The sequence below is a fragment of the Erithacus rubecula genome (genome assembly GCF_903797595.1).
Source record: "Erithacus rubecula genome assembly, chromosome: 1".
NCBI classification, from domain to species: domain Eukaryota; kingdom Metazoa; phylum Chordata; class Aves; order Passeriformes; family Muscicapidae; genus Erithacus; species Erithacus rubecula.
In genome coordinates this window covers 95,861,434-95,933,191 of record NC_136658.1, presented here as the reverse complement: position 1 = coordinate 95,933,191, position 71,758 = coordinate 95,861,434, and the positions used below count along the sequence as shown (strand labels likewise).

The following is a 71,758-nucleotide window of genomic DNA, read 5'->3' as shown; positions in this document are numbered from 1 at the left end:
AGAGGAAAAAACAACACCCAGTACAAAATTTCATGCCTGTTTGGTAAAAATTTCTAAATAAATGTGTGGATGTAGAAAAAATCTACAACAGAAGAAAGAGGTCAGTCAGATTTCAATAACAGAGCTCTGGCTTTTGCATTTCCTTTGGTTCCATCCCCTTCCATGTGGCATGCCTCAGCAAAGCCCAGAGACCCGGTGGCTGGGCCTTGGCTGACACTGATGAGAATGCACCCAGGAGAAATGGAACTGCCATCGTGTCCTCCACTTTCTTCTCTGATCCTGATGCCTGCTGGCTATGAAATGGTGCTGTAGCTCTTCTGTTTTAAACATACACTGGCCAAGCCTTAATGTGCATTCAGAGCAAGCTGTTTTCCTAGGTCATGCCAGCTGCAATGCAGAGTAAAAGGAAAGGCAAACAGGCACTTAAATGGGCTTTGAAGCCCTCATTGCGATGCAGTGAGAATAAAAGCCTCTTTGCTGCCAAAAGAAAAAAAAAAAATCAATTTGCAGCAGTATAGAGGCTCTTTCTTCACTGCATCCTCAGCTTACACTCACACTTTTACTTGTTATGTTCCTCCACATATTGACACCAGTTAAGATGTGGCAGCACGTGTTGTCTGGCACTGTTACATGGCTAGTCTGGGAGAGCATCCCACTCCTCCACTCTCCTAACTTGCCTTGGTCACCCACCTTCCAGCAGGGAGGTGGATATGACATGAAAGTGGCAAGACTTTCCTGCATCCTCTGCTCAGCTGGGGCATGAGGCCAGGTGCTGATTGGGTCAGGAGCACAAGCAGGAGCTGGCTGCACGTTCCACGTTGCACAGGTGGGTTTTGGTCACAGCACTGCCAGAGGTTGTCTTGGCAGCTTTGGCCAGGCATTTCCATTCCTAAGCCTTTGCCTTTCTCCCCTCATCCTGCAAGTTCCTCAGATCTGGGGGTCTTTTCCTGTGCAATACACAGAATTGCACCAAATAACAAATAAACAGTCTATAACAATCCATGTTGCTCTATTCCTCCCCTGGCTGCACACACAGCTCCTCTACTACCTGATGTCAATCCAAGCAGGTTCCTGAGCACAGGACCAGAGATGTCTACCCCAACCTGCCCCAGACCCCATCGTGGCTCCCCAGAGCTGCTTCCAGGCACAGCCTGGCAGTGAAGGCAGCAGGGTGGCCCTGGCTGGCAGGCAGTGTGCCTACAGCCACCTCCATCTGCCAGCCAGATGGTGAGCTGGCACAGACATGGGCTGTCCCACAGCAGGCACTCCTGACTCCCAGGGAAGTTTCTGGGCATGCTTCATCTCTGACTAGAGACACGTGTCTGTGGTCAGTATGTCCCTCAGTCCATTTAGCCCCAACACAGGAAATGTCTGTCTGCAGACTGTGTGCAGCTGCACCCTGAGAGCAGGTCCAAAAGATGTAAACTGATTTTTAGAACTGAGCTGGACTGAACTCATAGCCCAAAAGGAGTGGGAGGTAGAGCAGTATTATATCCATATTATTGCTTTCATTCCACAGCTGTTCCAGAGACTGGAGCTGTTTGTGACATTATTAGGGCTCCACTGCTCTGCCTACAGAGCCTGTGGTACAGTCCTTGTGAAGAAACCCTGATAGCAGTTATCCTCAATTGCTAGAGGATTTCTGCAATCATACCCTTGGCTTTTCCTACATTTGCTGAAGAGGATGGAATAAGAGAGTGGATCTTTATATTGCACAAAATGTGTCAGAGCATTGGAAGTAGCATCTCAAAAGCAATAGATTTTAACTTTATGGGCAATATTTGAATAACCAACTGGACAAAATTCAGTATTTAAGTAAGCATTCCTAAAGTCTATAAAATTCGTACTCCAGGCAGATTTTGCTTTTTGGTTATTCTTATTACTCAGCTTTGTACCTGAGGTTGAGAAGCTAGGTAGAAAACATGAGGTTGTCCTAACTGCTATTTATATCTTTCTAAATTATGGAAAACATAAGTTAGCTCTTGAATAATGCTTGCACCACCTTTTTCCAAGCAGCTGCACAAAATCTTTACACTTTCCAAAATTAATATGTTTGCTCAACTTTGGAAAAAAAGAATTTGCCCATATCAGCATTTTGTTTCAGTAACTGAAAAATTATTATCTCCAAATGTCTAATTCTACATGATGATTAATAGCAGGCAATTTTACCTCAAAACTGTCCAATTTTTATTGTAAAAGTCTGTAGGTCTTAGTGTAGGACTTGTGCTCATAATGAAATTAAAAAATGCAGGTTTGCTTATTTTGCATTCTCAAGGTGTCAAGACAATTGAGCTAGTTTCTTGGAAAAGCAAGCTCAGGTGTGGGAGATGAAAATCCAACCACAAGATGGCATCTCGTTCTCACAGGAACATGCAGCAACGGGCAGGAATATTGCTGAAAACAAAATGAGGCAGTGACAGGCATTTCAGTAAAACCAAACCATTTTAGACAGGACATTTGCTCATAGTGCTGCCCAGAATAGGGCTGGCATTAAGAATGAACTAAAATGTGGAGCAACGAGCACATCTTCCTCTCACCCCACCCAAACTGTGGTTGTGATCTAATATTTCTAATTGCTGCAATTGAAATAGAAAAAAAAGTCTGAATCCACCATGAACATAATTCAGGCACTTTGGGGATATTAAAGGGAAGGTAGATCACTAACACTGGCTTGAGGACCTTTTGAGTGAATTACTCCAAAAGACAGACTGTGGCTGATGTTCTTAACAGGAAAATACTTTGTCACTCTCACGGCTGAGACAAACCTTTCCTATAATTCTTCATTTCCAGTACATGCATAATATCTGTGGTATGTTTCCAGTTATCAAAGAGTGATGAAACACAAAATAAAGCTATGGGCTCAGCTGAGAATCACTTTAGTAATATTACGACAGGGAAATTGTGACTGGCTCTGGAATTGACACAGTATGAAAGCAAATTTAAAAATACACATATTTTAGCCAATACTGAAGTTTAAAACAGAAGGGTCTAGAACATAAATGTCTTTTATTTTTTGTTTTATATGTGTCCAATTAAAGTAAAATCTTTTCAGTCTCCAAGCACTGTATTAATTAAGGACACGAGTGTGGGTCCTCTCTGGCTTCAGAGATTGGTTTTTCCCTGAGCAACACCAAATGTGTCTACATCAGAGTACCCCAGGGACCCCAGTGCAAGGTTCCCTCCAGACTGCCCTCTGCTTCATGGCAGCAGCAGCAGCAGCACATTCACCACCATCTGGCTTCAGCTAGGATTCAAACAGGAGCCGTGGGATCAGGGGCATGGTAGGGAAGAAGCAGCTTAGCCAGAAGTTTCTTGAATTCTTCCTCTTGGCCTGGGTCATGCCTCTGTGTGCTGGTGGCAGATGAGGTTACAGGCAGCCCCATGAGGAGGGGAGTGGAGCCAAGCAGACAGAAAGCAGATGAGCTGAAAAGGGGGTAGAGTGGCCTGTGATACCCCCAAAACCAGCAGCCTATTTGGGCAAGAGGGTATCTTGTAAACCATGGTCCTTGCATAGGCTGTTCCTGTAAGGCTGCACGTGTACAAGACCCTGCTGAGGCACACTGCCTACTGGCAGTTCTGCTTGCTCTGAAGTGAAATATCTTGTAAATGTCCTGTAAATCATCATCTAAGACAATACTGCATCTGGCTGAAACTACACTGAGAGTTTCAAGAGTCAGGCTGCTGTCATCTGGATTGGATTGACAGTACTTCTTCACAAAATTTTACATGGGCCCTCTAATGACCATGGGAGGTCACGAAACCCCCACAAAGGCTCATTAGGCAGACAGCACCATGTTCCCCAGTAAAATACTGAGGCTTCAGCTCATCTGCTCAACCGTGAATATTGACTGCTGAAGCACCTTTGTCCTACTGAAGGCTTTCACTAATGCATTGGACAAGTACCCTGCTGCTATTAGCATCAGAAATCTAAGAAGCAAAAGTGCAGCTCCCTTCAGTTGTGGCTTGGAGAAATGCCTTATGAAAGTTCTCCCAAGCTCTGCCTCTTTTGTAGCTGGGTAAGATAAAAAACATCAAGTGAATGATTATTTCCATGTTTATTAATTTGAGGAAACACTTTCCAAAGCTTTGCCTGCTCTTGAATAGAAAGAACCATGCAACAAAAAAAAAACCCAACAAAATAATTATGACAAGAGTTCAGGAAATATCAGGGAAAATATAATAGAAATTGTCCTTTTTTTCCCACATTGAATTCTGTGTCATTTTTATCCAGCCTGTTTAAAAATGGATCTGTTCTGTTTGCAGTGGGAAAACAATAGTGTAGACGATTTACTCAGAACAATCACTTATTTGAGATCTGTTATAGTCAGAGAGCTCCAACAAAACCTGTGTCATCACAGAACCTTATGAATGCTATTACACATCTGCACACACAAAATGTGACATTCCTGACACTCCACTGCCATCTGAATAGAGAAAAAATACTTTAGGACACACTTCAGAGCTGAGAGCATCTTGCAAGACCTTCCACAATTTAAAACACAGAATCAAAGAGAGTTTTTTTTAAATTAATTACGAAAATTGTACTCAGATTTTGTTCCTAGTACTGTGGCTTAATTTCAGCTTTCTTCTCAGCACTGCTTTCACCCAGGAGAGTTATGTTCCATCTTACACTGCACCAAACCCCTGACACTCAGAGAAAAGCCCACACTGAGTGCCACTATGCTGGCAAGAGCTCCCCAGAACTAGATCTTGCTCAGGTAGACATGAATGCTTTGCCTACATACCGTGAGTCTGAGCTTCCTTCCCAAGCCAGAGAGGAAGCAAAAATGAGCCAGATTTGAGATCTTTGCCCATGATCTTGCCAGCAGCTCCTCCATTTGCTAACACTTGAGAGCTGGGATTTCACAATAAAACTGTTTAGCCCTGAAGATTACCCCTGCTTCCACCTCTGTTACCAAATCTGGGAGCACACTGGAGTCCTGGTGCCTGAACCAGAGCAAGCACCAATGATTATTTGGTGTCTCTCCTCCACTCTGGTTCCCACAGACAGAATGTTCCAATGAGAGCTGCAACGTATCTGCAGGTAAATACATGTGCTACTACAGCACAAATAGCTTATATAGAATGTTTTCCCAAAGGTTCAATAATATGAACCCATGTTCTAAAAGATGTCACACACACGTGCAGGCTTCTCAGATTCCAAAATGAGTGGATCTTTGCTACAGTTATCCAAATAATTCAAAGAGATAGATTAAATAACAAGTGCAACGTCTTCCCCGACTTAGTATGTCTACAATTTTTAACTGGATTATCTTAGGTATTCATACAAGTGCCATAGCTCCCTTTCTGACCATTACGCTTCTTTTGCCATTGAACATTAGGGGAGGGAAAGGAAGGGAAGGGAAGGGAAGGGAAGGGAAGGGAAGGGAAGGGAAGGGAAGGGAAGGGAAGGGAAGGGAAGGGAAGGGAAGGGAAGGGAAGGGAAGGGAAGGGAAGGGAAGGGAAGGGAAGGGAAGGGAAGGGAAGGGAAGGAAGGGAGGGGAAGGGAAGGGAAGGGAAGGGAAGGGAAGGGAAGGGAAGGGAAGGGAAGGGAAGGGAAGGGAAGGGAAGGGAAGGGAAGGGAAGGGAAGGGAAGGGAAGGGAAGGGAAGGGAAGGGAAGGGAAGGGAAGGGAAGCCATACAATGCACAGTGCACCCTGGGTAATTCTGCCTTTGTAACTCCCCACTTCATATAGGTTTCACATCAGTACCGTTACAGATTATAATGAAAATCTCAGAAGCAACAGACCAGAAGATGACCTTTCCTGCTCATGGCAGAAGTCTGTCAACGTATACTTATTTAATGGGGCTTCAGCTTCTCACCTAAAAAGCCACCCTCCAGACACATTTTCCCTTATATATGCTTTGTCCAGACACTTCTTCCTGGAGAGAGCTTGTATTTTCCCCTTCCTTATGCATCTATTCATTTGTAGTACAAGACTTGCAAAGGTTTTAATATTTGTTCTGTTTTTACATGGTCCATAAGCACATTACTGTGACACAGAGGAAGTGTTTCAGTGCCAAATGTGTACAGCCTGGGGAAAGATCATGGACACAGATGTGTCTCAAAAATACACTAGAGACTGGCAACATTTACTGTATGGTTAGCAAGAAAATTTTCTACTCACAATAGATCCTTCCTAACTTGGTTGCAAAATTTATTAGAAGAATAGGATTTAGGAGATGTACAAATGCTATTTATACAATTTTTATGATCAAGGCACATCTTTAAGCCTTAAAGTGCTTGAGGATTGTTTTGGCTCCATAATGAGTGGATCTAATAAATTAGTAAAATCACTAACATCTCTTCAAAAGGATGTAAGGAACCCTTACTAAATGAGTGTTGGTGGCACTATACACCAATTGGCCTATAATCTTCTCTCTTCCCTGTAGAACAGGAAAGGGAGCACCACACTGCCAATGATAGAAATATTAATCCAATGCTGGGACTGCTTTTCCATGTCCACAACATACAGTAAAGGAGAGAAAATGATGTCAAAAGACAAATTTAGATAGAAAAGAAGAGAGCTTCTCTCTGTTTCACTTCCAGCTGCCGCTTCTATATCTTCATTTTAGTGTTCAGAAAGCAGTTTTCAATCCAAGGTGCAGGTGTTGCACCAAAGTAGTGGTGAGGATGTCCTGTATGATGCCCAAGGGATGGAAGCTGGGACAGCTAACTGTGCAGACTCCTGCACTTGCAAAACCAGCCTGGCTCCACTGAACACCACTGGATACAAAAGGAAGGAGACCATAAAGCCCAGTGCTCTCATATCTGAAAGCAAAGTATGAAGACATCTCATTGAAACTCTTATTTGGCCTGTAAACTGTAAAGATTGTATTTGCACAGTGCCTAGCATACTAGGTTTTGGAAGATCTAGGGACCAGAAAGTAACACTGCTTTTTTCCTAAATAGGATTTAAATAAATCCTTTAGCAGATAAATTTAATTATTTGTTTATTTACTTGGCATTAATGTGCTGGGTAGTTTCCTTGACTAAATTAAAATGACCTAATAGAAACATCCAAATGTTTCAGATGACTCTGTGGGCCTTAAAAGAGGATTATCATGTGACCGTATTATTTAAGCATTTTCCAGGCACAATTAAAAAAACAGTGATTGGAAAAGTATCCCAACTGGAACAGATAATATTTATATGGTATGTGGGCTGATGGGAGATTTAAAAGTGCTGTTTGTTACGCTACAGACAGTTATGAAACAAATGATCTGGCTATAACATAAACTGTTAAACTGAAAACATGCCAGAGGGAGACAGCTGTCAGTACATTAAAAAGTCATTTTCTCAGAAAACAAAGACTTAAAGCAATCATTTTATAAACATATTTCTTTGCCCAACCAGATTTTGGTAATTCTAATGGTTTGCCTACTGCATGATGAAATAAAGTAAGCTTTTGCTCATATGATTTGTCAGGAATTTCCAATTCAGAAGAACAGATGGTGCTAAAAAACTGAACAAGGATAACAGAATTATCAGGCTTTCAACTACAAAATCCATTCTTTCTACACAGGTTTAAAATAGAAGTAATGCATATCACAAACCTCTGACCACAGCCAACCCACAGTTTGCATTTATATGATAATGGTTCCCAAATTTTGGAGTAATTTTCTCCAGATTTGTGACAAGGATTTTGGATTATAAATTAAAGACATGGTCGAACTTGCTATTGGTACAAATTTGGACATCTCTATTAAATTGCTGGATGTAGGAATTTACACAATGTAAAGACTCAATGCCACACTTTCCAAACAATCTATGCCATATTTTATGCTGACCCAAGTGACTGCCTGGACAAATGTTAAGGAAATTGGGCATCCAAACAAAGGTCAGAGCACTTTTTTACCCAAAGTTATTTTGCACTTTCATAGCATCACCCAAATAATTATTCCTGCATTCCCCACTCCACTTCTGATATCACATGTGTTACCTTCAGCCAGCTAGGGAAACCAGAGATCCCAAATTACTCTGTCCTTCTGCATCTGCCTATTCTATAGCCAAGAAAGTAAAGGTAGGACTTGATTGCAAAAATCTAAATTCCCAGCTCTCATTTAATTTCATAAAATAAAATAAAATAAAATAAAATAAAATAAAATAAAATAAAATAAAATAAAATAAAATAAAATTTAACACCAAGGTGACCCATTACTAGACTGCTGTGAGTCCCAAGAATCATGAGTACTGAGCGGACAAGAAATCTCAAGTTCACTAATTTGAGCCATGATGATGGCTCTACAACCCTGTTAATGTCCACAATTTGCTAGATAACATATATTCATTTACTTTGCCTTTGTCTTGTTCAGCGAGACACATTCTGACTGAACTACCATCTCTGGTTTTATGAGAATCTTATTTTACCAGTTACTTTTCTAAAAGGTACAGTTCATCACATTGTCCTATAGAGATTATTTTTCTTTTCTTGCTTGCTATTCTTCTACTTCTCCCTTTCCTTCTCAACTTCTTCCCTTCTCATCTTCTTCCCCTTCTTCTGTTGTTTTCTTCATTTCTTTGATTCTTTCTACCCCTCTTCTCCCCTTCCTTCCCTTCCTGTAACTAAAACCTTAGCCTAATGTGGAAAAAAAATGAAAATTTGTCAGTGTGGATTATAAAGACCCAGAAGCCAAACCATATGGCAAATCTCTTTTGTATTTATTTCTAAATTCCATAATTTGGGCCCATAATTTCTATGGGCTTTGAAAACACGGAACTGATAACCAGGTCACCACTAGGATTTAAATCCAGAGCTCTCTTTACAGCACAGTACTGAGAGTGGCAGGTGGCAGCCATGAACAGACACAATCTATTAAAGCAATAATAATGATCACCACTTGGCATTGCTCTCTCAGTAGAAGTGGCAACACTAGTGAAAATGTAATCTGATGTATTTTAAATACGTCATTACCAGGAGCTCCTAAGATAAGCCTAACAGCACTGGCTGCATCTACCAGCAGCAATGCCCTCAGCTTCTGCTTCCCAAGAGATGGCAAGGCACTGGCTCCTGTCTGCAGCAAAGGGAGAAAAGGGCAGCCACATAACTCTAGTGTCTGGTCAATCTGCTTTTTTTCTGATATGGACCCAGCATGCCTGGCTCTACCTGGTTCTGGAGGATTCTGGCCTGTGTGGGTGGGAGAGCATCTGTGCTCCCATCCAGGGGTCCAAAACCCCAAAATTCACCCTGAACCTCAGAGCTCAGCCTGAGCCCCAGTCAGAGACAGTCCCTTAGCACAGTGGCATCCCTGGCATCCCTCCCCTGGGCAGGTGCTGCTCATCCCAGCTGAGCAGGATGATTCAGCACTCCACTTCAGAAGGCAAGCACAGATTCTGCCAAAATCTCCAAAGCATTGATGTCTACACTGGAGAGTTATTCAGGGCTCCCAGCCAGTTTTCATCCCGCACACATCCATCATCCCCATTCTGGCAATTTCAGTCTGGAGCTGCTTTAAGACCCAAAACTAACGTGGTGCCTATCTGTTTCTAGGACTGGATGGATCTGCAGTGAGGGTTCAGGCAAGCCAGTGCCAGTAGTCCTGCATCCCTGACCCACAGCCCTGTCATTCCCAGGCACGCCAGGGCTCCCATGGGTGGCACAATGGCAGGTCCTGGCACACAGAGCTGCTGGCTCAATGCTCCAGTACACACAAACGGGTACAGCAATAATGAGTCAATGGGAGCATCAGTCAAGCTGTGACATGGAAATGTTCCCACGTTGGGCTAATGTGTAAGCTCAGAGCTCCTCAGCTCTGAGGGGGGCCTCAGCAAAGTGCACAGTGGGCAAGCATTGGATTTAAACATATACACTTTGGTCTTCAATGAAACTTGCTGTGTAATGTGCCAAGTCACACAGAAACAGCCTTTTAAAGCACATCACTCCTAATTTAGGAGATTTTCTCATAAAAGTTGTTTTGAACACACGTATAAATGAAAGATATAAAAGGGAGAAAAACCCTTTTATTCTCAGCATTTTAATCTAATCAAGTATATCAGCATAAACTACAATGATTCCTAGTTCAGACTCCATGTGGTTTGTATGAGGCTGCACATTGCCACTGTAGATAGAAACTTCCCAGGAAGGAGCAAATGAGTGCAAATGTAGGGTCAATAACACTTTCTCAGACACCAATGTGCACACACACTTCGAGCTCTTGCTGAGCATGGGTTTCTGGCACCAGGCAGCCCCTGAGGCCAAGCCAGACAGGAAAATGATGGTGGTACACTCTACTCTGAGCCATCTGCAGTGACATTCTCCTGAACCAGAGACTACCCTTTTCCTCACCACTTTCCAGAAAAGAAACAGGAAAGTCAGTTTCACAATAAGTGTTTACAAAGCAAGCATTCTTGTTTCCATTTTTAAATCACTGTTTAGTCATACTGTCCATCCTTTTTATAGTGATAAAATTGATGTTTTCTTCTATCTACACTGGTATCACAAGGAATTTCATCCAGCTGCCTATGAAAAGATAATCTCTTATAAATTAGATACCTAAGAGAGAGCAGCCCAGCTCTCTGTTTCATTAGGAGGTATAGAAAACTGTATTTCTATATGATAATTCTAAATGCAATACTTTTAGGTGTGAGGCCTTCTTTGGGGGAAATTAAGCTGAGACCCTCATTTCTATCTCTTTTATTCAGACAGTATTTTTAAACCAATATATATCACAGACACCCATTTGAGTAGCCACCTTTACCTGCCAGTCATCACCTCATCCAAGCTACCTTGGCTGTTGTATGAAAATGGGGGTAATGTGGAGAAAGAGCAGACTAACTCAGTTCATCTGCTAAATGTGCTCTCTTAAAAAGAAAGTGGTGGGGTAAATTATACCTAACTAGCACCTAAGGTAACATGTGCATCTGTAGTCTCTACAGAGCTCTCGGTCTCTATAATAACCGAGGTAACAATGTGTACATAGGAGAGTGAGGTATCTGAAAATTGTTGTGCACAGTAGTATCTCTGAAAGCAGGCACCTGTGATGGGGAAACTGATCTCTAGCTTTGGACAACCAGGCTGCTTTCCTGGTTTTGCACTGTTTCCTTTTTCAGCTACTTAGCCGTGATGAATTGTAATGGGAGCCATTCTGGGAAACGCAAGTGAGAGTGGGCTAAAGCAGGCGAGCTGCTACATAAATTGGGCTGTTTGTTACAGCTTTTAAGTTGCTTAAACAGCCACACTGATGAAATGTTGGCAACCATCTGTTACAGGAACTTGTAAATAAATATACACCAACCTAAATTTTTCCTGGTTTGTTGCTCTGTTTCAGGTATGGGTCTCTTGTCTAAAGAATTTTTAAAAATTTACCTGTAGTTTATGCACAGGCGTAATTTTTTCAGACTGTTCAACTACCTGAGGGTGATTTCACTGCACTGTTTTTTCATACTTCCTCCATGCAAATTACTCAAGACTGAATGGAGAGGGAAGATGTGTAATTCTGAAGACAATGATTATTATTGATATTATTTATCAGTGTCAAACCAAACTGTTAAACTTCAACTTCTTCATGGAAGACTGGTTAGAGAGATTAATTCTAAGCTTTTTTTTTTACATCAATGTATTCTGCAAATCTGAGCAAGTGGGACAAACTTGATCTCCTTACAGAAGGAAGAGATTTTAAAGTATTTAGGAGCCCTATCTAAAGCTCAGCTGTGTTTGGCTCCATAGAAATAAGAAATGGAATTTTGAAGTCTAAATCTTTAGTTTTGGTGTTACAGCACTCCTCAATTCAATGTATCCTATTCAATGCTTCCTCTCTGGCTTGTGATCATATAATATCTCTTTTGTTTCCATAACAGATGCTTAATGGGAAAAATATTATTATTAAAACAGTATTAGAAATCAGCTATTGGATACTTCTTCAAGCATCTACCATAATAAATGTTACTTGTTGACTGCCACTATCATTTTGCACCAGACTGCCCCAAGGAAACAAATACTCCTCCCTCTCAGATCCACTTTCCTTTCTGACACCTTTGTTCATGCAACAAAACTGCCTCCAAGCTAAGAGTGCTCTAAGCAAAACACACAGCTTAGGGAGAGTGTTTAAAATATTATGAAGAAATGAAAGAACTTCCTGAAAGCTAGATTTTCCTGTTAGAGTGTTACTTTCTGGCAAGGGGTAGTTAAGGTTTACAACATGATTTTACAAATCCTCCAACACACCAAAGACTGTGCTCATTTTAGACATTTTTTCTGTTTTATTGATGATCTACATTGAGTTATCTCTTATGTGAACAAGACTTTGAAATCGACTGGTGAGATGTAATGTAGCAGAAATGTCTTCTAGTTAAAAAAAAAAAAAATTCAATTATTCCTTTTCCACTAGAAAATTAGATCAAATTTGAGCATAGCTGTATTATTTTGCACAAACCGGTGATCTTTTTATTTCTTTTCTTGCTTCCACATGATTGCAATGCTTCTGAAAGCTGCCAGGACGCATTAAAATCATTCATGAATTTGTAATAAGGGTCTTGGGTTCCACACGGCAAGTATTTTGCAGTAGAAAGGATACATTGCCAAAGGATTCATCCTTGTTAATAGCATGCTCTGTAGCTGTGGAACACTGGCCTTTCAGACTTGAGCAAATAATTGAATGTCCTTTTGGCTCTGTTCCACTAATGACCCTCTGGAATAGCACAGAATCCTGAAGTCAGAGAGTAAATGGGGTCGCTTCTTACTGGGATAGTCTTCTCAGTGTATTTGATATCCTGCTGCATTAAACAAATCCTGATTAAATAAAAAGTAAGGCTTGCACTTGAACAAAGTGTTCAGGGAGGTAGGAGGAGCTACTTGTTTCTTTTATAGTGATTTGGAAAAAAAATATTAAGATTGCCATTAATGGAGTGAAAGTGCCTCTGTCTGTGTGTGTGAAAGTACCAGAAGAAGCAGCTGAATGTGCTAAAAAGTTATGTAGACTGAGAAGAAGAACATACTGACCTAAAGATAAGGTATCAAACAAGACAAAGAACAAGTCCAGGGCCAAAAAATACACAAAGGCAACAAACATTAATGAAATTCATTGATTTGTGAAGAGTGAAACAAAATAGTGAGGTGAAGTATCCCAAACACCACTCCCTCCCAGAGAATATAAAAAGCAAGTTCAAAATCAGTTCACTCACCAACCAAGAAATCCAGAGACATAATGAGGAATTACAGACAGCATCCCTCCTCTCTGTGTGATCATACACATGATCTTGGCCAGACCAATTAAACATACACACTTCTGGTATTTCCCAGTATGTGGGTTTGAAGGCATAAAAAGAAATAGTCAACAGTTTACAGAGATTTTGTTTATAAAATCACATTCCCATTCCATGAGACACAATACTGAGTTTTATCACACTCATTCCATATGCACTCTAGTTCTTCAAAATCTGTCAAAACCTCAAGTTCCCAAGTAGATGATGCACATATCCCCCTGGCAGAGGTGTTTGCTGTCATTGCTGTTCTGCAGCTTTGTGAAAGGTCGAGGGTTGCATGGCAAAGATTGGCTTCACAAAACTACAGCAATAAGGTGATCTAGGCAGCTTGAATGAGAATTCACATGGATAAAACTGTCACAAGTGGACACAGCCAGCACAATATCTATGCATTATTTAAATTCTTCTTGAGCCTTTAAAACTAGACAGTAAATGGATTACAGGCCTTGACTGCCCTAGTTTCATCATCTTAAAACACTGCAGCCAAAGAAAAAAAATAGCATTAAATGAAGATCTTACAGATTATGTGATCTGTTTATGGTATGGCAGAACATGCATTTATTTTCTTTAAAACAACAGAGGAAGTTATGCTGAGTCTTTCAGAATTATTTGAAAAGAAAGCTTAGTGTAATACTGTAGAATCACTGTGGAAGTTTGGGAGATTTATGAGTTTGATTATAAGATGAAAAATTCTGGTTTCAAGTTGCCACCTCAGAGTCAGAGCAGTTTCCAAGTTTTCATGAAAAGTTTCTATGTGCTGAAAATTAAGATGCTGTGGAAGTCTGTACCTCCTGCTACACAAAGCAATGTGCCAATCCAGGAAAGTCAGAAGATGGAAACTGGATTATCTCCTTGGTGCAAAAGGCAGTATCTCCTAAGGTATGCTAGCTCAGTCTCCTCACAGAGATCAAGAGGCCTCACTGATCACCAGTTTGGCCTGTCTCAAAGCAAGGACAGAAGTGGACACAGATGCCTAAATGAGGACTTCAATGCAGTTAGGATGACCAAACTGTGTACCAGAAAACTTATTGCAGTATCTTCCTCTGAATGTGTCTGATTTCCTAGATGTCCTATCCAAAGTTATGCCCTGGTATATTAAAACAATTTCATCTCGGGGAAATATTGAGTGGTTCTGCACAAGCCTGTCCAGATACTCCTTCATCTGAGGGGATGGATACAGCAAGCACATTAACCTGCAGTATCAGCCACTTCAGAAACAGCAGTGGCAGCAACTGCTTTCTTAAGATTGCCAAAGGATGAGCAAGATATACATGAGATGCGGTATTGAGCAAATCTTTAAAGTATTCATGCAGTCTCAGAAATCCCAGCCTCCTCTCCTTTCCTCTCTACATTTCTCCCAGCCACTTCCACTTCCTTGTGAGACTAAAAATTCAGGTTTCCTCACATGCTTCCTTCAGAAACTGTTCAGTTCTTTGCCGCACTATGGCAAAGTTTGTAGCAGTGGAGCAGGAAGAAGCATTAGCAGTCGTAACAACTTCTTCATAAATGTCTGCAGTGCAGTTATTTTCTTCACTTCTCAGTGCCTCTGAGCACTACTCCAATATAAACACGAAGAAGCAAAAGAGAGAACATGACCTAAGTAGAGGAGAAATCTTCTGCTCACTAGCCCAACACAGCAAATGCTGCCAGCTGGTTTGTGTGTGTTCTATTCAAATGGCTGCTACATCTTGCATCATGTGAGGCTAATAAATATGGTAGCTAGGAGGAAGCCCTCTCACTGACTGGCATCTATAATACTCCCTTGCCTCATTTCTCCATATCCAGATACTTTGAAAAGCATGTTTTTATTTTCCAAATCACAACATGTAAGGCATGGTTTAGACTGCAATTCTCATAACCAGGCTGCATACTTCAGCTTCAAACGATTCCTTCAGCTGTGAAAATTCACCTTCAGGGATAAACGTCCATGAGGATCATTTTGGAGCTGTGCCTATCACACATGTGACCTGACATCTGTGTTCCTGAGAGCCATATGTGTCTGTTGAAAATCAACTGTGTTTAAGAGAAGACAGGCAAACCTGTGACCCCTACAAAGAAAAGACAGAGGAGTAAGGACACCAGCCATGATCTGATGATTTAATAGAACCTAGCAATCAGGCTACTAGATTGCACTTAATAGTATTTAATCAAGAGGGATTGCTCCATGAAAAAAAAAAAAAAATCTGGTCTCATTTATACTTCTATTGGTTCCACTGGGATTAGTGTTCTGTATGAATCATAATGGGACACTGATAGCTTGGCCAGTGCTCAGACAGCACATCAGGGAAGGGAACTGCATATAGTAACATCACATCCTGATTGGAGGCTTAAGAGGCAAACCCCAGCAGTAATCACTTCCAAGGGTAGTAACTCAGTTCTTATTGCCTTCATAATGACTTCACAGTTATTCAGTCAATGCAAATGTAGCCTGATATTGAGCATCAAGAAGATAAATTAACAGTAAAATGAGTCGTACTTACACATCCATGCCCTACTTCAGCAGAGGACTGCAAAAACACAGCACGTACTCTTAAAGTATGTTACCCTCCTCTGTAGGGTGCTGAGATGGCTGAAAAAGAGGCAGGAGGAAACCTTTCTTTACTAAATACTGTATGAAGAAAAAAAACCAAAGATATTAAAATTTAGTAAGCAAGTTTTCCATTGGAATTAATGAATAGTTCATGTTATAGAGTTCATGTTACCCATCATTTTGGCTGAGAGTGAAAACACAACAAAATTATTTTATGAGCTTCAGATTTGGCAATAACAACATACATGAAGTGCCAAATTCCAGGAAGCTGGCCTTATTAATTTTTGTATAAGACCCACTATTCCAGACAAAACAACTACAGTCTAATTAACTAAAAGCAACAAACAAACAAACCCATCAAAATTGGCATAAACCGTAGCAGTCAAACCTAAGCAAATTTAATCCTGCTTGATGTAAGCTTCCTTCCTGCCTCTCTCCCCAGCTCCAGGCAGTTTCCTTCTGTGTCTCAAGTCATGTTGGAAATAACTTACAAAGAAAACTCTTGGCTGAGGACCCCAAATGTGTTATGGTCAATGAACATATCCCCCAAAGACTTGCCCTTACATCCAAAATGGAATACAATGGATTCGACAACTATATGAAGGATTCTACAATAATAGCAGCTAAAAAAAATCCATCCAAAATAAATCAAGGGATTATCATCAAGCTGGATATAAGACAATGAACAAAAGCTAATGAACAGAAGACTCGCTGTGTCATGTCTAAAATTAGACTGCATTGACATTTGCACTGTCATGGGTTTGTGGAATACTCAAAGACATATTATTGTTGCAAGCATCATACATATCTTTAACAATTTGATAATTAGAGCTAGCTCAGTACATTACTAGTTTAATGGGTGCTGTGCTAATTTCATAGAGGAACAAATGATGGAGTCATTATTAAGATGGACAATTAGTGCAAGTTGTAACACTGAAAAAAAAATGTGAAACAGCAAGTCTTATGAAGTTCCTGAAAGAAACAGCACAAACAGAAGGGAAGTATTACCTCTGTCACTGTCCCCTGACACAAATGCTCCATCCTAAAGCCAACTCCCTCAGTCACCTGTACAGCCAAAACCAGCCTTGGTGGCAATACAAGATGCAGCAAACTGCCAGCACAGGGAAAGAGATGGGAACACAGCGGTGGGGATGGAATGAGAGGGTGGGAGAAGTTGGTGTTTCAGATGATCTGAAACTGACATAGAATCATGCCTTAAACTGCTTAAAATAAGCAGGGTCACTTTGAGAGAAATGAGTAAAGGAATATCATATGAGTGGCAATCCCAGCAGACTTGAGAACATTGCAGCCTCTGTCTGAAATAGGGATGAGCAGGCAGGACAGGCTGTGGAAGACAGAAAGCTTCTGCCAAACTGCACCTGGCTAGAGTTTCCACCAGTGCTTCCACCATACAGCACTGGTCTCACCTTATCACAGCACCTGAAACTGAAATAGAGGAGTGATTCTGCCCAGGAGATGCAATGACGAAACTCCAGGTTACAGTCTGAAGAAATCCAGCCAAGTAAAAGAGAGAAGAGAGAAAAGTAGTGGAACAATTGCCCTTGTATCACTGTAAATGAGCACACTGTAAATGAGCAGTAAAATCTGACAAAAAACCAAAAAAACAAAAAAAAAAAAAAAAAGGAAAAAAGAAAAAATATACTGGATTGAAAAAAGAAGAAAAGCATCTGAAGTTGAAGCTTTGAGACATCATGCCACCAAAACACAGACATTTCTTGAACCATCTGGGTAGTTTGAGTTCAATCAACGGTGTGTTTGCAAAATGTGTGGTTTGATCCATATTTCGCCGAGCTGGGAAGTGACATATCACAGGTCTGGTGTAATTCCTTCAGAAATTCATTTTGGAGCTTTCTACCATAACAATGCTAATAAACTGTAAGTTGCACAGATGAAGAGAAATAAAAGTTAGTTGCTAGCTTAAATTATGGTTTGAAGGTCTCAAAAAAGTGTACATGCACTCAGAGAATCTCCAAACACATGATGCTGAATTCAAAGCAAAGTGCTGATTAGGAAAGAGATTGTTTATGAAAGTTTCCTGAAAAACAGGGTATATTAGACCATGGAATAATCTCACAGGAAAGAAGAGCTGCAAAGCCTGGCATCTGTGGAGGACAAAGTAACATCCTGCTGTAAGGGCAGACTCTGAGGTAACAGATCCTGAACGCTCAACTGCTCCTGTGCTTGATGAAAGCCAGGTTAACATGAGAACAGGACAGCTGCTCAACGAACATTAAATGTGACAGGAACAAGCCCCTACATCAGCAGCTCTCATTTTCAACACGACCTCTAATACTGCAATTGCCTGATCCATTCAGCTTGGTTTCACACACACCTCCTTGTCTTCATGCCACTTCACTTTTACAATTATAACCTCTTCTATAAAACCAGGAATATATCTGCAGTTTTCCTCTAGTACAATTGACTATAGCATTCCTCGAAACGCCAGCAAATTGGCTTTCCTTTCAGACCAGGCACATTTTTACACAAAAGCATTTCCAGCCCCAGTTTCTTCTGCCACAGCCGTTTCGTAGCCAGAAGAATGGACGCTTATTTAAAGTGTCAATAATAGAAAGTAATACGAGCGTGACACATCCCGAGGCGCTGTGAGCTGCTCCTGAGGGAGCTGCTTCGGGAGCACGACCCTTCCCCGGGATCTGCCGGTCACTGTCACACCTTTATGGGATCAGCCCGGTCGGGGCAGCTCCGCTCTTCATTTAGTGCCGGGGGTGGTGGCGAGCAGCGACGATGCTGAGAGCTTTCGGTGCTGGAAACATTTTTTTACAATGAGGTGTTCCGACTTCGGCTTGCAGAGACACCGCTCTGTTTCTTTCAATTAACTAATGTGTTTTCAGCCCACCTCCACTAGAATTTTAACACCAAACCAATCCACAACAAAGCAGACCAACCAAGCCCCTGAGCCGCGCTGTTTCAGCACGCAAAGCCTCTGCAGAAAACTCATGAATGATAATTTTAAAACGAAGCATTACTGAAACACAACACCGCTAAGTCCATGTCGGCGGCTGGTCCTGCCAATCTAATTGCAGCTCGCAATCAAGGTGACTTTAAAAACTTCCCCTTGCAGGAAAAATCCCCTCACAGGGTCAGTCCCCTCAGAAGGACAATCCCCTCAGGAGGACAATCCCCTCACAGACTCGACCCGCTCACGGGCAGCCATCTCACAGACTCAGTCCTCTCAGGACAATCCCCTCACAGACTCAGTCCCTTCAGGTGGACAGTCCCCTCACAGACTCAGTCCCTTCAGGAGGACAATCCCCTCACAGGCTCGGTCCCCTCAGGAGGACAATCCCCTCACAGACTCAGTCCCTTCAGGTGGACAGTCCCCTCACTGCCCCAGTCCCCCCACAGTCATCCCCGCCACTCCCTCCCGGCGCGCGCCCCCTCAGCCTCCGCCCCCCTCCCTCCCCGCCTCCCGGGCGCGCACGTGCTGGAAGCAAACACCGCGCGGCGCATGCGCGGCCCGGCCGCCCCTCCCTTACCCCCCCGCTCGGGGCCGGCGGGGCCGGGGGAGGGGCCTCAGTCTCCGGGCGCCTGATTGACTGATGTCATTTCCCCGGCTCCGTGCCGCGCCCGCCCATTGGCTGCTCACGGACCGCTATCTGCACCGCGCCGCCTGGTTGGCTGTTGCCGCGCCGGCCGTTGTCCTATCGCAATTCGGGCCACGAGGATTAGGGCATCTAAACCCCGCCTCTCGCTCCAGCCCCTCCTGCCGCCAACACTAACTCCGCCTTCCCCGCCTTTTCCTGCCTCCCATTGGTCCAGAGCGGCGTGGCTCCTCCCCCCTTCCCGCGCGCTGAGCTCTCCGATTGGGTGACGGCCGCGCTCACTCCGCTCCCCCCCTCAGCGGCGCCTGATAAAGTTTTGTTGGGAGGCACTCGGGCCCCGCCCCCTTGTCCCGGCCCCGCCCCCCGCGGTCCCGGCCCCGCCCCTGACCTGCCCGAGGGGGGCGGCCGTTGAGGCGCGCGCGCGCTCGCGGCGGCGGCACCTCCCGTCCCCTCCCGTCCCCTCCCTCAGTCCCGCTCGGCGGCCGCGGCGGCAGCACCAGGGGTGCCGCTCTGGGCAGAGCTGTCTCCTTCTCCGCCTCAGCTCCGCTATTCCCGGGCACGGTGAGCACAGCCGCGCGGAGCCGGGCTTTCCCCCCGAGCCGCCCGCTCCGCGGCGGGGGAGCCGGGGCGGTGCTGGGGCCGGCGGGGAGGCGAGGCGGGATGTTGGGATGTTGTGAGGCTGCGGGGCTCTGCCCCCGCCCTGGCACCGCCGAGCCGCTGCGGACGCGGCCGCCGCTCGTCGCGCCTGGCGCTGGTCACGCTTGTCACCCGGGACCAGGCTGGGCTTTAGCATCGTATTTCATGTCTGTCGTATTGCCTGGGAAACTTCCCCAGCCCGGTACAACTTCGAGCAAAAAGGCAAAAGAAAGAAGCCCGAGTCATTTCATTTAATGTTAGAGCTTCTGGAAAACAGAGCCCGGCAAGTTCCTCTTAAAATATAATTGCAACATCACTCCTTTAGAGGAAGCGAGACCTGGAACATAGGACCGCAGGGAAAGCACTTAATCTCTCCTTTTGTGTAACGTGGGAAAAGATTGTGCTTTTCTGTGCCGTCGGACGCTCCGCTGGGAGGTTTGATGTATTTTAAAGTGTTCCGAGGTTTTTCAGAAAGATTTTAAGTGCAAATTGCTCCTGTAGGGCTCTAATCCGGTGAATTGGAAATGAGGTTGGGTATCGGAAGAGTCTGCTGTGCTGTTTTTCTGTCCTTTTGGATAGAAAACGCGAATGAAACCGTACTGATGCTGGACGTGGCTGGTCTGAAATTGGGGTATATTCACTCGCCAGCCGATGGTTCTGACCCCCCTTTCTGAAACTTGTGTGCGCTTTCTTCTGCCTTTGGCTCGGCTGACCTTGCTCAGCAGAATCCTTTGTATCGCTGCTACTTCCAAATCTTGTGTAACATCTGCCAGTGCTACAGAAATCCATAATGTAGTTAGGGTTTTGGATGTCCGTCTTGCTTCCTGTTTGGTTTTTCTCAGAGAGATCTTCTTGAAAGTCAAAGACTGAGATTAATGCTTTTCTTTTTTCCCCTCCTTCCAATTCAACAGATGCAGTTTATGTTGCTTTTTAGTCGCCAGGGGAAACTGAGACTCCAGAAGTGGTATGTCCCATTATCTGACAAAGAAAAGAAGAAAATCACAAGGGAACTTGTTCAAACAGTATTAGCCCGCAAACCGAAAATGTGCAGCTTCCTGGAATGGAGAGACCTGAAGATTGTCTACAAAAGGTGGTTCTGTCTCACTAACCTCGTAATTGCCATGCATTACAAACCGTGTATTAAGTAGCAAGAAGATAATGAAGGTTGTTTCTATTTTGTTGGGTTTTTTTTTCCCTTCCCTCTGCTGGCTACAGAGAAGACTGACTTTTCTCTTGAATCTAATTTGATAACCAAGCAGGAGCCATTCATGTGTGGAAAATCACTCATGCATTTAGAAATGTACTGAAGAGATGAGCTCTCTTCCTACTTGCATAAGGAGTGGCAGTTCTTGGTACTCTGTTTAGGTTCACACATTACATATGTGTTTGTTATTTGTATGCATTTCAGATTTAATAAGTGATAAAAAATTATATAAATATTTACCTCAAGCAGTGGCTTCATAAAGCACCTGAAGATGTAACTTGCTTTTAAAGGCTCATAGAAATAATTTTTCGAAGTACTTGGTTTGGTTGGGTTTTTTTGGTTTGCTTAATTTTGTTTGTTTGTTTCATTTTTGTTTTGTTTTGTTGTTCCTCTTAAGTACAGAAAGGGATTTTTCAGAATTGAAAAAGTCATGGCTGGCTTTCTTTTGGTGGAAGTGCCATTTAATTTTCTTTGCAATGATTTCATTTTTCAGTTGTTCCCTCACCTTTCTAGGAGTGTTTGGGGAGCATTTTTTAACTTTGTGCTGATCTTCAGAAGGTATCACAGTTTAGTGGTGTGACCATAATTCTTCTCCAGACATAACAGTAATCCTCCCCCTGTTGTGGTATTCTGCATCTCTTCCAGCTAAAGGTGGTGCTGCAAAGCCTTGAGTTGTTTCTCTTCCCTTGTAAACCTCAGAAGGTTTATGCTTTCCTTCCATCTTGGAGATGGTAGGTAGTTTGTACCCCACAGTAAACATTGTATTCACTGTAGGTAGGACAGAAAGGACTGCCCCAGAAGTGAGGAGCTTGTAACTCTTTTCCAGGATACCAAATGGGTAGTATCAAATATGTTTAGATGTTTTAAGTGCTGCTCTCGTATATACCTTGGTTTGTGTGAAGACATGCATGTGAATATTGCTGGTCTGCCTAATGCATGTAGTTCTTCAACATGAGGAGGAAAGAGGAGAAGCAGTGCATGAGGCAGTGTAAAGAGCATCCACAGTTCTTCTGCCTCTTGATTTCCTCACAAAACTCCTTGAACATGTCTGTACACAAGCGTGCTCAAACACTTGCTGTGCTTGCTTCTGTATTAATGCCTGCAAGTGCCTTTTCAGCTGGGCATTCATGGGGCTAAATCAGAAGAATGAAGCATTAGTAGTCTGTTTCCTTCCTTACAAAGTCTTGAACAGCAGTAGTTGTTCTGGGGATGGTGCCACAGAGCTGCTTTCCTCCTGTTTGTTGCTGTCAACAACTAATTGTCATGTCCTTTTGTGTCTAGAGAGCTGGTGGAAATTTGGGTAGGACTGTTTGAGTTGCTGAATGTTGTGGTGTTTTTGCATCACAGTGGTGTGTTGTGGGTCCTGTGGTCAAGGAGAATGAAGAAATTTTCTGGGAGATCTACGTCTGGCTAAAAATGATCTAAACTGCAGTCTGTCTGCTGGACTGCTGGTGTGCACAGCTGACTGCAGTAGCTTATTTCACTCTCTGCAGACCAGCCTGGCACAGAGAGCCTATGAAACTGCTAAAGATGAGCTTGCACCAAGCTAATGAACATCTCAGTCTTTTTTTCTTTTTTTTGACTGAAACATTACCAGAAGGACTAGGTACAAGAGGTTGATAGGTTTAATGTCTGTTTGTGGTAACGCTGACATCTCTTAGGTTTGTGGGACTTGTTCCATCATTGCACAATAATTAAAGATTATGAGCACCAGGTAGTATGATTTCTTTCTAAAGGGTGACTTTTCGTAGCGGAAAAAAGGGTGGCTAAAAGAAAAAGCAGAAGGAAACTGTGGCTTGTGAAATTGCAAAAGGTTCTCCCAGTTCTTCTTGAGCATCTCTAGAGGATCTCTGCTCAGATTTGTTCTTGTCTGATCTATTGCTGGGAAGGATCTGAACCTACTGGTGCAAATGTTTTTCAATATAAGTTATAAAAGTATGTGCCTATTGCTATTTTGAGTCTTAAATTATTGAAATTTCAGTGCTGTTTTTGTTTTTAGAGTGTGTTTATTGTTCTCATGTAAGAGAATTGAACCTAGATATTGCATCTCAAAGAATGATTGGCAGTATCAGAATTACATTCAAGGATCTCATCCTACCTTTTTGCAGGAACAAAATGAACTCAAACGCAGAAGTTGGCAAGACAGTAGCTTTAACTTCCTTATGATACCTAACGTTTATTAAGACTGCTGGACTATTTTGATTAGCCTCCTTAGCTCTGTAGCATTTCATCTCTATAGGATTTTTTCTGAATCTTCAAGGAAATAGATCTTAAAATTCATCTAAATGTACATGATGTAGCTTTTATTTCTCTCTGGTTTCATACATGTAGCATTTATAATGGCTACAACATAGGCTCAGTCCCTGCCTCCTTAAGTTTTTTTTCCTTCAGTACTACAAAACATGGACAGAAAGGTGCCCAGCTTTTGTTGTGGTGTGTCAATTGGCTTATATGTATTCTGTAGCTGGTTTGGGAGACAGTTTTTCAGGCTGATAGACACCAAAAGATTAAAAAGAGGATGTGAGCTTCTAACTTCAAGAAGCGTAGAGATTTGAAGTGACTTGCTGGGAAAATAAAAAATTAAATATGGGAAGCCAACAACAATTATGCTTTATGAAAATAGAGGGGGAGTCATCTGCAGACAGCTGATTAGAAACTTAGCAAACACAACTGATATGTTTGCTCTTCACATTTTTGTCATTTAAAAAGTAACAGTGGTTTTGAAGCATATAGGGTAGAAGTTAGTGCAGCTTTCTCCCTATGGCAGAAAAAATGCTTTAAATGTTAAAATTTCTAATTTTGCTAAAGAAGGAACTTGGGATGTGATTCTTTTTTTTTTTTCTTTGAAGATTTCCTCTGTTCACTATTTTAGCTTCTGGCACTGTGAGTTATTTTCATTGTGTAGTATACTGCAGTCAAAATCAGAACTCAGAAAAACATAAATTTTATTTTAGCATTTGGTTAACTGCATTCATGGGACTTAGTTATTGTTGATTAGTTACTTAATTAAGGATTGTGGCTTTGCTTTTATGTGTCAGTTTGGAACTGTATTTGGAATATGATATTATGAAACTACCATAGCATTTGCTGCTCCTGATATGGCAGTTGTCTTTTACTTTTGCACAACATAACCAGAAGCGGATGTTATGTTAAAGCCTTACATCAGAATAAGTTCCAAAACTTACTTTCTACCCTCCCTTCACTGAAAGAAGCAATGAAAGAGCCCATTGTGCAGGTATTGTGCCTCTTAAAGTATTGTGAACTGAAGGTACAGCCATGTGGCCAGTGGGATGTGCCAGTTGGCATGGTCCCTCTTTTTCCTTATGCATAACTTTGCCAGTTGCACCTCTTAGAAGTATTACTGTGGTATTGATTAGGTAGCTTTGTAAAACTGACTAAATGCAATGATTATAGTGAATTAGATACTTGAGATTCATAATTTTAATTAGATCAGGTCCTCCTTTGTACAGGATTCTAGTTTGTGTGGCACTAGGAAGACCTCAGTATCAAGAAGCAATGGCTTTTTCTTAGAGAATTAGCAGTATCAAATTCTTGTTCATTTTGAAACTGCTGGGGGCTATAGCCTTGCTAAAATAAGAAACTGGAAGAGTGCTTTACTTTGGTAGACTCTGTCCTGGAGCCTTAGAAGTTCATGTTTTATTAAAGAAATGTTGAAGATGTGGGACAAGAAAAAAAGCTTTTGTCGAGCACAGCATATTAGTGGTCCCAATTTTCATTGGGTCATCTACCAGCAAACCACAGATTCTTGGGTTCATTAAGCACTTGTCTGCCTCCTGGTTATCATTTAGAGTTCAGTTCTGTTTGTACCAAACTTTGTAAGCTTTAAACTTCTGCAGTTAGGATCTACATGCAGAGTGACTGAGATGCTGACAGACTTACAGCTTGTTTGCAGGCTTACCTGGTGACAAACTTGCAGAGATGACTTCAAGCAGGTGTTCTCTCCTCTAGAAGGAGAACACCTCTGAGCTGGTAGGATTTGCAAGTTGTGCTCTGCCCACAGTGACCTGATCTCTCAGCAGAGTTTCTGAACCTGGCTGTGAGAGCAGAAGAGGAAAACTTTGCTGAAACATTGCCTACCTCTTTTGAGGCTTCCCATTATTGAATTAGTGTAACTCTTGAGGGGAAGATGCATGTGTTTCCTATAAAAAGATTTGTTTCCTATTAAAAAAAAAAATCCTAAGGCCATCTAAGGCAGTAATTTGCATAAGTATTGTACTCGCTGTGTTACCTTTTTGTTCTTTAATCCTGTATTACATTTTCAGGTGATTTTGTCCAAACAGTTTTTGGTCTCTCTAGTTTTGGTCCTCTTTCTGATAAGTGGAGGATATTTGTCATAAAATATTTTCCTAAATGAGGGTAAGCAGCTGAGTTGAGTCTGAAGATTATTTTAATAATATGTAGTGAGATAAAAAAAGGCCAGAACTACAGTAGGAATAAATAAGGCAGAATGTTTCTTACAGACTGCACTTTATTTACTTTTCTATCAGGGTTTGCCTTTTCATTGGGTGCATATGACAGGTTTCTGTCAGGCTTATTAGGAAGAAGCTGTTTCTGCAGAGCAGAAATCTTTTTGAGCTTGAGTAATCCACTTGTCTTTGTGTGGATATTGTCCATGTAAACTTCTACACTTGGCAAAACTTCCAGTGTCTGCTGTGGATTGTAAGTGAACAGTTTTTCTGAAGCCCTTCCTGCAGGGGAAAATATTGAAATAATGCCTCTTGAGAATTTGGATGTGAAGCATTCCTTGGTAGTATGCTCATGCCCTTTAGTATGACTTGTTTATACTCTTCTGCCATTTCCCATTCAGACTTATTTAATCTGCATTTGTTTCCTTTTGTTGAGTAGTGATTCATTAGTCATGGTTCCTACTTAAAAAATAAATACCAAAATATTGTCTGCATGTAATAATAGATACCCAGGTCTCCATTTTGTGTTGATACCCACTGAGTAGTTTTTGTTTCTTGGTCTTATTTCTCCACAACTGCAGAGCTTGAGTGTGCAGTCTACTCACTAGTTGCCTAATACGGTCTTTTGAAAGTGTTACTTTTCCTCTTTTAAATGAGGACATTGAGAGCAGACCATTTTCTGAGAAGGTGGTTTGTGTTGGTCTCACTCTCTCCTTTCCCCTCTTCTTTTTCCATAAAATAGTTCTGTGCATCAAGAGAGACTCTTAAGTGCTAGGGGAGCATAGAGGGACTCTCCCATGTCGATAAACTTAAAATATTTGAATAAAATTTGATTTTATAAGGTCTGCTGCTGTGTAGTTCAACTTGTGTTTAAGCACTGTGAGGGAACAGTTTAACTGCACTTCATCATAATCACTGCTGCTCATCTGAAGGTGATGAAAAGCTTTGTTTAGATGGATTTGGCCTGAGTGTTGGTGATTAGTGTAAATGTCAAATCATGTGTCAATGTTCTTTTTTGCAACAATGAAATATGATAACCTGGAGCTTGGCTTACAAATTCCTCAATAGGTTTGAAAGCATGCTTTTTCTTCATAATATTTCTTTGCAATACTTTTATAAATAGTTTAGATTCCTTATATAGACTGAATATTGCAAGCTACTACAATGACTATAAATGTCCTTGAGAAATTAGTGAGGCATAAACATAACAATGTAAAATCAAAAGAGCTCAGATAGGACTTCTGATGAGCTGATGAATCCCTGTGGTGAAGAGATGAAAAAGAGAGGGAATGAAGGTGTCCTTCAATGAAGGTATCCTCTTCCAGCATCATGTTTTGTGGTAGGATAGACAATAATATTTTATAGTAGTTTAAAGATTTTGAAAAAAGCTATTCTGATTAATCTTTCATGTTGATGTTGTAGCAGTATGATTTGGAACAGACTGGGAGAAAGGAGGACATTTGCAGATCATAAATGGTACTGGATAGCATCTAGGAGACAAATTTCAACATAGCTGAAAATAAAGCAGGGTTTTTCAAACTTCTAGCCAGAAAGTCTTTTCAGTACTTCTTTTTCAGTAGGGCTGGCTGCTTGGGAGTGCTTAATGTTGCCAGTTGTCCCCTCTAAAGAGGCAGACAAGCTGTTTCTGGTGAATGTAAATTAGCAGTTACAACAGGTGGTACTTGAAATCTAGTTTGTGCCATGTGTGACTGAAAGGTGTATGGTTTTGGCATGTTAGAAAAGACTAAATAGTGTTTTCAGCTTCCAATCCTGCTTTTTTTTTTTTTTTTTTTTTTAAATCAGCTTTCTTTAAACATGACTTGCACAAATGTATGGTAGAGCACAGTAGAATTGTTGGTCTTTTTGTTAAGGTGGAACTTGATCATATCTAATGTTATGACTTCCCTGTCTTCCAAGATGGAAGTGGATTGCTAGAAACTATTTGATGGCCTCTCATCAGTCTGATGTCAGGACAGTTAGTAGGGATTGATTGTTGGCTTGGTAATAGTTGGGGTGGATGACACTGATGTTGGTTTTAGAGGTTTTTTTTGATTTTTGTAATTCTCTATAAAGACTAAACCTAATTGCTAATTCAGTTTATCCATCTTGAGGCATTTACTATGGTTTTTAGTATCTGTGTATAGCTTACATGAAGAAAGTTTAACATTGAATTAGTTGATTAATATGCTGGTGTATGAATGTTACAGAGGGAAAAGAAAGTATGACATCTCAGAACTCTCCCATGATGCCACAAAATCAAATGTATTTAGTTTTCCAACCACCTCTTTGGCTGTTTTAGTTCTGTCAGCTAAAGCATGGCAAAGAGTGAAATCTCCCTTGTACATGTGTGTGTCTTGTGGTCTTTCAGCCATTCTTTAGTAGGACTTGCTTGGTTGTGATTTGGAGTACCAATATGCTGAACTTGAGTAAGACAGACTGCTGAGAATGTCATACTCTTCAAGTGCATTCATTTTGTTTATGCTTGTATGCTAACAGCAAGATTATTTTGTTATTGCAGATATGCAAGTCTCTATTTCTGCTGTGCTATTGAAGATCAGGACAATGAACTAATAACTCTGGAAATAATTCATCGCTATGTAGAACTTCTCGACAAGTATTTTGGCAGTGTGAGTTAGTTTCTTTATATTTTGTCATTTTGTTTTATGCCCACAACACTTTTGCAAGAACATAACCAACTAGTAATTGAAAAGGTGCATTTAATACATTTTGTGTGGCTTGTTTGGCCAAACAAAACCGATGGTTGCCTCTATTAAAATACAAAATTAAATCATTGGTTTGGAGAAGAACTGTTATTAATCTGGTGTTAATTGCCTGTATTTGTTTCATCTCATAGTAGACTCACTTGGGCTCAGATAAAATCTTACTCTTAGCAGGAAGTTTTCCTTCTCCCTGGCACTGCTCTAGTGTGAGCACTTCTTACATCTGCTTCCAAAGGAGACAGTTGTGAAGTGGCAGGAATGGTAAGGAAAGGGAGACATCTGCTTACCCAGACTGCAAACACAAATAGCTGTAGTAATCTACATGAACACTCCTAGAAAAACTGGTCCTCATTCTGCCTTCCTTTGTAGTCCTTCTGGCTGTGAAATGCACAGATAGAACAAGAAATTTGAGATTGTTTGTTTTCATATATTTATGTAAGATTGCATGAGCTGCCTTTGCATACTGCAGGCAACAAGAGAACTTTTATAGGGAATATTCTCTTATGTCTTGAAGAGCTGTGTCTTACAGACTGCTGTGAATTGAAGCCTTTTTAACAGTAAAAGCTTTTTTCAAAGGTTGCTGTAGCTGTTTTTAAATCAAGAAAAAATATGATGGTTTTTTTTTTCCTCCAAGGTGTGATTTTTATTGTTGCCCCAGTCCTTACAAGGCTACAGCCTTAGGCTAACATCTTGATTTGGTAAATTTTGGTGAAGTTGTGAGCAAGTTAAATTTTGTGAGAGGATATACCTCAAGTGAGAGTATCCTCCCACTTTGCAATAATGCTTGATGTTCTTTTTAGGTCTGTGAACTTGATATCATCTTCAATTTTGAAAAAGCCTATTTCATTCTGGATGAGTTCCTTTTAGGAGGGGAAGTTCAGGAGACATCCAAGAAAAATGTTCTTAAAGCCATTGAACAAGCAGATCTTTTACAGGAGGTAAGCAAATCCTACTTCTCTGGCCAAAGTGTCAGCATGGTAAGCTGTGACTCAATAACCTCTTGTTCCTCTAAGCTTCTAGAAGGTATTTTTTAGCATGCTTAGTATGTAGTTTTAGCTACTTGTCCTAAGTATTCAATAGGATGATGTTAGCTGCTCTTTTTGTTTGGTTTGGCATGTGTGTGTTGTAACCTGTGACTTTGTGTTTGCTAGTAAATGCAAGTGGCTGTTTTGTGTTTATACCTAGATAATTGTAGATCGTGCTAATTTAACTTAGTATTGTTCATGTGTCTTCCATTCCTTCTTTTTATTTATTAACCATTAGTTTTTTTGTCATACCTGATGCATGTTCACTTCTTTACTGTTTCATTGCTGAAATCCAGAAGCTAGACTCTCTTTGAGACTCATTCAGGTATAGTTCTAATTAGTTCTTAGACCTGCTTTTCTGCTGTAGGCTGCTTATTGTGGAACATTTCTGAGCTGACAAAGCAGTACTAGTAGTGCCATAGAAGCATACAGAATAAGTATAAGAACATTGTTTTTTCATTTTGAATGCTTTTGTTATTTACTGTTATCATTGAAGGATGACTGCATGTCTGTCTTTTTTTTAAAAAAAAAAAGTTTCATGTGGAGGGATTCAATGGTACAGAAAAAGTTAATATAATTTCTCCATATTTTTCCATCCTATGCTGGTTACTTTGAGTTTATTTGATTTTGTTTGGTTTTCTTTCTTACTGAAATGTACACTGTTAAGGTCCTTGAATGTCTAAATGGGAATCAAAAGTTCTGGTGTGCTGGGGGAATCATCAGTCTTGTCTGCAAGTCAGTGGAACATATGGTTTAACAGGGATGGTTCACCTTTGTCTTTTAGAGTGGGCTGAAGTTTACTGCCTAGATTCTATATAGATCCAAGCTGATCTATTTTTCCCCCTATGCAAACTGTCAGTTTGTTATTTTCTCCTGTTAATTAATTGCTTAATTCTCTTACAAGCCTTCTGTGTTCCACTTTCGTTAGTCTTTTGTTGGACATAGTATCAGTAGGATGGGGAAAACACATGTTGTTCTTTACCCTGGTAGCTGTGTTTGTAATCCCTTCAGAGCATAGGCAGATCCATTGCACATTTAAAGTTCTTGTCATGAGCAAGGTCAGCCATTACACACAGATTTGCTACCCTAGTTTTCTAGAAAGGAAATACATACTTGTGTTCTGATTCAGTTTAAGTCCTTCTTTACTCTTTGTAGGAATTATCTTAACCAGAAGTCCTGTTGCAGTTTACAAAGAGGGGAGAAAAATAATCTGTTTATTCTCTTAAAATCTTTTGCTCTCTATATGAAAAAAGATATAACAGAGTAGTTATATATTCTAGTTTGTCTCCTGCAAATGCTGTTAATCATACATGAAGTGGAATAACTGTATTCTTTCTCATTGTTACTATTTTTGACCTTTCTTTTTGCTATTTTTTGTTCTAAAGAAAAAATGTATTCTAGGAATTCATTGCTATTTTTCTTTCCAAGCAATGAACAATCTCTTTTTACAGCGAATATAATTTCATATTAATATAACTTAAGTTAAAAACCTTATGCAAGGGGAAATACCACATTTGAAATGTGAGACTTTTCTCTAGCCCTGGTAGCTTTACTCTGATCCCCCCTTCCTTTCCCCATCTTTAGGAGGTTTTCAATTGTCAGTATTTATTAAATAATTCTGATTAGCTTGAGATGTAGCAGTTTATCACAGCACCACTGGAGTCCTATGTTGGGCTTTTATGTTTTTCATTCTTAGTTATATTGACTGTTGATCAATTATAAAACTACTACCTATATCTGCATTTTAGTTTATAAACCCTCTAAAAGTCTGGGTTTGTGTTTAAATTGAGCTTCCAATAAATTTGGACTCTTCTGTAGAAGCTTGGTTTTATATCAGCTGCTGCTATGTAAATGCTGGGTTTGATGAAAAGAGTTGTTAAAATAAGTTTCCTACATATGGACAATTTTTGGTACTTTGAGTTAATATCTACTTCCCAGAACACTTCATAACTACCAGACTGAAATATAATGTGATTCTAAATGCAAAACATATTTCTAGCAGGGTTGTCATGTGTTTTTTTTTTGACCATGTCAGATTTTAATTATATGCAAAAAAGTGATTTTTATTTGGCCCTGAATATACACATATATATATATATTTATATATATATAGATACATATATATATTATATACATACATACATATAGTTGAATACACAATATTATTAATTAAATACACAGCATTAATTAATAATGCTATATGCATTGGTGTATGAAGTACCTTAAAGATGAAGAGCTGTATGGAACACTTTTACAAAAGAAAATCATATGGATACATTAGGTGACTATTAGTGTAATGTTAAGAGAAAATAACACTAAGGCACAAATTGCTGAGTAGTAAACTAGTTCTTAATAGCCTTGCCTATTTGTATTTTCTGTGGAAGTTTTCCAGGATGTACTTCCATGTCTGAGAGTTTTTCTAAAAGTTTTTGCTGCTGTGAGGTCCCTTTACTAACTGGTACAGTTTGTGTAATTGAAACACACTAACTTGTTAAATCCCTCTCACCTTCACATTCTTGTTAGTTCTTCAGGAGTGTACTTAGTTCAAGTATTCATTCTCTACCCCCTCCCCCATATTTATTACCACCTGATAACTTATCACAGTCATCAATACTGGCAGTGGTACCCAGCTGAAGGGTAGTAAAAGGTCATTAACTCCAGTGCTTGCATTCTTCCTTGCCACTCTATTGTAGAAATGCTTCTGCTCAAAAGAATGCTGTTACATATTGCTGATCATTTTATATCTTGTTTGCTAGAGAGATTTTAATACTTAACTAGTGATTGCAAAGGCATGCACTGCTGAAAAGGTGGTTTTTGCTTGTGTGAACAACTTAGTTATACTCAAAGAAGTTGATAGATGCAGTGTGTTGTTGCATGAATTAAATATATATCTGTGTGACATGTGGAACAGCCAAAAGATAAACCTTGGTAAGTTGCAACACTTGAGTTTTTTAAGGCATGAAACTACCAATGATAGATGTTCTATATAAAAGAGAGGATTTGATTCTCTCAGAAGTGTAATTGCTCTGGTTTTATTTGATTGCTTGAGTAATTAAGTATGGTGCTTGGATGTTTGTGGTCATTTACTGTGCTAAAATTATAAAATCAAGGAGATAATAATTCTAATATTTAAACTGAGCAGTCATGTATGTATTTGAAAGCAAAACTGTACAGACTTGCTCATCTTCATTTGAAGAAGCAAACATTTCCTAAACATTGCCTATGAATGAAAATGTTTTTTGTTGATTATCCTATGTAAATTTTAGAAAAGTATTTTGAAAATAATCCCCATTTTGTCCACCACTATTTTTTGTAGGATTTTTGTGTAGTTTTTTAGTATTTGATTGCAGAACATCTAAATATATATATATATATATATATATATATATATATATTAAGTGGTATCTAAATAAAAAGGCCAGTGAGTGTCCACGAATAGCACTTGTTTGTTTGTGTCACTTCTTCAGTAATGATCAAAAACCTAAAAGTTATGTGAATGTGGTTTTTTTCCTTAGGCTCTTGCAGTTTGGCCTCAGGCAGTATTTACTAGTCCTTCCACATGAAGAATAAGAGATAAGCTATCAATTAACCTTATTTTCTTTGCTGTTTCAAACCCTTGCCTCATCCTTTTTTCAGAAGGGTGCTGGCAGTGTTCATGTTGACTGACTTGCCTTAAATGCTTAGGGTTGCTGCACAGATTTAAGCTTTTGGTTTTAGAGTGAGCCTCTTTGGAAATGAAACTCTGGTGAGTTTCCTGCATGTGCCATGAGAATTTTCTTCCTGAGGATGAAATGTGCTTAATGGGAGCCATAGGTTTGAAGGTATGCATAACAGCAGATATTAGGTTGCTCTTGAGATATGTCAAAACTCCTTTATTTTGTCATTAGCACAGGCAGAAGAAAATTAAGCCTCCAGTGGGTAGAAGTAAAGGTGATTTTGTCTGGTTTAGGAAACAGGCTTTGTAAGCACTTGTTTATTACCATTTACCTGAGAAACTTACCACAATGAATGCAATTGATTCAGTCTTCGCTTAATGTTCTTTCTTAAATATGGACTATTGAATAGATTGCCTTCCTAAGTTGGCAGTGGCATTATTTGCCTTGGCTGTACCTGTGTTCCCCTGAATGCAAAACAAGAATGAATAATGGAATAATTGTATTATCATGGGGATCCAACTGCCTTGACTGCCATCTGCTCTTCATCTGTAACTTCCATATCAGTTTCAGGTGGTCAGCTTCATTGGTTTGTTAGTCAGTGCAATTTTAAGATGTGTATCTGCTTGATTTTAGGCACAGATAATGATCTACAACTATATTTTAGAAGATACGTATATGGGGACCTGTGAGAGTTACTGTGAATGAGAAATGATAGTTCATTATTTAGGGACTAGGAAATAGCTATGACTTTGATGGATTTGGAATCTCTCCCAACTTACAGGAGAACAAGTTGTAGTCTTTTGGTAGCTGATGCTTTTGTAAAATGGGTTTCAGAACTCAGTCTCTGGAGACATATTTGTAGGAGAAGGGGTTATAGTGCTGTTAGAGTGTTTGCCACTCTCCATTATACTCAAAAAGTCATGGCAGTCCCAGGTGACTGGGAAGATGGAAGCTTTGTGCCCATTTTTAAAGGGGTAGAAAGGAGGACTCTGGAAACTACCAGCCTATCATCCTGACTGCTGTCTGTACCTGGAAAGATGATGGAACAGATGCTCCTAGGCTGGAGGGTGAGCAGGTCAAGAGCACTGACAAGGCTTGGGGGTGCTGGTGGATGAGACCTGGCAGTGTGTGTTTGCAGCCCAGAAAGCCAGTTCTGCCAGGGCTGCATCAGTAGCAGTGTCCCTGCAGGTCACAGGAGGGGATTCTGCCCTTCCACCCTGCTCTGGTGAGACCCCACCTGGAGGGCTGCATGCAGCTCTTAGAAATGAACCTCCAAAGACTGTGAATTTAATTGTAGGAGACAGCTCTGTATACCTTGATATTTCTGTGTTTTTAATAGACATTTTTTAACTGTCCTTGTGCTGTGGAGTAGGCTTTCCTGCAAATATTTACTAAGTCACACTCTCATATTTAAAGCAATAGGAAGTATTCTACAAAGTGAATAGTGGAACCTGCATCTCTTTTTCCAAAATAGTAATGGGGAAGAGGAGGTTGACACTTCCAGATTTAAATATCTTCTTGAAAAAGTGGCATTGAGTATCCAGGAAGTTAGCATATCATGCTTCGACCTCTTCCCATGCTCAGTCTGATTTTTTTTTTTTTTTTTTTCTTTGGGTTGTTGTTTCTTTGTTTAAATGTGTGTGCATGTAAGATGTGACTGATTCTATTACATCAAAGAAATCAAAATTAGAAGATCTTAAGATTCAACAAGTTGACAGAGGAGTCTTTCATAAAAGTTTTAAATATGCATTCATCAAGCTTTGCAAATTGAAACATCAGAAAGTTTCAATTAAAAATAGGATAAATTAGCATAAGCATTCCTTATATTCTCATAACTTTTCAGTACCCTCTCTGATACTGTGAATTCCAATACTGATCAGTTTGCTGTGAACTTTGTCATTAATTGATATAAGCAATTCTGTTGAGGGTATTTTAACAGTACACTGAGCTCTTTGTAGATTTTAGTTCTAATAAGGGTGTATTTATTCTGAACATTGAACTGATAGATTCTTTTCTCCTGTCCTCAGCAGTAGAAGCACTGTCAGGGTGATGAAGTAAAAATTTTAGCACTGCTGCATGTGCCATAGCTGTTTTCAGGAGTTTAGTCGTGTGCTGCTTGTCAATTAACAAAGTAAATTCAATAAACAATTGCAGAAGGCTGCTTGAGAATAAGGAGTATCTTATCTTCAAAATCAGGTGCTCTTTCTGCACACTCACATTAATCTGCATTTTAATAGAGCAAGTTTATTGGATGTGGCAGAATGTTGAAAAGAGCAGTGTTAGTATTTGGATCTTGAGATTGTGAGGAGAAAATTCCATTTTTGCTCTGCTGTCTGAGATGATGTGTCATGTTGCAGTGCTTCTACCCTTTCCTTGAATTTTCACTACCTGTGAGATGGTCTTAGAGTGCCAGAAAATATTAGGTGAAAAGAATACGAATGTCCCCAGGAGGCATCCTGTTGTGTTTTGTTCTATATTCTCATTTCTTTGTGGTCTTCTCTGTGTGTTGTACAGATGTTGGGGCTGGTATGTGTTTTAGGGTTTTTATTTATCTTTAAGGGAGAAACTGTATTTTTTGTTGCCAAGCTTTCTAGCAATAGTGTTAATTCTGGTGATGGATATCAAGATACAATAAAAGTGTGTATATTAAATTTTATAAAGGCCAAAAATTTGATATTAAAAGGCAAAAAAAAAAAAGGTCTGAGAAGACCTATTGTTCACAACTCCGTGAATTCTAAGTTTGTTTGTTTTATTATGAGATGGCTTGATTAAAGTGAAAATGTTGAACTTTTTGCACTAAGCAATACAACACAAAAGTGATTACTCAGCAAGTAACAGTGATGACTTAATAAATATGAATTATGAATTGTTTAAGTTACTTCAAGGATGATAGATTGAATGAAACTTACTTTTCTTCATGAAGCAAGTCTTATTTGAATATTAATGTTAGTAATAATACTGTGTGACAGTTAATCACTGAATGAAATATATGTAAATTTGGTATCATCCTATTATATTATGCTCTCAATCTGTTCCAGTAATGAACAACTGCTTTTAAGTCTCTTGAAAAAAAATAAAATCTTTGAATTAATATTCCTTCATGCACAAGTGAAGTTTTCTAAAGAACTCTCCACAACTTACTCTTTTAAGGTTCCAATACCCTTTACCTGGTTAAGAAATGAAAAATAAGCTTTAGAAGTTTTTTTTAATGCATTTACTTGAAGTTTTGAACAGATGTTTTCTTCTGATGTATTTCTATTTGCTTTCTTAACAGTGGAATTTTAGGAAAACCTATTAAAATTGTATTAACCTAAAGAATAACAATAGTTGAAACAGATTTAAGTGAAATAACTGAATTTACTTTTGTATATAATTTAGAATATTTTTAAGTCTTATTTTAAATGTAAATAAGCTGTACATGATTGGGTGGATGTTGGGTTTTTATTTGCTTTTTTTAATTTAGTAGTTACTATATTTTCACTGCTGCTTGATTTTGTTTGTAGAGCCAGAATGAAGACTGGGGAGGTTTGTCTGAGGATATCTTATGATTAAGAGCAATCTAAGGCATTAGCCCTTTTGACCCCATCTAAATGATTGGTAACTACCAAGTTTACCATTTTGGTGGCATGGATTAAATGGGTGCTATGCAAAGAGTGCTGCACGTGTAATTAAGTCCTTGCAAGGGTAAACAGAAAATGGGTGATGGGCTTAACTTTCTGCAACACTTGCATGATGGTCTTTGAAGAGTGCTTTGAGTGTTTCCTTTTATTTTCCTTTTATGTACTAACCGCATCAACTTGGAATCTCTGACTTCTCCTGGCTTTCTTTGGTGTTGATAATTAAGTGGGATAATGCAAGTTAGAGAAATGGATACCAAAGCTAATAACTAAACAGATGTTTGGCTTTGTTTACTTACAATCAGCCCATATAAACATGTATTTATTGGAAAATGAGCTGTTTACATCTGCTATGCAAAGAAAATGGGCCCTAAAGAGACTGGGTGCTGCTGCAATTGACTGTGTATCAAAATGCTGGGTGCTGCATGACAGAACAAAGCTTATTTGCATATATAGTGCATTGCAACTTATTTTTGTCCAAAGCATAAGTGGAATACGTTGTGGCAGTCCTACTAATAAAGGTAAGATTTTAATTTGCATAAAGCAAGTTCAAAACACACATGAAAATTATTTGCTGGAGAAAACCTAATTACTCTGCTGCTTACTTGATACAATGATAAACAAGTAGTTCAGTAAACAAATTGGCTTTTGTAGTGTGGAACTGTGGTAATAGATCTGATTTCATATGCAGCTTTATAAATATCAGGATTTAGTTTCCAGATAAAAGAAAATAATTATAGTAGACAATAAGTATTTGTAACATGTTCAAAACCAAATTTACAGTTGATATATGGGTATTTTTATCTTTTAAGAGTTGCCATTTAAGAGTTGCCTAGTATATGATGGAGCCATTGATTTGTGTTTGGAAGAGGGGAGCAGCCAATAATCTGCTTGCATAGTAGACCTGAAAAATTAGGGCAGCCAACAAGTAATTTGTTGAAAAACAATTTCTTTACGAGCTTGGACGTATTCTAAAACAGCTGTAAGAAAAACCTAAGTGCTCCAGCTTGCTATTTCCACATTTTCCCCCCAGTTTTATTGCTTTTCTGTGCTCTTCATCACAAGTTAACGTACAAGGAATGTGATTCTCATGGTGATGTTAGAATTGAAACTGTGCCTGTAAAACTTTCCTTGCTATTAGAACTTTAAAAAGTTACATATATTGTTTGGCACCTGTGCTATGAAGAGTGCTTAGGAGTCCTAATCTTTTTTTGTTTGCTTGTCTCAGATGGCTCCCAAGACCAATTCTGGCACATACAAGCTCAGGCTTAGATAATTCTGTGTGATTCCAATTTGCTTTACTACAGTATGTCCCTAGATGAATTTTGTGTATGGGCATAGTTTTAGTTGAGGAAATGTGCTTTGTCCCCATTAGATTAAACACAGTGGCATTGTCTGATCACATGGAATGCTACTTCTTGGCCTGTACTGTTCCTGGGAAGGAGTGAAGGAATAGTTGCTGCCATCAGACCCTAATTTACAAGGTTGTCATGGCTCCTCAGAATATGGAGAAATAGAAATGGCATATGTTGGGATGACTGGAGAGAGACAGATAGATGGCTGCACATAATAAGAGATGGGGAATAGTTTGCCTGCAGTAAGGAGCTGCGGCTTGTAAATAGGAATGAAGATCATCCGGGTTAAAGAAAGATCTCCTGAGGTTAAGGAGGTTGCCTTCGGGCAAGGGGAGGAGTTTGATTCATGGCTTTGGTGTTTGGATTAACCTGATGTTTAACTAATTGGTTATACAACTTTAAATTACGTTAATTCTTGTTACTCTTTGAGGCATAATGAAGCCCAGAATGAGTAGAACCTGGTTTTATTGTTGGCTGTTTAAGAGATTTTCTTGTAAATGAGGGTGTTGAGTTCTATGTGTTCTATGTGGCACATACTCAGAAGTAGTCGGTTCCATAGAGAATGTGGTGAAATTTATGGTAAGCCTTGCATAATGTTGAAAAAACATGTGAAATCTGGATATACATTCACATTTTGTTCTGTGTGGAAATTCTGCTTTCTACTGAGAGCATTTTACAGTGGTAAAGTCATGGTCTTGAGTCAGGATGCGGTTTGCTCATCACCCAAATTCATGCTGACAGATCTTATTGAAAGAGCCAGATCCATTCCTACTGCCACCTTTGTGTTGATCTGCCTGCCCTGCGGTGCTGGGGCTCCTAGCTTGTTAGCCAAAACTTGAACTCATGCAGAGGGAGCAGGAGGCAAGTGCCAGGAGGAAGAAAGCAGTGGCATTGAAAAGGGAGGTAAAAAGCACCTGCTTTTGGCAAGCCAGGACTTTTACTGAAGTGATAGTACAGCTTAAATTACATCCTATTAAAAAAAAAAAAAAAATCACAGTATCTAAGTGCTTTAAAAAGCCAGTGTTCCACAGTCTTGTCCTGACTCACTGTCTGCTGTGAACCCCCAAGTCAGGTTGCATAGGTAGGGTCTGATTGTCACATGCTGCCCCCCTGCTGTTGGCCTGAGTCATGGGAGTGTAGCAAAGAGCTTCAGAAGCACTATTGACTTCTGGAGTTTTCAGCTCTCCTTGTTCTCTCTCTTTCCTTTATGCCAGAAAAACTATTTATACAACCATTCTAGAACTGGATTTCAGATCCATTTAAACTGATTCAATGCAAATTGCTCATTTTTAAAAACATATAGTCAGCAGCTTTTCCGTGTTTACAACTTGTACTTGCAAACATTTGTGCAAACAATTGTAAGAACGCGATGTGCTCCAGGACCAGGAAAGAAGGGGGATGCTTAAATGCCATTGCCATGGAAGCTGAACAGTATTGGATGTGACATGGCTTGTTGCAGCAGTATATTCTGGTCAGCCCTCCAAAGATAACAGCCCTGCAGTTTAAGAAATGCTTCCTTAAGCAAAGGAAAATAAGTGATGCAAACTCGTATCTGCAGTGCTGGAAGAAAACGTTATTGAATCCTTACCTGCATAGTTGGGCAGTTTGCCAGACATACAAACCCTGTTGGATTATCTGATGGAGAACTCACTGATTTTTAATAATTTTGGCTCTAACTCCACAATACAAAATGTTCAGCCATAATATGTGCTTTAAAGCATTTGTGTTTTTGTGGTGGCAAGGAGGAGCCCCTGATGGATTCTTAGAACCATCCTTACTGCTGAAGGCTGGCCTCTGGGTTGTTCCTGGCTTGCTGCATAGCAACTGATTGGCACATGTGAAGCAGAGCCTCCAGAGCGATTATCACCTCTGAGCTGGCAGAGCAGAGCAGCAGCTAAGAGGCAGGAAGCACCTACTATTATCTGGTTATAGCACACAAAGCTCTGCTGATCTTTGTGCTGTTTTGGGAGGCAGGCAGCTGCTGCTCTCCTGCCCTTCTGCTCTCAGTTGAGACGATGTTTTAGAGCCCAAGTCTGTGCATATGCTCAGATGTTTTGCTGAATAACATTTGCAGGACAGCTTGCTGTTTCATGCTCTAGCTGAGAATTCTGTTGACTGGTTTGCATCGATTTTGAAGATTTATTTGTTTATTTCCTCTATTTAGAAAGCTGCAGACAAGATCTTGCCTAGGAGTTGGCATTGATGGCACATTCTTCTTTTTATTTGTTTGCTTATGTTTTTTGGGTTTTTTGTAAGAGCATTATAGTTAGTATTTTCTTTGAAGATGCTGAAGACCTTGTAAGTGTTCCTAGGTTCTCTGAGAAAACATTTGTCTCCTCTTTGAAAGTACAAATAGAATTTCTTAATAAAAATGCCCTGGTGGGAAATACCAAGGCCAGGCTAAATGGGCCCTAAGCAGCCTGGCCTTTTGGAAGGTATGTCTGCCCATGGTACAAGAGTTAGAAGTGAATCCCTTCCAACCCAAACCCATCTTTCTAATGGATGTTTCTGAGCAGTTAGCTAACCCAAGATAGGGAAACAGTTACTCTCCTGTTTTGAAATCTTTGAAAAGTGAACAGCAGCAATTTCCTAAAGCAGCTGTTCGTTACAAATATTTCCTAATAACAGTTCAGAAGTAGAGTGTAAAAGCAATTGCTTTTAAAGCATTGCAAAGGAAGTGCTTGTTAAATGTGAATCTCTTCCTACAGCAAAAACTTAGTGTTTCTAAACACAAACCCTCATCCTTTGCTCTCAATTTCCCCATAGCCTGCTTCTGTAGAATTCTTCCCAAACTTCCTTACACTCCATGAAGCCACATCTTGTTTGTTCAAGCTAGGATTTTGTTAGATTCTGAGTGAGGAAAAAAGCCAAGTTTTTATCAAAAGGTGGCAGCTGTAATTTTTGTGTGCATTTTAACATGGCTTGCCTTGCCTTCACAGGCTTTGTGCTGGTTTTGATGGAGAAGAAGTTAAAATAATAACCTAAACAAACTTTCCCTGAAAAATAAGTTGTGCCAAGTATTGATGAAGTCTGTCACTGCCATGAGATGTCATCAGTAAAATGGCAGCCCTGAAACAGGCTGAACTTGAGACAATTTGGCATAGACATAAATAATTCTTTTCTCTCTTTGCCTGAGGAAGTAACAGTTTTCCTGTCTGCTACAGACATAAAATACCTTAAATTGCAGCAAGAAAATAATTCAAGGTAGATGTTAGGCAAATTTTCCAGTGGAGATGATAATGTAGCATTTAAGTAGATTGCCTGGGGCACAATAAAAAGGCATCACTGGATGCCTTTAATAGATGAAATATCTCTCAGGGAAGCTATAGGTGTGCTGTTTGGGGGATTGGATTAAATTAAGTCCCTTCTAATTTTATTTTAGTTATGATTTTTAATTAGTTTGGGTCATGACTGTTGGCTGAGAAAATGTCAGTTGGGTTGGACTGAATAGTTCTGTTTGCTCAGATCAACTCTATCATTTTTCTAATTTAAAAAATCTCCAATGTCTCAGGCTGACAATTTCAGAGAGTATTATTAGCTTTTTAAAATGAGTTGTAAACACAGATGTCGTTTTGAAAAAGTTTAATTCTAGTAGCTTTAAAATATTGCAATTCCACAATGTGCAACTTGTTTTGTAGAACTATTACTTTTCTGGCAGTACTAGGATCTAAGACCTGTGTGTTAAAGTCAGATAAATGGTTTACATCCAAAGTTTTAAGTGATGATTGAGGTGGTATTTCATGGTAGTTTGCCCTTATGTTGTGCTGTAAGGATACCATTGCCTCTTCCCTAGCTTCTAGATCAACTAATCTATAAATTCATTAGATCTAGAGTGTTATATTAAACAACATCTGAGCCTGTGGAGCCTGTCCTTGAGGTCTGCACACTCCCACCAAAGAAAAGCAAGGTAGTGTAGATATTAATAGTGGAATTTGACAGCTGTCCTTTCCCCATACTGTCTTTTCTGCTGTTCAGACCAACAGGCCAACTACTCTGGAGACAGAGTGGGGAACAAAAAAAAAAAGGTCAGTCATAGCTCAAACTTGTGAGATGCTATAGTTCTATGATGGCAAACAATTTGTCAGAACTTCATTTTCCTTTCAGTTGTTTGTCAGGCTGCGCACAGTGCCAGGCTGTCTGTGTGGGACAGTCCTGGATGTCCTTGGTGAGGTACAGGGGCCTCACTGGAACCAGTTTTCCTTCTCAATATTGCTGTGTTATCACTTTGTGTCTCCATTACTGTTGTCTTCCATTTAATCCTCTATTTTCACCTCTACAAGGTCAGTTCATTGCTAGTCGAGTTGTAAGAGGTGGTTACATATTCTGTAAACTAAAAAGCCACCAGGAGTGAAAAGAAACCACTTTATTCCTATTGTTACCTGACAATCTGTCTTGCTTTCTCAGTAAACCATAAATTTCTGTGCATAATCCCACACCAGTAATGTGAGTCAATCATCTAATTCTGTGTACCATGATTTTAACATCAAAGACACCAAATTCCTCAAGGTATAAGCCACTGAAAATACAAACAGGGTGGGGAATACCCCAGGACTGTGTGGGACTGCAAGCTGGGAAAGTACATGAAATGAGCATTTCCATGTCCTTATTTGTTGATGCTTGCAGTTATGTAAAAGGGGACATGGTCAGTGTTTCCAGTCCAAAGGGAGTGCTTAAGAATGTGTATACACAGAATCCTTGACTACAACAACAGTGGATTGCCATCAGCTTCATGAGATGACTGCCAGAAAATGAGCTGCTCTCATTCTTCTTTCTGTCCAGAGGGCTAATGTAAAATTAAGCAGAATTCTGTTAGGAGATTTGACAGACTTTTCAGTGAAGACACCAGCTTTGATGGTTCACATCACATTTTCAATGGTGAACACTGGAACACGTGAGTTCTTTTCAAGGAAGAGAGGAATCATGTGTATGCATATATTTCCCAGATAAAAACTGGGCATTTTGGATTATTACAGTATGCTTGTTCTTCACTTGTCTTCATGAACAGTCACCAGTGTAAGTAGAGCAGAAGTTTTCCCTAGGGACCTTTCTGAGAGTATTAGTCTAAATATTCTGAATTCTAAAGTTAGTATTTTCTTCTTTTTAGTCAAAACTTCTACTCCCTAATAACATATGCTATTATCATGCAATGCCTTTTCCAGTCAGGAATATGCCTCAGCATTTTGTTTCTAATGTAGACTGATGCTTTTTACTTACACCACGTGAGAGGGTGTTAAGTGTTGAAATTCACATTTGTAATTCTTTATTATATACCAGATTCTTTTGAATCTGAAAATTATAGCATGCATCATATAATTGATTTATAACTATCACAGAGTTATATAGGTGCTATTATTTTGTGAACTACTGGATTTGTAGTTAGGTTGGTCAATAATTCAAACTACAGTGACATGATCTTCAAATTACTGATACTGAAAAACAATATAAAAACTGTGCAGCTTTTAGAATATTTTTGTTGTGCCTTTTTTGGAATTTGAGAATAGAATTTAAGAACATGCAAGCTTGGACATGTGAATAAATGAGATGGCACAGATGAGACAGTTTTAGAAGTCCATAGAAACTCTCTCAGTTCTGCTTTAAAACTTCTGTCATTCTGGGAAGTGGGATACTAAAATAGATTGAAGATTGTAATTGGTACAGGATCAAAGTGATCTGACATGCAGAGAGTTGAGCTTTGTGTGTTTTCACCCCAGAAAAAGTTTAATCAGCATATATGGGGCTGATGCTCCTAAATTGCTGTTACTCTGTTATTGAGTGTTGCTTTCTTTCTAGCTCATCTTTCAGCAAATTGAATACTAATGTTTATGCCAATCATACAAGAATGTATTGAGTTCAGCAGCATAATCCCAAAGCAAAGCAAGCTTTTCCTGCTTTGAGAGGTGTATCAGAGGCCTCATTTTTCTAAACAGACCCTCTTTCTACAATATGTAATTTTTGTTACCAGTAATGCCAGCAGTCTGGCATGGTGTGCTCACAGCCATGTTCTGGAGGCCTGGTACCTCTCAATGTGTGTTTTATTGGAGCAGATGTGGTGGGTGATGTCAGATGCCACTTAGCCCAGTGCCTGTCTCTGACAGCAGCCAACCTTTGATGCCTGATGCATCTCTGGAGCTTCAAACTTCTTTTGGCTAAGAAGAAACTCTGAGCTTATGTAATAAAGTATTTATGATATGAAATTATGTCGGTTGTTGGACACAGCATGCAAGTATGGAGGGCTAAAATTACGATTCTCCCCACTACCTTCACCCCCTGGAAATCTAGAGTACTAGAAAATACAACATTGTATTTCTGTAACAAATGTCCTTTTAATGTCATTGAGATAGATCTTGTCAGAGATACAGTAGCAAGATAATATTGTTTTCTTGCATATCTGTCCACCTTTCTATTATGTATAAGAATATGTACATTTCTTTTGTAGCCACGCCATGAATACTTTAATGTACCAGTGTACTAAATGGCTTCATTCATCATGCATGCAGAATTTCAGAGGAGATAGACCTGTGACTTACTCATGACAGAACATTATCATCAGCTTGCTGAATCCAGTCATCCTGAATCTAATAGAATGCCACAACCATTCTCTGCTGTTGTACTTTCCTCTTCCCCCTCTGTTTTACAGTGTTGTCTCTTCACATGTCTCGTTTCAACAAAACTTGTGCTTGTTGGCATATGGATTAACTTTTTTATTGTGTGTAACCTTGAAGTCTTATGCTTAAAAGTTCTGTAGCATTTTCTGAGCTAAACATCTATATACTGCAACACCTATTCTGTAACATTACTCAAGCTACATTTGTCTTTTAAATAGGTTGTGGTGGTATTTAAACATATGCTTAAAGTCTGTAGCTGAAGTTAAGACTTACAGAGAAAGTAGTGAAGAAGTATCATGTGAAATGTGTGTACACACAAGTATTAAATGATGCTGAATGAAATTCTGTGTAGACCATGCATCTTAATTAAAGGTGCAAATAACACTATCCCTTTCTGAAGACTGGCACAATGGTGTGACTGACCTCACAAAAAGAGGGACCCAGAATTGATTAGGTCAAAGAGAATGATGGGTAAATCTGAAATTAAAACACTTGTATTTAAATGTGCAGAATGCTCTTGTGAGTAATTTAACAGTTACTGCCACCGAGAATAATATCATTGCTTTACAAATGAATAATGGAATCATAGGAATCATTAAGGTTGGAAAGGACTTCTAAGCTTATTGAGTCCAACCATTAATGGTTAGGGTTGGAAGGATATAAGTCTATTAACAGTATGCTTGCAATATGCCTTCATAAATTGGCATTTCCAATGCAGGCTGCCTTGTGTATTGGAGAACTGCCATGGGGGTGAATAGAAGTGCTTTCAGTTGAAAAGTGGGCAGAGAGAGAGGGCATGTAATGCATCCTGTTTGTAACCTAAAACCAGTGCTGATTCTGAAAATTTTCCGTGGATTATCAAGGAGGCAGTTACTAAAACAAACCACAAACAAGCTAGTTCCATGTTCTATATGTGGTAATGCACTACTTTCCAAATGTTAAACTGACATAGAAATGAGGAGATTTAGGGGATTAGACAAATGATTTGGATTGGATTTGCAGCATTCTGAAATCTTAGAAAACAAGATCATAGGAGTGGTTTTCCATTTCCAAGTTTGCCTTTTTTTCTGTAAGCCATTAACAATGTGTTTGGATGTCTGGGTAATGCTGCTTTAGCCTGCATTATTTCATGCCTGTTGGCTTAAAATGCTGTGCATTGAGCTGTAATGAGATGCTGTTTTTCTTGTTATCTGTATACAGCTGCTTGCTTCTAAATGACTAGGTAATGAATTAGCTTTTCTGGCATGTTTGAAATAAAGTATTGCATGCACTTTTGTCTCATGTGAATGACTTTTTTCCTCATCTGTGTTCTGATATTTCAAATTTGTTTTGTTTGCCTTGGGTGATTCTGAGCTGCAGATAGTATGTAACACTGCAGAATGTTTTACATAAGAATTGGATAAAATGTTTGACACTTAGTAAAGCAAATAATGTGAGCAAAACATAATATAATTCTATTTGTTTCTTAAAAGTAATAATTAATGAATTTATTCCTCTAGCAAAAGACATTAGCCTTTAGGTGTTCCTTGAGATTGTTGATGAGCACATAAGAAGGCACATCCTAAAAATTAAAATGTGTCTGAGTTCTGTGGGTGATATATATGTGGACAAGTAGCTAATGTCCTTGAAATAGGTTGCTTTTAATGATTAGTCAGACCTACCTGAAGAAATTTAGTGTTTAAGTATATGCCTGCTGAAAATCATCTCAGACTTTGAATTGGCAGGGAAAACAATGATACTAAACTGCTCTGAAAACAGGGGCACCACTGCTCTGTGTTTCTTCATAGCTATAAAGAACTGTGTTTTCAGGTAACTTTGTAAATATTCTGCTGCAATCCTGAGTCACTCTTAAGTGCCCACTGCTGTCTAATCGATTTAAAAATGAAAAGTGAATTTATTTCAAGTATTCTGAAGACCTTGAAATGCTTGAGAAATTGGATTCTTGTAGAATTCTCTTGAATTCTGGTGCCAGAGTTAACAATATAGGATTTGTTGAATAAAATGCCTTACCTTGGTGGATAGGGGAGGTGTGTGTCTTCTAAAATGAATGCAACAAAGTAATCTGGGAATATAATACAGAAAGTTTTATTAAAAATGCTACATAGCCATTTTTTCAGCCTCCTTTTGGGGATTTGTTAAAATACACACGTGAATCTTTAATTCTGCCATTCTGTCTGGCTTTGCCAAGGTCATTGCAGTTCTAAGAATATTTTAATGTTGCATCGCTGAGGGAAAAAAACAAGCCAACACTACATCTTTAATACACTAAGTATCTTGTTTTCAGGTTTAACTTGCTTTTTTATTGCAATTTTTTATTTGCTGCTGGATTTTAGAAGCCATCTCAAAGTGCTGAGAGATGGCCTGTTCCAAGCTCTGACTGATTTTTGAATGAAGTTACCTTAAAGTATCATAGCTTGTTCCTTCACTGCTGAATCACCTTATACATGAGCTGAATGATGATAGTAAAGTCAAGGTTGATAGAGGCAATGTTCTGATGTTATTTGCAAGGTTTGAGGTGTTTAATTTTGTGTTTTACTGACATTATTTTTCTAATAAATATTTGAAAAGCAGTTGAAAATAATTTGTTGGCTGCCTTAACTGTTATCTGCCTTTTTTTTCTGCTGCATGACATGTCTTGTTTTAGGATGCTAAAGTAAGTTTATTTATACTCTTGATATTAAAGCTTTTGTTTCAATATGGACACAGTATCCCCTTTTATTTATGATGGCATTGTTAATAGTTATGGAAAAGCTCAGCCTAATGTTTCTAGTTTAAGCCATTTCTTTTCAGATGTTATGGAAGTAATGAATATAAAACTGATGATAATTCTTTGGAATTTGATATTAAACAACTTTTTCTGAATCTAAAGAAAGCTTTCTAAGATTAGAATTAACCTAAAACTTTATGCCTGGTGTGGAACAATAAAATTCCTGTCCTAAAAACTCCTCCCTCTTTGAAAGGGATCAGTTTGACACCAGGCATACCAAGGTACCTTGACCTGGTTTTATTAATTAAGCATGGGATCACTGTATAAAAAAACAAACCAAAACTCTTTTATAATGATCTTAAGGGATACTGTATCTTAGTTGCATCAGTAGTTTAATTCACCCATTTATTTGTTATTCCTGGACAGATTTTTGAGGCCCTTGAAATAATTCACCACAAAATTCACTTGACTCCATTGCAAGATCCTTCCCATCCCTCCCCAGTTCCTATCTGTTACTTAGTTGTGATTTGTTCCCTGCTGGTACATCTGAACTGTTTTATTTTTATTATTCTTATGGGCAATAAAATCTACTAGCTCTTCCTGTGAACCACAGCAATCTAATTAACAGCTCTGAAAAGTGCAGCTAATCCCATGTTTGTAAACTGCAGTGCTTCCATGTTTTCATGTCTTTTCAGCTTTGTTTTTAATTCAGCATCTTCCATACTAACTCATGTACAGCACCACTCAGTAGAAAGTGTTCATTTACTCGTGTCTCAAATTTTCCCTCCGTAGGAAGCAGAGACCCCACGTAGTGTACTTGAAGAAATTGGATTGACATAAATCTTCTCTTCAGCTGATGCCATCTCAGTGTTCCATACTGTAAATGTTCACTGCCTTCATTGTAATGTTTAGCTAATGGTGTAAGATGCTGTTTGTCAGTATTACTGTTTTGCTAAGCTGCTTCATTTAGGCCTACAAGAAAAATACTTTTTTTTTTTAAAGGGAACAAGAAACCTAAGTTCAAAATGTATAAATGAAAGGGAATTAAATTGACTCAGTATTTCCCTTCACTGCATTTATAGGAAAATTGCATTTGACTTCGATAAGTACTGTTTTTTATAAGCAAACTTGACGTCAGGAAATAAATATATTATTATGACATAAGCATAGCCTACCTAAATGAAAAGAAACTACTTGGACAACTCCAAATATAAAATCTTATGGTGTAGAAATTGTGTTTATGCAACCAAAGAATTTGTTCATCTACATTTTAGTCACCACTTGTGATTATTCTGCTTATTTCAGTTGTTGCATAAAGATTGGAAATATCTGTTTACTACTGAATTTGTCATTATACCAAAGAATCCTGCCAGGATCTGCATATCAAACTGGTAAAAAACTGTTAAGATGATAACTTCTTTTTTTAAAGAAAACTGATCAACTTACTAGATATGAAGATGTATTTCAGTGTAGCTACCTTGAGCAAAACTGTGCAAGTTACTATACTCCAAAGGGAATGCATGTAGGAGAAAAGGAAAACCAACCCAGACTGAATAAGGAAACTGGTTTTAGGTCTGATATTAGCTTGCTTTGACCATGAAGACAAGAAAGGAGGTCAGCTTTCTAACTGAATAGGGAGATGCATAATGAAACTGAATACTTTGAAAGATGGGAAAGAAGCTTTACAGAAGGGACATTTTATTTTCTTTCAAAGTCTGCCAATTAATTTGTATTTATTGGTGTTTTATAGTTATGCTTTATTGGGTGTATAGTTACCTTTAGGACACACTAAGTATCAAAGTCATTTAACTGCTTTTCTTGTTCAACATGTTGAACATATGACACATCCCTTACAATACTCCCGTGTGTTGTTGTTGAACCAACTAATTTGCAGTGAGATTTGTATAGTATATTCACTACACATCATGCAAACTGCTATCCAGTAATATTTTGACACTTTGAGCAGACTTTCAGTAATTATGAACTGAGCCTGTTTCACTTGTGGAAATGTGATCCATGTGTGGTTTTGAGGAGACAGTGCGAGTCCCCACCTGGGAGTAGCCAAGTTCTGTTGCCTGTCCCCATGCTGTGGGTTGTCCCCTCCCTCTCCACCCAGACATCTTTCCCCAGTTCTGGCTTGTTCACCTGAGTAGTGCCATGTTTTCACACAGCTTAGCTCAGGCAGTGGCCAGCTGGAGTGGGTTCATAGTACCCAGCCAAAGGAGAAGTGCTGCCCCTGATCCAGAGCCCAGCATCAACACTGGAGGCAGTGGAGTGTCCAGCCAGGGCTGGGCTGTGTGTGCCACTCCTGTGGCAGTGCCCGTGAATTCAAGCCATTAGAACTTGTCCATGGATGCTCCTTCTAGGATTTACACACAGATTCCAAATGACCAGAGACTGTCCCAGGGCATTTCCCCAGTGCACAGCAGGCAGGGATAGATGAGGGTAGAGGGGTAACAAAAGGACCCTGTGAGCGACATTGAAGTGGAAAAATGCATTTAAGCCAAACCAGAAGCAATTTTATATGTATTAAACATGTTTTTAAAGTTTTACACTGTCACTTGTATGTGCTTGGCTGGATTAAGCTTTGTTGTGATTGTGACAAACTGTTTGACCTCTGTCTGTCACATTGGTTTAGTTGTAATAAATGTCCATTTTTACACCATTGCTGTGTTTATATGTAATTAGTGTCTGTATTCACAGAGGAAAGAAGAGACCACTCAGTGCTGGCTTAGAAAAAGGGAAAATTTTATTACAGTGCTTAACCTGTTCTTGAGCACTTCATTAAAAAATGTTGAGGATACTGTGTCCAAGTTATTTATTTACATCCGTTTAAATTGTAGAGAAAGCAATAAATTAGCAAGTTTTTTGAAAGCTTGCCACATTAAACATGAAGTTTATTTAAGTGGATGTTAAAATGATGGGGTAGTACCACTTCATTTGAAAATTAATCCACATGTTGAGATTCTTGGATAATACAGACTGAATATTCAGTTCTTTTGATAGAATTCTGAGCAAGTCAATGCAATGTTTGCAATCCTAATCTCAACCAAAACGACATCAGATGAATCTGCTCTCCACCTTTCTGAAAGAACTGAACTTCTTGATGCTATCGGCAAAAGCATGAGGAGAAATTAACCTATTCAGGCATTTCTGGAATTAATTTGAAAAATGGAATTCTGGTTTTTGAATTTCCTGTCATGTGGAGAAGGGCTGGGGGGGAGCTAAAGAATAAATAGGAATTTCTGGATTGTTCAGGCAAGTTGATTGTTTTCTTGAGTGTCTTCAACTTCACCGACTTAAGTCTTTAACTGGAAGAGACCTTCCTAAACATTGGCTGTTCCTTTTGGGGTAAGGCCACAGTGGTGGTCACCCTGTGGCTGCCTCTGTCAAGTTCCCAAGTACCAGGGGTTAGGCTTGTCCAGCTTGCTTTGCAGTCTGTCCCATGGCTCAACAGTGTTACCTGTCCATGTCACATCACTTCTGGTTTTCAGCCACAGAGAGTCACTCCACCTGATACATCAGTGCTGAGCAGGAGCGTATGTGGAATAATTGGGATTTATTTTAAACTTACAGTGGAAGCAAAATGAGCTGCACTCTTTGGATGATGTAAGAAAGTAAATTAAGCTTGTAGGTTATTAACTATCATAAACTTCCATCTTTCATGTTTTGTAAGAAGTGCTGATCCAGGACAGGAAGCAATAGCATTTTTAGCAGGCTCTTGCATGTCTTTAGAAAAAGACCAAGTTACTTAGTGCACAGGAATGTCACGGGTAAACCAAGTGAAGTTTCCCATACAGTGAACGTGCTGATGCAAAACTGGATGCAAAACAGCCATGCTGCCATCACAGGGCATGAAAGTGGGAGAGGAGTCACTTGGGATGCATTTTGGACAATGTGCCCTGTACACAAGGGCTGGGGCCAGAGAGGGAAGGCCTTGGTGGGTGTCCCTAAGAAATGCCTTGCATTGAACACAGAGACACGTGCCACCCCTCCTAACCCAATGGGGGTTTGCTACTCTGGGCAGGCAGACAGGGAATGGAATCCCACAGAAGTGGCTGCCAGCCACAGCTGGAGGGGGGGCACTCTGCTGCCAGGGGCAAGCCCAGGTTCCTGATGCCTTAATTCTGCTGGGCAGCAGCAGTGCCTGTGCCCACAGGGGTTGCCACTGTCCCTTTGTGCTGCTGAACAAGCAGCACTGCTGCCTGCCTGGGCTGTTCCTCCTGAAGGGCAGGAGCAGCACCTGCTCCCCATCCTGACTGAAGCAGCTCGTCTGGCAGGCCCTGGCACTGCCACCCTGCACCTCTGTGTAAAAGCCAGGATTACTCCAAAGCACCTCCGTGATCCCTGCTGAATTCACAACTGAAAAATGCATTTTGAAAGCTGCTGCTTTTAAGTAGTCATTAAAGACAAAACAAAACTTGGCCCATATTAAGTCACTTTATAAGGTCCTTTTCTGTGGAATATGCAGAAAAACACCAATGGGAATAAGCTGTTCTTTACAAATTTAAATCCCTTCTGTGTTCTTCTGGGGCTTTTTCCCTTTGGAAAAGAAAATAATTAAGCCTATCATTAAAAAACTTCTAGTCTGTCTCTCCAGAATAAAAATAGCTCACTCAGACAATAATAAGGAAACACAAAACCATGCATATAACACTACTTAACGTTATGAAGCAGAGAAACAATACTGAAAAATACGAACTCTGAAGTTAGAAAACTGGTGGAATCCCATGTTTCATGCTAACAAATGCAAGCTAAATGTCAGATCTACAGCACTCAGATTCTGTGTAATAAACAGATGGTATGTGAAAGTGAAGGGCAATCAGAGTTACCAATCCTACACTGCACAGGTACAGCCAGCACATCTGGTTCCAGACCTCAAGAAAAACAAGCTAAAGCTTCAGCCATTGTAGTAGCAGAAATAAAGTATATTTAAATTTTTACATGCATTTCTGAGCAAGTTTGGTTTTTTAGGTTTTTTTTTTTTGTTTTGGGTTTTTTTTTGTTTTTTTTTAATACAGCCACTCAGCTTCCCAAATCCTTTTACAAAACTGTGGGGACAAGGAGCCTAATCACCCATGGAATTTTCACATGGTTGTTAGTGGGCACTTGGTTTCTAATCCCATGGAGGCCTGATTTGCTTATTTCACCTGACTGGTCACAGGTTCCCACCACCCACCCCACCAGTTTTACTTGAGCTGGGATTATGCTCTGTGACATCTGGCCGTGTGACACAGGGGGCAGAGTGTCTGCACAGGAACAAGCCAGCTCTCCCACCAGAGCTGTGGGAAGCAGGGCAGCCAGGGAATGGAGGATGGAACTGGCCTGCTGGTGGCCAACTCAACCAGAGCTTGCCACATGTGGTGCAAGCGACCCAGAGAGACAATTGAGCAGCTGTAAAAAAGTAGAAACCTCAAGGAAAATTTGTCTCTAAGTTGTGGTGAGAAAAAGGTACATTATAAGAAACTGGCAGTAACAAATTTCTCAAATGGAATTAAAAACTTAGTGCTGTCTATCCTTTGAAATATGCCTTTAAAAAATTTACTATTTCAAAAGTTATGCTAATTAATTACAATTTCTACATCTGTTAATAACTAAAACATTTAATCAAATTAACTAAGCTACAGCTCTGCCTACAGTTATGACAGTATATAGTTAGAGTTGGGTTTGAACTGAACACCACTTTTGTTATATTACTCCATATTGGACAAATTACACATGAAGAAAGAAGGAAAAATGTATAATCAGCATGCTAGGTGCACTATGCATTTAGAAAAACAAAAACATATATATATATCATGTCCAGAAGCAAAGTTCACTCAATCTTAACTAACCTGGAGAAAAATGTCTGTGCTATGAGAAATACTGTTGGTAGAGTTCAGATACCCCGATTTTCTAAGGGAGTTTTATGTTACATTGCTGGGAGTTGTAATGAATTCCTATTTGGGAACATTTCATGCCTGCTTTAGGCTTCCAACTCATGGGGTCTGATGGGTTCTCTGAAGGCAGGAGCCCAGTTCTTTGGAGAGGCTAAAGCCAGGGAGGTATCTCTACAGACTATTAGGGCACCTTGAACCTTGGTGCCACAAGCTCTCTCCAAGTGTCTGAGAACACTGAGGTGCCCAAGTTAAAATCTGAAGATAAGCCATGTGAAATACAGTACATCTAACAGCATAAATCTTTTAAACAGAAGTGAAAAAATATTGGTAAGGGTTTATCTAACTGCAGGTACTTTGCTAATGTAGCTGCCATTTCAAGAAGGTTTTGTCCCAATAATTTAATTTTTATGTACCCTACTCTTCACCTTGGCCATAGGAAAGCAAGGCAGTAGGGTGCCTTAAACTATTTGTAAAATTAACCTAAAAGGCTCCAAGTCAAGTCCTCCTCTCCCAAAACCATAAAATATTCTTTCATGTATAAACCCTTCAGCTTCTTCAGCCACTCTGCAGCCATCTTGACTGAGCCTTCACAATTGTCTTTGGTTCCCAAATGGACACTTTCCACCCCTCCAGCACAAGTTAGGCAGGTTGTTTTCACCTACAAAGGGTGTGCAACCAAGAGTTATGCAAAGTATTTCTAGCCTCACTCGAGGATTACAGTTGCATGGTCTCCACTCTTACTTGGGGACTAAGGTACTGAATAAACTGATTATTTCTCTGTGTATTTGCTACTTGGTTTTTAGTCTACTGCAATCCCTACAAGCAATCAGCTCAACAGCTCAGTCAGGGCAGAGAAAAATCCAACACTCATGACCAAAAAGCTCCTACTGGGCAAGTATTGTACAATCAAACAATGATGTCTTTGAGATCCCTTTTCTCCAACTCATAAAATGATTATATTTTCTTTGTCTAAAAAGCAATTTCCAATAAGCAGATGAAAAATACAAATGGCAGTTATGTACACAGACCTGGATCTGCAGTGTGCTGGGGTGTGAATTTACTGCACACCGGCTGTTCTGTACTAACTCCTTACAGGAACAGTAAACACTTAACATTCACATAACAGAAATAAGCAATATACCAAAGAGGCTTCACTTCTCTATTTGTACTCAGTGTGCATCCAAGTGTTGCAGCAGTTCAGAGGGACAAAGTAGCTAGAGTACTTGACATTCACACCTTCTATAGGACTTAAAACTTTTAATTTTCGCACACAGTAAACTACGTTCCTTTATTAGGAAGAAACATTTTAATGTGCAAGAACACTTTATTTGAAATTCAAATATATCTGGTGCCCTATTGGGAAGATTTCTTTTGTCAGCTCTATTTTTATCAATTAGTGATCTCTGAAAGTAATTCTCACTTTGTTTTGGGAGTTTCACTATTTTTTCCTCTGCTGCTTGATCTCTTTTTACCCCTGCTCCTGGATCGAGAGGAACTCCTGCTCCTGCTCCTGCTCCGGCTGCGTGTCCGACTGTGGCTGCGGCTGCGGCCTCTCCTCTTCCTGCCCCTGCTGTGGGATCTCCTCCTCTCCCGGCTGCGGGACCGCCCCGAGCGCCGCCGCCTCTTGTTTTTGCGGCGGCTCTTTTTCCTCTCGGATTCTCCGTTCCTGCGGTAGGAGTGCTCGGGGCTCGGGCTGCCCCTCCTCCTGGACCGGCTGTAATAGTCGTCGCGATGGCTCGATCTGTTTCTCCTCTCAGAGTTTTTAGACAACTGATGAGTCCGTTCAGGAGAAATACGTATGTCTCTATTGGCCTCCCAAAACTCGTTGTTTGGATTTTTGAATACGTGAAGAAAGTTGCAGTGTTTCCCTCTTGGACACTTCTGCCTTTCAAATAAGCCTGCAACAGATTAGGGTTTGCTTTTTTATGAAGCAGACCTCTTAAAATCTCTCTCCTCATTATGTACCAACCGGAAGAAATGTAATAAACTGAATTTTGCTTCTCCAAACAGAAGAACATGCATCTGACCACCTATCAATTTAACTCACGCAAGATTTATTTTCACTGTGTACTTTTTTTGGAATTAGCTTTTTAACGGCTATGAAGATCTGGTTTTCGCTTAGAACAAACTTAGCTTTTCATTTACTTTCATTGAATTTTATTTACCTTAATATAAGAAGGTAAATCTAGATAAGTCACATATTATATTTACTGCTCACAACTGCTGACAGTCAGAAACTGTTGTTGCTTCTCAAGAGTTCCTGGAGTTTCACCTTAAGATTATTATTTCCAACCCTAGAATCCAAACCTTTTTTTCTAGACCATGGTAAATGCACTAGAACAATTCAGACACCTACATGACATGTTGAAATACTCCCTTTCTTTCCTGGATCTACACAAGCAAGTTAGCACGTGTCTTCCAAACAGAAATGAATACAACATTAAGAAGATCTGAAAGCTACAGCCTAATTCCCCTTTTTCACTTCCATGAGTGAGTACTCTTCATAAGTACTACACATTCTCTTTTCCAAGACTCACCACATATGGCAGTTTTCCACCTTGTCACAGGACAGAATTCACAATGAAGCTGTCTGCCTGCATACCATCGTCCACTGAACAGAGCCAGAGCTGCCTGACAGTCCTTCTCCCTTTAAAAAAGTAGAAATAACAGATGGCATTACCATCACACAATCATTTCAGACACCCCTTACCAATTTTGGGCTCCCACTACAGTATGAGAATGAACTGCATGGATGATACAAACATTTCTTATTCATTACTCAGCTCTGGAATTTAGTTGTAACACTTGGTAAGACTGTGTACTTACGACTGGTACTGGACGTACACATTTCCTCTCAGGTGAGGCTCATAGTTGCAGCTGACCTGAGGGGATGGAAATGAAGTTAGGGCAGTGGAAGGTTTATGCTGTACAGCAGCTCACACAATCTGAAATGGGCAAATCTCATTTATGACAGTTCATATCAAATTAGAGATTATTTTTTTCTGAACACTTAGGGTTAACCAAAAAACAAACCAACCAAACCAAATGAAAACAAAAAAAAAAAAACAAACCCAAAACAACCCCAAACCCAAACAAAACAAAAAACCCCTCCAAAAAACCCTTTCTGGCTAATGTTTGACTGTTTCCAGCATTATGCTTTGATTTACTCTGGGATCTTGGCTTCACTTAGTCCACAAGAAAGCTTATACTCCATTGTCTTGCACTTGTCTGGGCCAACAGTGCAACAGCCAAATCCTGCTCTGACATTCAATAGTAGTATCCTCAAATTCATTACAGTAAGAGACTCTAGAGCAATGTGTCCTCACAGCATCCCTGTGAAATGGGTTCAAAAAGCTGAAGACATCATCTTTCACTGTACAATTGTGAAAAATCTTTTCTTGTAATGATTTAGCATTCAAAGTGTATCTAAAGCTTTCAAAAATACACAAATTACCTTCGACAAAACTTGCTGCTAGTTACAAAAGATTCTGAGACAGGCAGGTCCAAGCAGGTGGAACCCAGTTCTCCAGGGCAAACTGTGATTCCAGCCTCTGTTGCCCATAGACCTCTTCCAATATCTGCAGCAGACAGGGTTAGTGGCTGCTTTCATCCCTGAATCATGACTGACCCTCAGGGAATATCTCTTTATAGGCTGGATCAGCAAAGGGCTTCAGCCACAATAAGAAGCACTATAATTATTACAGGAATGGGAGTCAAACTATTTGAGATAAACAGTGTCAATACAAGAAAAAGAATGATTTTACCATAGACATTTTTGGGTAGCAAAGAACTCTAGTGTTCTAGGGTAGTGTTTTATCAGGACTTTCCAGATTCTGGAGAAGCTTCCCAGAAAAACAGCCAGAATAAAACCTTGGGCTACACTGGAAAAGGAACTCAGCTGAATAAAGGGTGTGTATAATCTGACTGGAAACAGTCACAGAGTCTCAGCCCACTCCCAGTTAAGATCCCTGGAGCCAACATGCCATCCCAAAACATCTCTAATGTAGAGAAAACGTGCATGAGAATCATCTTGCTGTTGCACAATTACCTCAGAAGCCAAGGAATGCCACAACAACAGTAACAGGAACCCAAGCAGGTGCAGCTTAGCACACCTGCACAGAACAATGGTACATAGCCAAGGACCTGACTTTGCTGGTAAGGTTTTTCAAGCCATGCTCCATAGGGATTCTGCATCCTGTTTTCTAGTAGAGGACAGCCAGCTATCATTCCATGAGTCCAAATACGGAGGGGATGCTCCAACTCCTTCAAACAAGTGAAGGTTTCTTACTTATAAAGTTCATTATACAACTATAGAAAAGTCACTCTCTTACTTTCCTCTTGCTTGAAATGTTAATGCCATCTCAGTCCTGAGGCAGCTGTCAGTAGATGAACACAAAAGAAGAAAAGGCACTATGTGCCTCCTGTTGACTGCAGGAAAACACTCAGGTATGGCAAGCAGAAAGGGATGTTGCAATAGATTCTGATAAAAGGAGATTGCACCATGCAAGCTGCATAGGGGCTACATGGGACTGTTAACACACATCATTGATCTCAGGTTTCCATGTACAGATCCCCCTTTATCCCCGTAAGAAATAACAGTATAAATGGGAAAAAGTGCAAAACACTGAGCAAACCAAATGCACAAACTAAGGATGGATGACGAATCTCAAGACCATTTATATAACTTACCTTTCTATAATTCTTCCAACTGAAATACCTGCTATATTTTCAGTTCATTGTAATCTGATTTTATTTTATTCAGCCAGTCCTAAAATAACATTGTTTGGGTGTACACTCCCAATACATTTCAAACCCCCAAATACAGTAGCTCAGATGTATTTATATTGTCTAACAGTCTTAATGGACCCTCTGGGGGTTTGCACAGGATAAGAAAAGAAAGGACTGAGATAAGTGGACTGCTGAGCAGTGTGAGTAACTTGCAATATAGAAGCACAAGCTTTTATAACACTTCAGGGGAATGGGAGAGAAGATTCACCCAGAGTAAGATGGTGCTCTGTAAGAACAGTGACAAGTTTACAGGTGACATGAGAGATGCACAATTTGCTGAAAGGATACTGCATAGTTCCCTAGTGCACACAGAATTCCTCTTAAGGCTCCTAAACCACACTTAGATGCATACCTTGAATTGAACCACCTTCCCTACATTCTGAAATTCAGGGAGCACATCCTCATAGAACTCCAGGAACTGCTGGTAGGTCTCCTCATCACTGTACTCCAGACTGGCATCCGTGTCGTAGTCGTCTCTCCGGCACTGCTCCATGCCAAAGGTGATGAACATCCCTCGCACGAGCAGGGTCTTGCTGGACGTGGGGTAGTTATGCTTGCGAGAACACCTGGGCAGTGTAGGGAAGAAAGGAGAGTGGAAAGATTGGCACTTTCACCAGAAAACTTGTTGAAGCTTCAAACATTTGTCACTTTCAGTTACAGTTATTATAAAAGAAAATCCATTAGTGGAAGATCAAAATATTTCAATTACTAAACCAAATCTTTCGGAGTGAGTTTGTACACAACCTCAATGCTTCCTTAATGCCATTAACAAACACATTCTTGCTTAAGAAAGCAGAACTACAAAAGCTATAGAAACCAGTGTCACAATGAGAACAAGTAATTTCTTTTAGGCTTCTGGGGTTAATGCATTCCCATTTTCTGAAGGGCTTAATAAATTGTCAGGAGTCTTTCTATAAAGACATTTTAAAGTATGTACCCACTCTTTTTGCAAACTGAACAACTTTTACTGAAGTTGGTCTCATCATATGGGGGTGGAAAGCAGGAATGAGGAAAGAACAGCACATTTAGACCTGTACCTGGATGGTATTTTTCCATTTCTAACAAAAAAAATCCCAAAGCAAAACACACAACCCCCCCCCCCCCAAAATCTAAAAAAAACCAAAAACCCAAAAAACCAACAAAAAAGATTCTTCTAAATCAATTGAATTGTAATCTGCTTCTTCTTGGCAGCCATAAAAAGTGTTAGATGTCTCTCACCATCCACCACATTCAGGCTACCTTGCTGAAATACAGTTCTCCCCTAGACATGTTCAGGTTTAGTAAGAACACAGATGTTCCCCATCTTTATTTCATGTGCTTTATGATTCCCATTCAGTACATCCCCAAGCAACTAGGTCATGCACTCTCCAACACACTTCTCCTTTTCAAATGACATGATGAAAAAAACATCCAGACTAGTCTAGTCTCTTTATGTCACTGGGCAGCACAGACAAACTGCAGGGAGGTCAGGTCTCAAAATGGACAATCATAACCCAGATTTCAGCTAGGAAGTTTTTCTGTACCCAGTCAGTCAGAAATGGACTCTCACCGTCTAGTTGACCTCCTAGACTTCAAAAAGCAAGCAACAACAACAACAACAACAACAAAAAAAAAAAAAAAAAAAAAAAAAAAAATCCAATCTCCAAACCCAAAATTAAATCATGAAACAATTAATTTGATGATTTTTTTGCATTTTAGAAATTTCCTCCTTTTGCTGTTCAATTTCAGTAATAGAACACAAAATATTAAATTCACCTAATATCATACACAAAATTATGTATTCACAGACAGAAAAAAAGGAACCCCAAGGAAAATGAATGACCCAGGAATCCCATATTACTGCAAAATGTTAGGGTTTGAATTACCAGGGAAATAGGTAGTAGCAAGCTCAGCCAGTTTTAGCCTCTTCAGGACATCGTGATCTTTGACAAGATTCAACAATTATTTGTTGATAACACTGGCTCTTAGTTTTTCACAACTCCTTCCAACCCATCCTTCCAGTCCTACCCTAGCTATACCAGTCCTACTTACAGAGCACCAGATGTTGAAATTACTAGATTATGAAGAAAGCAGGTATGTGAGGAAAAAGAAGGAAGATGAAAGAGAGGTAGCTGAGATCAACAAGGGTGAAAAAGAGGAAGGGCAGAATATGATGTTTCTCAGTATTTATTTTCCAAGGGTTATTAATAGTTCAAATGCAAAGTTCAAAGCAAAACTGAATTTTATGCAATCCATAAAGTTTATCTCCATTAAAGACCACTGGCACAAAAACACTGCAAAGATTACAAAGACACAGGCATTTGAAAAAAATGCTGTCTGAAGTGGCATAGTTGGTGAAATTTTTACTATGGAATTCAACACGTATTTCAGAATAGAAAAAGAAAAAAAAGATGTGAACTTGAAGCTTTCATATAGTTGAATTATCTTATAATTATCCACATTATACATCACACTGGAACAAATTACTCCCAGGACAAAGAAAACTACAATAGTTAGACCACATGTTTCAGTGACACAAGTTAGTAAAATAATCTTGTAAGTTTTTGCTCAAGATTCGTGTAATAAATATCAGAGTCCTTCCCTGATAAGCTGTTGTTTCTCCTTAGCACAAAAAAGAAAAAAAAAAAGAAAAAAGAAAAAAAAAAAATCCAGAATTTTCAAGCCAGAAACTGCATTTGGGTCATCATTTTTCGTGATCACCAGTGAACATGAGCTCTTTTATACTTCTGGCTTCTTCTACATCTTCTGGGAACAAGTTTGTCATTTGTTTCATATGATAAAATATTTTCTTTTTCAAAGCTGGTAAACATTCTGAGACACCTGATTAAACTGCAAATAATCATTCCAACCCTACTCCTAAGATGCTGCTCATCTACCACAGGCATCTTCCATCCCCCTCTTTGAAAGCAGAGTCTGGACTTGCCAGCCACTTCTACAGAGGTGTTGAGCTTCTCTTTTTTTGCCTTTTAAAACACTTCCCTCCTGAGATAGGGGCACCCTATCAGTACCAGAATCACAGCTGAATGTATCACACATTTAAATAGTGAAAACTTTGGAAGCTATCTGACAACTTTCCCAAATGTGCAGATTTACCTTAATTTACTTTAGTCCATTTGGGATTTGAACATATGTAAATTAGAAAATACAAAAAACTAGCATCTGACATACCAGACCTGTATTAACAGCAGACAATACACATTCTATCAGAATATATCTATGCATGACTCTAAGCTAAGGAAAACTCAAGTCTGACCAATGTAACCAGAATGCATCATCAATAATAGGCCATAACAATAACCAGCTCAATTCCAGCAAGGCAATGCTCTGCTCTCAATCCACATCCAAATACACAGAAGCATTTTATGCAGCTATTCTTCTCAGTTTGCTTATGACCTAATTAAGTTGCCTCCATTTTATCTCCCCAACACATTTCTATCCTGGTAAATACTCAATGGATTACCTGTCTCCAAATCGGCAGGAACCTGTTTTAATATAAAATGGGCAATTTGCTCTGTCCTTCTCTGTTCCCAGGTTCTCTGGGGGCTCTGGGTTATGCCAACTCACACCATTCTCCAGCTGTAAAAGAAATTAAAAGAAACAAAAGTTAGAAACAGTAAAGAAACAGAGTGTCAAAAATAAAACTTAACAACTGAGTAACATGCAAAAAATAACAACTGAATTCACATGCAGTGATGAGCACTATGTTTCTACAAGGCAAGCTGAACCTATTGAAAGCATTGTTTGTCAAAATTGCCCTGTGCTCTGGGTCTCACTTTATACACCTGTGCCATGGTTTAACCCCAGCCAGCAGCCAAGCCCCACAGAGCCACTTGCTCACAGCCCCACCAAGCAAGATGAGGGAGAGAATGAAAGGGTAAAAGATACAAAATTGATGTGTTGAAATAAAGACAGTTTAAGAGGGAAAGCAAAAGCCAGGCATGAAAACAAAGCAAAACCAGGAATTGATTCACTGCTTCCCATGGGCAGGCAGGTGTTCAGTTATCTCCAGGAAATCAAGGCCCCATCACATATCATGGTTACTTGGGAAGACAAACTCCATCACTCCAAATGTACCCCCTTTCCTTCTTCTTGCCCTGAACTTTATATACTGAGCATGATGTCAGATGGTCTGGAATATTCCTTTGGTCAGCTGGGGTCACCTGTCCCAGCTGTGTCTCCTCCTGACAAAACATGCACCCTCTGCCTCTTCAGCAGTGTGACAGTAAGAGAAACAGAAAAGGTCTTGGGTCTGTGTAGGCCTTGCTCAGCAATAACAAAAGCATCTCCACATTTTCAACCCTATTTTAAGTGGAAATGCAAAATGAAGACCCATACCAGCCACCATGGAAAAAAAATAACTCTATCCCAGTCAAAATCTTACAACCTGGCAAAGAAAGCTAGGACTATTTACTTATTTTTCTCTGCAACAGCCCAAAGCTCAGCAAGCTCATCATTATCACTGTTATGTGTATCTAGAAAAGGCTAAAATAAAAACTAACCTGCCAAAGGCCAGAACTTAAAAAAAACCATATAATTAGCAATGGAAGTAAAAGTGCCCATACTGATCATCTGGGATCATTAAGATTTTTATACTTCAAATTGGCCTCACCAAGTTGTAAGCCTTGAATGACTACAACCAAGACACATATTTAAACAGGAATTTTTATTCTAACCAAACAATCTGTAAAGCTGAATGCCTAAGTTCTCATTTTAAATCAACTGAAAAATCTTTTTATTCACAAGCAACATTTGACCCAGCTACTAATTCTGTTCATGACTTGCAGCCATAATTTTCTATCACCAGAACAGCCCTGTTATGTCAGCAGTAACTGAACCCTGAACTGATGCTCTAATGCAGTCTCTAACACACCACATTTCTGACTATTCCTAGCAGATATGACTGCTAATGCATCTTCAGCTCTAGGCAGGCAGCAGTTCAAAGCAGTTTCCTACCCATTTTATGAAACAGATTTCCTACCTAAAAACTGTTTAAACATGATTTGGAACCAAATCTAACTCCAGTGTAGCTATGGCAATCAATAAACAGTGGATAACTAGTTAAAACTTATTTTTCAAATTCCTGCAATGGTTTAAACAGAGCAAGAATCTTCACAAGTTTAATCATGTGACAGAGATAAAAAGCCAAATTATTCTTTAAGGCAATCTCTAAGATTCAAATGAAAACTGCATTTTTTTCCATATTACCAGCTCAAGATTCATGCTCTTCAAGGCATCCAAGCAGTCAAGCTTCTCCCTCCCCCACCTTTTTTTCTTTTCCTTAAGGATCTGTGCCCTCCTCCACCACTGAATCCTCTTATTTAGAGCCTGACATCTGCTTAAAAAGACAGGTTTATCTTGCCACCCAGGACTGACAGATTTATTTAGAATTACAATTCACAAATAAACCATCATGCATAGTGTTTTTTAGCAGCACACAGCAGTATTTCCAGGTTCATTTTGACTCAGACCTCCTGAACAGTCATCAGCATGCACAACTGCACTGCCACCAACCAGCCAGAAATATGCTTAATTATGTTCCACCCAGTAAATAATTGTTTACAGCTCATGCAAGCCACTATATATTAAATTTATTCAGGCCATTAGCTTCTTGAGAGCAGATGGACAGCATGCTAGAAGGCAAACACTGGATGGAAATTAAATTACTTTTCAGTTCTTTTTTCAGAAAGTCTCTGAGCATACCTGGCTTTCAGCTTGATCCAGCATCCTCTGCACAGCTGCCTATAAATGGTGCAAACACAGGACTAGTGAAAACCCTGAGGACACACAAAACATCTGGTTTCTTTAGTTAAGAATCTAATTTACAATGCTTAGTGATTATGCATAATGAAAGTGTGATGAGGTTTGCTTTAAAAACAGGAGATTTACTTTGGCTCTGTAGCAATTCATGTACAACAGAGCTGTTAAAGGATACATCAGACAAGACCCTCACATAGATGATTTTCTAAACTAAATAATAGAATTTAAGCATCAATAGTTCAATGACAGTTTTAAAAAAGAAAAATAAACATTTATGTTGTCTATCTCCTGCTCTAGTACACAGCCTGGTTACAGGTAAGTTCATATAATTGTTTAGTTGCACGAAATGTTTTAACTTACACATTTTATGGAACACACAGAAAAATGGAATGCTTAATGAGCCTCTGTTAAAGCAAGAGATGTAATTGTTAAGAAACTTAAACGTCCTAAGTTAACCACATCTAGCCTTCCAAATATAGGAAAGCAATGAGGATATTCTTTCCCTTTCTTTTTCTAAGTGGGCTGAGCAAAACAATATCACTCTTCAAAACTAGCTGGACACTACTTCTAATAAATTGTTCTATAAAGTTCCCAGAAAAAAAAGACATTTAAACATAATCAATACAAGAAAATATGCTAGGATTGGTTTAATTTGGAAAAGAATTAATTAAGTTAAAAAAGAAGTAAAAATTTAAAATTGCAATTCAAGATGAGGATCCAGACAGCATCTGGTACTGATCAGCAAGGATGTCAGATAAAAGAAAACGTACAAAAATGAAACAGAAAAAACAAACAAAACTTCCTGAACCACACAAAGAGCAACAACAAAAAAACCAAAGTCAAAACTACACCTTGCAAAAAAGCCTCAAACCACCATCACCATCAAACTAGAAAATCTATTTCTTCATTTTAGGGAGGAAAATTAGGGTTTTTTTATATCACTATTTGAATAAACTGCTCTTTCAAGTCACAGGCAAAAGCAATTAAACAACTTTCTGCTGCTAAAATGGGCAGCTCTGCTCCTAGCTGGGTAATCAGTTTCCCTCTGGGCACCAGTCATTGCCCTCTATGAGCCAATTTAACTCACTATCCCCATAAATAATAACCCAGAAAAACACAAAGCAAGGAATCCAATAACCAAACAAAAAAGAAAGCTGCTTCCAGGGACACCAGTTCAGGGACACCAGTTATCTCACTGAGGGCTTAGGCAAACCCAAACACAAGGACAGAGGGGAGGAATAAAATCCTGCTGTTATCATGGTTCAACTCTCTCCAAGCTAAATAAAGGGCATGAGCATTGTCTTCTCTCCCTAATCTACAAAGAAACAAATGGGCACTTGAACACCAGAGGAAGTAAGACAGGAAATACAATAACTGCTGTTCTTTGGCATCCCTAATTCAAGTGTTTTTCATAATCAGTGGCACAACCAACTATTAACTGCAGAGCCATAACTGTCTGCTCATGACTCTTCTCTGCTGTGGTTATCAGACACAGATGCAAGACACATCCCAGTGAAATGACTGGCAACTTTGTGATTGTGGAGAATCTAAAATGACCAGATCCCAGAAAGCTGCAGTCACTCTTCAGTGGCACTAAGTGGCCAGTCCTCACACTGGATTACTGCATAGGACATTTTACATTCAGGTCACTGAACTTCTAAAACTTAAGAAGAATGTATAATTAACAGAAATGTTATCAATGACTTGTATCTTCAATATAATTTTTTATTCCACCCAAGGAGCTCTGAAAAAGATACGTCCTGTTGGATGAGTCAGGTAAAGAAAAACAGTGACACATCTTTTAATTAAGAACTGTGTTAAGGAACAGCAGCAATGTACTTCTATATTCCATATCCTCTTTGGGCCATTTCTTCAGCACTGACTGTGTTCAACTAGGACATTAAGGAAGGATTATCTTTAACACATGATGCAGAAAGTGCACTTATCAGAACCTATATTAGCACAGTACCTTCTTATTTACCTGATGTAAACAATTACATACTGTGAACAACCAGTGCATTAACAAGAGTTACACTGGATCCCCTGGATGCTCTTTAACACTGAATAATGGTTTAGGAACTTGGAATGGGTTAACTAATGCATTTGCTAACTATAACAAAATCCCTCTTCAACATGCATAACTGTAGCATCTGATCATGTCACAGGATATAGAACATGTATATCCTCCCACCACCAAGAATCACCTCTCTCTCTCTCTTCTCTTGTTGCTTCTGCTGTGCCACTTCTCTCTCTTTTCTTTGCTGCTCTTCCCATTCTTCTTTGATCTTCCTCTTTATAATTAAAAAAATAAGGAACAATGCTTTACAATCAAAGTAAAAACTACCATGTCGCATTACAAGTCCTTGAACATTAAATTTTCATCCAGTGAGAAGCAACTAAATCTCTGACAAAAACCCTTTTAAGAGTTGTTTTCTTCTCTTTTCAATTTGCTTTCCTATACAAAAGAGTGGAGAATCTATGCTTTCAAACACATCAGTATCAAGAACAATGGGTCCATCACAAAATAATAACAGTTATTACACTAAGTCTACCTTGTTGCCAAACACAACTGTAAGGTTTTACATCTTTATACCTCTTCTTCTTCCTGACGCTTTCTTGCAGCCTCTTCTTTTTCTTTCTTTAGCTTGAACTCTTCTTGGGCCTTTTCTTCTCTCAGCAACCACTGCTCATGTAGTTTTTGTCTACCAAAGAAACCAGACACCACTTAGGCCACCAGCTTAAGGACTACCCATGACTGATGCAACTTTCATAAATACAATTCAAATTTATTACTACAGTAATAACTGCAACTTATCTAACCTTATTTAAAAGAGAAAATTCCATAGGAATCACTCAGGCTTTAGAGCAAAGGACTGTGTAGCCTGACATCTTCAATAAAGATTGTATTTCACAGAATATATTCAAACTTTTTAAAGTATTAAAATTAAATTGATTACGGAAGTGTTTATTACATATATGCCATTTTCTAGATTTCTCACCTTTCTGCTTCAAGTTTTTTTTCTTCCTCTTCTTCCTCCTCATCTTCCACTTCTTCCTCTTCCTCCTCAGACACAGATTCATCTTTTTCTGCAGCTTCTGAGAGAAAAAACACAATTCAATGCATCTACATAACTGCATGCTACCACCAACACAGATACAAAAAATACTATCTTTAAAAATAAATAAAAACCCAAACCAAATCACTTCTAGTTCCACTGACAGAACCAAATATTTCAGTTACCTGAGTCCCTAAGCTTGGCAAGTGCCTGTCGCTTTTTTTTTCTCTTCTCCTTCTTCAGAATAGCTCTGTACTTTTGATGGCTGAAAATGAGAGAACATTATTTATGTTAAAAATGCCAAACAATTAATTTTTACTGTCAAACAAATAATAATTTATTGTAATGTAAATTATACATGCACTAAATTTCCTTCAGCAATACAAAGTCCCACAAACTGCAAAATTAAAAGGCAATTATCTGAAACAGTAACTCCACAGCAGCATCTGATGTGACAATGAAATCTGTGGCTGTGCTGTTCAGACTTGCTGGGCAGCAGCAAGAAGACACCACACACAGGGGTCTCATCTTTTTTGAGCTCTGCAGTATTTGACATCATCACCAACTCCATGAAATCTCCTTCAGCTCCTGAAACTTCTAGATAAGATACAGGAGAAATACTTGGGGATCTCCTACCCTACACTTTTGGTACACCTTTCAGCACATTCTAGTCTTTCTTTTACAGGACATGAAATTTCAGGTCCTTTCTTTTGTCCTTTGATATTCTCCACAGGCAGCAGTCTCAATGTACAGCTAACAAAACACACTCACAGCCCCCACAGACAATGCCCAGCACTGCTCTTCTGCTACACAAGCTCGGCCAGACTCCTCCTTGCTCGTCTGACAGCTTTAAACAGATGCCTACAAGCAGCACCATATTTTCTCTATGGATAAAATGCCTCTAATGTCTAAAAGCCTTTTCACATCAAGCTCTTTTCTGTCAAGTTTCATTCTATCTTTCGTCTTCCTAGCCAGATCATAATGCAGAAATAGGAAGGAGGAATAATCTTCAGCTCTTGTCATTGTAGCCATACCAAATGCTGATGGGACATCAAAACCTTCCCCTTTTGGAGTGAGTAATTTTAAAAGACTCCACAAGTGTGACTCAGCCAGCCAGAACTTCACCCACATTTCCAATCCTGTCCAGCACTGCTCGCATCCTCAGCACCTGTGTGTGCCGAGGTGTCCCCACGCTCTTGTCCCGACAGCAGCGCCCGGACCGCATCCCTCAGCGGGTGCCGGGGGCTGACAAGCGAGAAGCTCCTCCCAGTTCCCTGGGAACTTCGCTTTCCTGGAACCCAAGGAAGGAAGGGCCGGAGGAGCTCCCCTTGCTCTCAGGCCAGCGCACAGCTGGCGCTGCGAGCGGCGGGCTCGCCTTTGGCGGAGCACCGGGAGGCGCACCGGGGAGTCCCGCTGCGAGCGCGGCTGTCCCGGCCCGCGCGGGGGCTGCACGGCTCGGCCCGGTCACGCAGCCACACCGCTGCCCGCCCGCCCCGCCACAGCACGGCCCCGCTCCCGCCGCCGCCTCCGGGCCCGCTCGCCGCCCCAGCGCGGCCGCGCTCCCGTCCCGCGACCCACCGAGCCCGGTCCCCCCGTCCCGCCGGGGCACGGCCGCGCGGAGCTGCGCCACTGCCGGGCCCGGCCACGGGGCGGCCTCAGCCACGGCCGCCGTGCGCTCGGGCGGTCCCGGCCGGGACGGGGCCGCGACTCTCCGCGGGCCCTTCCCCTTGCTCCGGGGGGTCCCGGCCCCGGCCCGGCCGCAGCCTCACCTCGGCTTCCCCAGGGGGGGCTCGGGCACCAATATGGGCGCCGCCATCTTGCGGTACCGACGGGACGTCACGTGACCCCGCGGCGGAAGGGCGCGCAATCGGTTCCGGCGGGCGCGCGCGGGGCGGGGCGCGCCGTGTGCCCGGGGCTGAGGGGCGGCGGGACTGGTGCGGCACGGGGGGCACCGACAGCCCCGATTCACCAAACTCTCCCAAAGACCGCGGGCGAGGGAGTGCACAGAACCGTTCACAAAATGGGTCGGGTTGGAAGGGACCACAGTGGATCAGTGCTCCGACTTCCCGGCTCATACAGGGCCATCGCAGGGCGCAGGGCTGTGTCCCGACGGCTCCTGAGTCTCAGTGAGAGACACTGCACACCCTCCCTGGGCGATCTCTTCTGGTGCTTGGTCACACACAGTAAAGAACTTCTTGCTCTTGTTTAGGTGGAATTTCCCGTGCATTTGTTTCTGCCCGTTGCCTCTTGTCCTATTGCTCAGCGCCACCAAGAATATGATATGGACCCATCCTCTGACACGCGCTTTTGATTTTAGTGTTGGGATCTCCTCAACACATACTGCGAGCTGTCTCCTCAAGGCTGGACGGGCCCAGTTCCCTCAGCCTTTCCTGTGTGTGAATTCCTCAGCCCTGCTGGGTGCCGGTCGGCGGTGTCTGGCCGGGCCATGGCAGTACCCGAGCGTCGCTCGGCAGTGGCGGCTGCCCTCGGCTCTGCTCTGTGTTGAGCTGCCCTCGGCTCTGCTCTGTGTTGAGCTGCCTGGGCTGTGCTCTGTGTTGAGCTGCCCTCGGCTGTGCTCTGTGTTGAGCTGCCCTCGGCTCTGCTCTGTGTTGAGCTGCCTCGGCTGTGCTCTGTGTTGAGCTGCCCTCGGCTCTGCTCTGTGTTGAGCTGCCCTCGGCTGTGCTCTGTGTTGAGCTGCCCTCGGCTCTGCTCTGTGTTGAGCTGCCTCGGCTCTGCTCTGTGTTGAGCTGCCTGGGCTGTGCTGGAGCTGTGTGTGCAGCGGGGTGTTCGCTGCCGGCCATGAGGTGGACTCCCAGTGTGTTCCTGGCTGCCCTGCCCCGCAGCCTCTCAGAGCTGAGGGAAGCCACGGCTCCAGTCACAGTTCAGCAGCAGCAGCACCGCACCAGTGTGGTACATTGATCAATTTAGCTCACGCTGCTGGTGTATTCCCGTCATCGTCTCTGAGGCATAGTACCTGATCTGACTGTAAACGCATTCAAGGCAGGAAACTACTCCTCATAGACCCTCATGGGTATGGTGGGTGAAAATATGCAAGTTGCCAGTAATCAATTCCTCTGTGACAGGAGTGATAGATTGCAGCCTTCAGAGGCAGTGTGTTTGTAGCTTTCATTTGGGCATGTTTTGCATAGCTATTAATAATGTACGTTGTTGATTAAGGTCTAAATTATCCTCCTAAAGCACAATGTAGAGCTTATTTCCTGTATCCTGGAGGTAGTGCACTGCAGGAACAGCCAGGGCTGCTGACGGTGAAGCACACCACAGCAGGCTCTGTCAAAATCTGACTAATTGACTGTGCTGTTCATTAGCAGCATAATGAGTATCCTCTTCTTACTCTGAAGCCCAGTGAAGTTATTCAAAGCAAGCATGTGACTGCTATAGTCAGCAGTTACATTTGACATTTCACCAATGAATGTTCAGCCCATGACCTCTCTGCTGTTAGTTAACCATGTGGCAGATCCTAGACTCTCTTAAAATGAAGGAGTTGTCATCAGTAGTGCTTTCACTGTTCCTTCTGCAGAACATACATGCAAAATGACACATAATTTACTGTTTCTTGTATACAGAAGATGGCAGTATTGTGCATTTAACAACTGATGAACTATCGACACCCATGAAAGTTTTGAAAAAAACAACCAATAACTCTGTTTGGCACACATTTGAACTTCCTTTCCCTTTTGCTCTTCTGGTTTCCATTTCTTGTATTTTCTGCCATTGTAGACTAACATAAGCAGATATGAAAGGTTCACTCTCTTTTTTGTATGCCCAAGCCTTCTGTGGAAAAAATAAAGATACATTTGATAAGCATACAGATTATGTAAAAGTTTTCCTCACCATATATATCCTCACCAACATTTGCCATTTGCTCCAGGAGAAGAGTGGTACCTTTCCTCATGGAATTATATACATCTCTTTTTTTCCCCCTGGGTGATGCAAATGGAAATAAGAGAACACAAGGGAAATGGCTCTCAGATTACTAGCTTGGATTTGTTGGACCCAGAAAATGTGTTTTAAGTAGGAGATATCCAGGAAGTGTGGGTTTGGGATGGGTCAGTTTTCATTGATACCTGTTGGCATGTTGTTTGTATAATAAATGTGATGATGAAGTGGTGGCAGCATCATCATCCTCCCTCCGTCTTTGTGCTGGAAGTCTCTGCTCATTCTCAGTGCCAGCCCTGCTGTGGGTTGTCCTTGGTGCTTCCCACTGCAAAGTGTCCATTCCAAGGTGATATATGGGAATGCTGGGGAGTGCATCCTTCCCCCACCTGCACGACTGTCTCGAGAGCTAAATAATTTCTCACACACTGTCTGCTTCTGTGAGCACTGATAAAATCTTGGTGACAACCAAGTCACTTCTGCACTGTTACAGTGATGACTGTGGTGGCAGTCCTCGTTCAACACCCTCTTCCCCCATGTCTTCTGGAAAAGACATGCAGTGTTTGCCATTTCCACTGCACCCAAGGAACTGCACAGCACTGTGCACAACTGCAGTTTGGGTCTGTAGTTCACCAGGTACATTTCCATGAATGGCTAATGCTGACAGTCACACATTGACTCTTTCCTCGTAAGCGTTGGACACAACTGTTTGAGACTAAAGATTAACTTCCTCAGAGTTTAAAACTGTTAATTTGTCAGATTTGAAAACCGAGGTTAAGTTTAGCCATAGCTGTTAATTAACTTATACAATAGCTATCAATATTTTACTTCCCTGGGATTTTCCATTTCAAAGGCATTGAAAGGAGCAGAAAAAGTACATTGCTAATCACATGGAGAATATGGAGGGGATTTGTTTGTTTTATCAAGTCATATGCTTTCTTGAAATTTCACTCCTCTCCTGATTTGTTTGGTAGTCCAAATTTTAATGTGTTTTTAAATATGTACATACAGATTATACATGAACTTCTGCAGATCAAAAGCATTGAAAAAAATAGAGATACTCTTATTTTCAACCAGACAGACAAATTCATTTAGTACAATAAGAGAAAAAATGCTT

At 40.2% G+C, this 71,758-nt stretch overlaps 2 protein-coding genes and 1 long non-coding RNA gene across 8 annotated transcripts; 1 reads left to right on the top strand and 2 right to left on the bottom strand.

The window, feature by feature from the left end:
• Positions 1-12,241: 12,241 nt before the first annotated feature.
• LOC306805568 lies at positions 12,242-17,135 on the bottom strand. The gene is made up of 3 exons (XR_013775244.1): positions 15,682-17,135; positions 15,073-15,249; positions 12,242-13,528 (listed from the first exon to the last, which is right to left on the bottom strand). It is a non-coding gene; the product is annotated as an uncharacterized lncRNA (long non-coding RNA).
• A 2,553-nt stretch (positions 17,136-19,688) lies between these two features.
• On the top strand, positions 19,689-48,262 carry AP1S2 (adaptor related protein complex 1 subunit sigma 2). 6 transcript variants are annotated; one of them, XR_013775238.1, is made up of 7 exons: positions 19,690-19,876; positions 20,863-21,041; positions 28,101-28,209; positions 29,103-29,240; positions 36,487-36,580; positions 36,906-37,121; positions 44,392-45,830. XR_013775238.1 is itself a non-coding variant. In XM_079313345.1 (6 exons), exons 2-5 carry the CDS (start codon positions 20,863-20,865, stop codon positions 36,529-36,531), a joined length of 471 nt encoding a protein of 156 aa, XP_079169471.1. In that variant the 5' UTR covers positions 19,690-19,876; the 3' UTR covers positions 36,532-36,580; positions 48,060-48,262. The 6 variants fall into 6 exon arrangements, 5 of the variants coding, with proteins under 5 accessions (XP_079169474.1, XP_079169471.1, XP_079169473.1 ...); XM_079313345.1 differs by lacking the exons at positions 36,906-37,121; positions 44,392-45,830 and adding an exon at positions 48,060-48,262; XM_079313347.1 differs by lacking the exon at positions 36,906-37,121.
• A 1,403-nt stretch (positions 48,263-49,665) lies between these two features.
• On the bottom strand, positions 49,666-68,595 carry ZRSR2 (zinc finger CCCH-type, RNA binding motif and serine/arginine rich 2). The gene is made up of 11 exons (XM_079313249.1): positions 68,517-68,595; positions 66,933-67,012; positions 66,691-66,787; positions 66,285-66,393; positions 65,896-65,982; positions 63,635-63,673; positions 61,395-61,510; positions 58,287-58,500; positions 55,973-56,028; positions 55,684-55,793; positions 49,666-55,044 (listed from the first exon to the last, which is right to left on the bottom strand). The coding sequence occupies exons 1-11, from the start codon at positions 68,561-68,563 to the stop codon at positions 54,563-54,565; spliced, it is 1,437 nt and encodes a 478-aa protein (XP_079169375.1). The 5' UTR covers positions 68,564-68,595; the 3' UTR covers positions 49,666-54,562.
• Positions 68,596-71,758: the final 3,163 nt, after the last annotated feature.

Coding starts and splice junctions, on each gene's coding strand:
- AP1S2 (XM_079313344.1), top strand. CDS start 20,863: ATGCAGTTTATGTTGCTTTTTAGTCGCCAGGGGAAACTGAGACTCCAG. Junction 21,042..28,100: donor CTGAAGATTGTCTACAAAAG/GTGGTTCTGTCT, acceptor TTGTTATTGCAG/ATATGCAAGTCTCTATTTCT. Junction 29,241..48,059: donor AAGCAGATCTTTTACAGGAG/GTAAGCAAATCC, acceptor TTCCCTCCGTAG/GAAGCAGAGACCCCACGTAG.
- ZRSR2 (XM_079313249.1), bottom strand. CDS start 68,563: ATGGCGGCGCCCATATTGGTGCCCGAGCCCCCCCTGGGGAAGCCGAG. Junction 65,983..66,284: donor AGCGTCAGGAAGAAGAAGAG/GTATAAAGATGT, acceptor TTAATTATAAAG/AGGAAGATCAAAGAAGAATG. Junction 58,501..61,394: donor TCCTGCCGATTTGGAGACAG/GTAATCCATTGA, acceptor TACACTGCCCAG/GTGTTCTCGCAAGCATAACT.